The 71,934-nt window shown below is 47.8% G+C and overlaps 2 pseudogenes; one reads left to right on the top strand and one right to left on the bottom strand.

Moving 5' to 3' along the window:
• Nucleotides 1-35,512: 35,512 nt before the first annotated feature.
• LOC148218240 (putative olfactory receptor 1F12P pseudogene) lies at nt 35,513-39,470 on the bottom strand (annotated as a pseudogene).
• Nucleotides 39,471-49,920: 10,450 nt separating this feature from the next.
• LOC148218239 (28S ribosomal RNA) lies at nt 49,921-56,008 on the top strand (annotated as a pseudogene).
• Nucleotides 56,009-71,934: the final 15,926 nt, after the last annotated feature.

Below are 71,934 nucleotides of genomic sequence, written 5' to 3'. Positions count from 1 at the left end.
AAAGACCAGTAAAACGAGCTGTTTAACTGAAGCAGTGTGAAAACAAATTTTGTTGTAGTTGGCATATCTCTGGGGCTTTAGTGGATTAGGAAAAATAGCTGATCAATCTAGGGAAAGAGACCGGGCAGTGCTGCAGAACTACAAATAATTGATGCCATCTTTGGAAAAGAAAAAGCTAAAATGGCTTATATGAGCTTTATGAGGCCAAGGACACCAAAAGGAGACAAATCCCAGGATAAAAGCTTTGCTACCGAGAAGATTGACATCTCTGCATTTGGTTGCAACCCGAGGGGCCTTGAGATGGGTAGAAAGTTAAAATTCCTGAGGATTTTTTTCATGGTGCTTACAATAATACCCCTGGCAACTGGCCAAAGCCATAAGACTGCATGGAGCAGGAAAGAAAAAGCCATGCAGGAACAAATTCCAAGATAACAAGCAGCACAAGAGCCAGCAGGAAAGAAACAAACCATTCCTGATCCCTGTGACAAATACAATCACTCCATGTGGGTCAAGGATAAGATGGAATCAGTTTTTGTGGCACATTGACACGTTAGTGCTGCCTGTTATGATTGTAGCAGTTTCTTAGAAATTTGTGTGAAAAGTCCAAAATTGTATTGGGTGAGAAGGAATTTGGGATTCAGTGGGCGTGCTCCTTATCCTAACAACCATCAACTTTGTCCCAGATATGAAAATTTCTTGTGTTTTGAAAAGGATGAAAAAGGAAAAGGGCCAAAGAGAAAATTAATTGAAAAACAAAAAGAAACAATGAAGGATAAGAAAAAGATCAGAGGGAAAGAGTTAGAGGAGCTGGATGAGCTGTATAAACAATTAAAGCACCACTGGGATTTGCCAACTTCAAATAAAAATATGTTCGTAGATGAAAGAAATTGTCACAGAATTGGGATTATCTAAATGTTTTGTTTGTGGAGGACTTAGAATGGCTGAAAGATGGCCATGGAGAGGTGAGGGTTTAGGTCCAGAACAATTTTTAAAATGGAATCATACTCAAATTTCTAAGACATTAAAGCAGCCTGAGGGTTGGGTTCTGAGTCATCAAGTCATTGGAACAGTTTGTATAACTCGGGAAGGGAGAAAATACACTGAAGTGGTAGGATATACTCCTTGCCTATCTACTTTAGTAGTGAATTCAGACAATAACACAAAGACCTGGCGACCCAAGAGTCCTACTGGATATTGGGGAATAGCAAAAGAAATGGATTGTGAGTGGAATAACCAAACTGATTTGTGCTGGCATAGCAGTCCTGGAGCTAATCCCTACCAATCTATAAAAGACCTAAAATCTTATTGGGAACAACCAGAAAACACAGAAAAAGGACAGAAAGCCCCTGATGGAATAAATTGGATTTGTGGACAACGAGCATACAGTGAACTACCCCGAAAGTGGGAAGGAACTTGTACCTTAGGAGTTCTATGACCCTCCTTCTTTGTCAGACCAAGGTCTAAAGGCAATATACTAGGAACACCACTTTATGAAACCTTAGAAAGAAAGGAGAATTAGACCTCGACTTTCCAATGGCAGGAGGAAATCAAAAATGGAAAGATGAAGAATGGCCTGCAGAAAGAATTATAGCACATTATGAACCTGCTGCTTGGGCTCAGAATGGGTCTTGGGGATATAGAACTCCAATTTACCTGTTAAATTGGTTGATAAGGCTCCAGGCAGTAGTGGAAGTCGTCTCAAACCATAGGGCAGATGCTTTGAAGTTGTTGGCCAAACAGCATTCACAAATGAGAGCATTTGTACATCAAAAGAGAATTGCCCTAGATTATCTGTTGGCAGAAGAAAGAGAAGTTTGTGGGAGGATTAATGAATCTGAGTGCTGTGTGGAAATAGATGATCACAGGGAAGCCATCACAAAAATTGCTGATGAAATGAAAAGAGTGGCACATGTACCAGTTCAAAACCAGAATTCTATCCTGAAAGCTGACTGGTGGGATAATCTTTTTGGGGGTGTGTGGTGGAAAAAATTGGGATTCATGCTATTATGTTCTGGTTTAGGACTATTGTTTCTGCCTTGCATTATACCCTGTCTAATTAGAGTAATCCACTCAGCAATTCCAGGAATGAAACTTAGAGCCATGCCCATGGATCCAGAATCAACGGCAAAAAAGAAACTGAATTTCTTGATGGTACTGAAAGCACAATCCACTCACACTCGAGGGAGAGAGATTGAGAAAATGGTGACTGAATGCAAAGAGAATACCCTGGCACGAGAAATGTTAATAAAATTTGAGAAGGAGTGTGAAAAGCTGAATGCAGCATGAGAAATGTTAGAAAAATTGGAGGCTAGTATGAAGGAACCTAGAGAATACCAAGCAATAATGTTTTAGAGCACGAATCAATATGATTAAAAAGAGAAATGGGGGAATTGTGATAAATGTGATTTGTGCTAATTAAATTGTAACTGTATTATCAAAATTGTGTTTAGATCAATAGAAGACAATTGTTACAGAGTGAGGGGGGAGATGGGTGAGACAGGGCAAAGGACATCTTCAGATGTTGGGAGTTGAAGAAGGATGTTGGAAGGGAATAGTAGAAGAATGTAGGTCTGATAAGCAGCATCTAGAAATAAAAGTTTCGACCTTGAAATGGGTCAAATTGGGATGATTCCATGCATGGAACTTAATTTTATTGTGGGAATTTATGCTTAGTTATATAACCCAAGCTTAGGGCGCTTGTGCTACCTGCAAGGTTACACAGCAGACACTGATGAAGATGATGAGCCTTCATCAGAAATAAAACCCTCAAAAGGAAGAAAGACCCCTAAGCATTAGTAGAGCATGCACCAAACAACACAGTAACGTAGATTTTTAGGAATAGAAACTAGGAGGAGTTTTCTAGTAACTTCTGTAGCCTGCAGTATATAAGTGGGATTGTTAGCCTGGATGCTTTGGTATGAGAGGAAGGGGGAGCCCCTCCCTGTACCCCTGGTCGGTTTTGCTTATGCTTTATACGAACCTCAATTTTACTAAATTACTTACTCTTAAATTTTACATATCCTGAAATATATGTATTCTACACATTGATTGTATTCATCTCAAATACTTTGATTGTATAAATTTATAAACATTACTAGCAAAAATTTGCAGCTAAATTTAATCTTGTTGTTTGATAAATTGGATAAACAGAACAACATTCATAACCCTTCCTTCCTTCCTTCCTTCCTTCCTTCCTTCCTTCCTTCCTTCCTTCCTTCCTTCCTTCCTTCCTTCCTTCCTTCCTTCCTTCCTTCCTTCCTTCCTTCCTTCCTTCCTTCCTTCCTTCCTTCCTTCCTTCCTTCCTTCCTTCCTTCCTTCCTTCCTTCCTTCCTTCCTTCCTTCCTTCCTTCCTTCCTTCCTTCCTTCCTTCCTTCCTTCCTTCCTTCCTTCCTTCCTTCCTTCCTTCCTTCCTTCCTTCCTTCCTTCCTTCCTTCCTTCCTTCCTTCCTTCCTTCCTTCCTTCCTTCCTTCCTTCCTTCCTTCCTTCCTTCCTTCCTTCCTTCCTTCCTTCCTTCCTTCCTTCCTTCCTTCCTTCCTTCCTTCCACCCTCCCTTCCTTCCACCCTTCCTCCCTTCCACCCTTCCACCCTTCTACCCTTCCTTCCACCCTTCCTTCCTTACCCCTACCGAATGATCTTCCATCACTGACCAGGATCCCCAGAAAATGCTCCCAGCTGCAAGGCTGACACAGCTCCAGGAGCCTTTGGACACCTCTCCCAGGGATGCACAGCCTCCCCTTGTTGGGCTGTCTGTGCAGGGCCGGGCCTGGACTCCATGATCCCACCGGGTCCCTCCCAGCTCAGCCCCTCCCGCAATTCTCACCCTTTGCCTCAGCCTTTGTGTCCTTGAGAGGAGCTGGCAGAGCTGTTGGGGCCGGGCCAGGAGCAGGGCACCCCAACATTCCCCTCTCTGGGACACGGCAGCTGTGGCAGCCCCAGCGTTCCCCTGTCTGTGACACCACAGCCCTGGCAGCCCCAACCTTCCATCCCTGGAGACGCTCCATGGCAGCTTCCAGCCAATGCAAGGCACCGGCCACGGAGCACCCCCAGCCTGGCCTGATGGGGATTCCTCTGCACACAGCTCGGGCAAGGCCCCCCTGGACACCTTCACTGTGCCACACACAAGTGTCACACACAGCTACAGAGCTCTGCCCACAGCTGCCAGGAGGAACTGATTAAAAAATAAGATTTAAAATTATAAACCACAATAATCAAACCCATCCAAAAAATCAAACAAATCCAACAAGAACAACAAAACCAAAAACCACTAGGGAGGAGAACATCTCCCCCCAATAGACCTGTTCCATCCTTCACTCAGTACACCTGCACACACACAGGGGCTGAGACGGCAAAAAAAGAGAATTCCTTGAGTACATTTGCAGGAAAAGCAGGTTTAGGACAGGCTCTCAGTTCCGACTGTTCTCAGAAGATTGAAAACGGCCCCTTTGGCACCTGCAGGGCCCTTGCCAATGGCAAGTGCCACACCCTCAGCCCATGGGGGAGAAAAGGGCTCTGAATTGCCCACCCTGGCATGGAAACCCTGTTCCCAGGCTGCTTCACACACAGGATTCTTCTGGATGAATCCAGAAAGCTGAGGGTCTGCTCTGGCTCCTCCATGTCCTAAAGCTGCCTGACAGAAGAAATGGAGGGTGGGCTCCAGCAGCACAATCCCTGCTGGCCCAGGGCACAGTGCCAGGAAGGTCTCTGCGTGCCCAGCCTTTGATCCAGCCAAGAAAAGCTCCCGGCACAGGCTCACCTTTCCTGCTCAGCCACAACCCCCGAGTGCCCCAGCAGCAGGAAACTGACGGCTCTGGGCGGCACCGATGCTGGCAAACGCCAGACCTGGGCACTGCCAGCGTCAACAATCTGCTGGATCTGCAGTGCTGGCACCCACAAATCACCAGATCTGAGCAGCGCTGGTGCTGGAAACGGGGAATTGCTGAGTTTTGGCTTTCTGTGCATGCAATTTGCTGGACTTGGGATGTGCCAGGGTTGGGATGGATAATGATTGGACAGGAAAGTCTCACAGATATGTATGTATGTGATAAATGAGATTCGTGCTAACTAAATTGTAACTATATTAGCAAAATTGTACTCACATCAATAGAAAATAATCGTTACAAAGCCAAAAAAAAGGAAACGAGTGAGACAAAGCAGATGGAATCTTCCAGATGTTGGAAGGGAGTAGGAGAAGGACATAGGTCTGATAAGCAGCATCTAGAAATAGAAGACTCTACCTTGGAATGGGCCAAAATGGGATGATTCCAGGGATGGGATTTAATTAGAGTCCTATTATGGAAAACATCTGCTCAGTCACACAGGGCACCTGTGCTACCTGCAGGTCACACCTCGGTCATTGATGAAGACGATGAGCCTTCATCGGGAATAGACCCTCAAAAGGATGAGAGACCCCCTAACCCATTAGTAGAGCATGTGCCATACAACATAGTGATGTAGACTTTAGGAATGGAAACTAGGAGGAGTTTTTTAGAAACTTCTGTATTAATATGTATTAGCATATAGTATATAAGTGGGATTTTTGGCTTGATTGTTCAGTACGTGAGGAAGGGCGAGCCCCTCCCCGTAGCCCCGGTTGGTTTTGCTTATGCTTTATAGGAGCCTCAATTACACTAAATTACTAACTGCCAAATTTTGTATATATTCAGATATACGTATCCAATATATTTTGATTGTATTCATTTATATACAATTGTTGCAATTTTAAAAATTGCCTCAAAATTTAACCTTGTTGCCTGATAAATTGTATAAATAGAAGGACATTCATGACAGAGAGAAGCATTTCCAGAGTGATCTTGGTGCTGAATGTCTCCTTAGGAGCTCTGGGCACAGAGAAGAATGAGCCCCTTGCTGGCTGGCCCTGTTTGGACAACCTGCTCCTCACCCCCATCATAACTGTGTCATGATATCACCCACCTTTGACTGACAAACCAAATTAGAAAAAAATATTAAGTTTCTCTTTAAATTAAAAATGTTCTTAAATATTAAAATATAATTATATCTTTCTTATTTGTAATATTACTATTCTATATTTTTGTAACCAAATTTTTATATTTATAATAAAACTCTATACATAATTAGCAACCAAAAAATTACTGGGCAATGGTTCTAAGTAACACAATTCCCTTCATTAATTAAATAACCTCTCCCTGTTATTTATTTCTCCCTTGTTATGAATGATGTTCTATTTTTCCAATTTATCAAGCAAGAAGATTAAATTTAATAGTAAATTTTTAATAGTAACAAAATGAATACAAAGTATTGGAGATGACAATTAAAGTTTTGGAGATGAAACAATCAAAGTGCATGTATTTAAGAATATACAAAATTTGGCAGTAAGTAATTTAGTATAATTGAGGTTCGTATAAAGCATAAACAAAACTGACTGGGGAGGGCTCGCCATTCCTCACGTACCAAAGCATCCAGGCTAACAATCCCACTTATATACTGTAGGCTACAGGAGTTTCTAGAATGCTCCTCCTAGTTTCTATTCCTAATATCTACATCACTATGTTGTATGGCACATGCTCTACTAATGGGTTAGGGGGTCTCTCATCCTTTTGAGGGTCTTATTTCTGATGAAGGCTCATCATCTTCCTCAGTGACCAAGGTGTGACCTGCAGGTAGCACAGGCGCCCTGTGTGACTGAGCAGATGTTTTCCATAACAAGACTTTAATTGAGTCCCATGCTTGGAATCATCCCATTTTGGCCCATTTCAAGGTCAAAACTTTGTATTTCTAGATGCTGCTTGTCAGACCTACGTCCTTCTACTATTCTTGTTTGACTTTCTTCCAACCTTCTTCTTCGACTCCCAACATCTGGAAGATGTCCTTTGCCCTCTCTCACCCATCTCCCCCCTCACTCTGTAACAATTGTCTTCTATTGATCTAAATACAATTTTGTTAATATACTTACAATCTAATTATCACGAATCACATCTATCACAGCTGGGACTCATTGGATCAAATCTTTGTCCACCTCCAATTCTGTCCTATCTCTGTTCCTTGGAGGCCTGTCTATCAGGTCAGGCTGTTTCTCCCATATGTGACCAAATTAACTGCCCTGTACAAGCCAGCTTGCACTGTGACAATTCCCCGTTTCTTTTTTATTAATTTGAAGAAAAAAATTAAAACACAAACATGCAGCTTGTTCTCTGTTATCTTACCTGCAAGGGATCTTTTGCATGCAAGATGACATTGACAGCAGAAATTTAATTTGGATGGGGTTTTTACTTAGCTTAATAAATTTGGCTTTCTTAGGTGGTGATGAGTTCCACGTACCAAAAGCTGCAGTGCTTATGTTCAGGAGCGGTTGGGTGAATTTAGTACCTTCTGGTTTCACATATAACCATTTAACTGCTTAAAATAGATATTGTGGAACAGCAGACTGAGAATCTGGAGCTGCTCACTAATGCTCTGCACATCCTTCTGGCTAAGTCCTGCAGCCTCTTTGAAGTCATGACTAGCATTTCCAGCTGTAGTCAAAGAGCAGCAGCTCTGTCGTGGGGCAATAGCATATATACCAACAGCCAGCTGGCCTCACTTCTGCCAGTCCATTTTTGCCTTCTTGATGTCGTTTCTGAGGAAGTCCATTGGAGCAGTTTGGCTGCCAGTGGAGATTGATGCAGTACCAGAGCAACACGTTGTGTTCTGAAAGAGGGCTGCATGTGCACAGGAGATCTAAGCAGCTATGGCTGGCTTCACAATCAGGGCCAAGAAGGACTTGGTCTCTGCTCAAGAGTGTAGATGCAGCAGGACTTTGTTGGCCTTGAATTGCAGAGGAAAGCCTGCTGCAGTACCAGGACTCAGGCACCTCTCTTCAGCTCCTGAAAGCAGAGCACTCCCACGTGGGTTTGGAGTTGGTGCAGCAGATCAAGGAGCCTCTCTTGGCAATTCTCTGGCACTCCACACAGGTGAAGGCCACGTGGCTGCTCGTGGCTTGTCTTGCTCTGGTCTCATTTGATTGTGGGCAAACTAAAGGACTTGATCAGCTGGGGGGATAGAGTCAGGATAGTGTGTGTGCAGGGGAGGGGTTTGCACCCCAAATTACATCTTGTTTCCCTGTCTCTTTTGGCTGCTCTTTCCTGCTTCCAGGATTTCCATGTTGGGCTCCAGACTTGAGGAGATGCTGTTCAGAGAAAGTTGAAACTCCCAAATGTGCCTGCTTCAGCCCTTGCATGTACAGGGTGAGTTTTCTTAGTGGGGTAACAGGGCAAGGTGAGTGAGTGCAGACAAAAAGCAGGTGAGCAGAGTTTTCTCCTGTGCTCACTGACACACAAAAGAGTGAATGACAGACACTGATTATTTGCATCCTCTTTTGTGGCTTGAGGTAGCAATTGAAGTGACATGGTGGTGTAGGGAAAGCAGCAAAACCTGTGCTTGTATGCAGCTCTGATCCAGAAAGCTCCAACACTGGCAGACTCAGTTATGGAAGTTGCTCTCCCTGGACTCTCTTGAGTTTCTTTGGATGGAGATGCTGAGACCATGACAGTGGGGTGTTGTGGGGCTGGGTGGTGGCTGGTGCTCACAGCAGAGGCTCTGCTCTTGTGCTCTCCTTCTCAACAGGCAAAACCTTAACATCCTGTGTGACTGCCCCAACACAGATGAAGGTGGCAAAGAGGCTGAAGGTGAGGAGTGTGATCCACAGTGGCAGGAAGACTATGATGATGACCTTGATGAAGACAACTTTATGATTGATAATGATTCAGATTGTGATTCTTACTTTAATGATAATGATGTCCAGTGGTAGCTACAATAGCTGTGTTCTGTCACCCAGCCTGCCACCTTGGACCTCTGCCTCTGCTTTGTCTCAACCAGTTTGTGTTCATGTTTTTCCTGGAAGGCAGGGAGGAGCTCTCAGATGGAACAAAACATTTCCTCTGAGAGGTTTCTTGCTCAGTGACTCTTGAATATGCAGGAACATGCTCTGGGCAGCTGGTCTGTGTTACTGTGGCCACCTCTCTCAGAAAGGCATCTCCTTGCCTTTTTCCCTTGTTCTCCAGTTCTGCCTGTAGGTATTTGAGTTAGAAAGTCACAGCCCACCTGCACAGTGAGGACCACTTGCCACCTGTTCAAGGGCTGCTCCTTGTGCTTGGTGTGCCCTCCCCAAGGGATGGGCACAGGGGAGGGTGGCATGTGTCCCAGCACAGCCCTGTCTAGCAATGGCCAGTGTCTAGAAATGCTCTAAGAAGATGCATTTACACTCAAGTTCAAGCCTCCCAGCTGGAGCTGGTGGGATGCTCTCCAGCCACAGATGGATGTGGTTCAGTTCCTCTGGTTGAGAGGGGCTGCATTTTTACCCTTTGTTGGAGTTTTCTTCTCTGTTAGGAAGCAGGAAGGGCTGCTGTGAATGACACAAGGTTGCAGAATTGTTTAAGTTTATAAATATATGCACACACATAGATTTTATATATACGCAGAGATTGTTCAGATAATACTCTATCTTTGCCAAAAAAGAATGAAAACCCAGGGGTTTGAAAAACAAGTTCTATTTTAAAAAATAAACAGTTTTCTTCCAGCACAAGCCTTCTTCTTGTCTGTGGGAAGCAGGGGAGTGAAGGGAGAGCAGGATATCCTCAAGTGAGGATGTGACCTGCATGTGCTAATCCCAGGAGTTATTTGTGAAATTCGTGTGGCTTTGGAATCCTCAGGCAGGCCACACAGTCTGCCATGCCAAGTGGCTTTTCCTTCCTGGGCATTTTAGGGAACAGTGAGAGGGTGTGGGGAGGGCTGGCAAAGAGGGCAGGGCACCAGGCCATAGGGAGGGGTGGGGCTGCTGTTTCTGGGAGCAGGAGCAAGGCAGGATGCCTGCATGCTGATGGAGGGGTAACATCTGGTGCCCAGAAAAAGGCATATGACCAACATTGAACTTGTCAACTTCCATGTCAAAATGGGCTCTTGGAGGACATGGAGCTGTTTTCCCTGGCTAGTTTGATCAATTGCATGGAAGGGGGAAGGATGAAGAATTTGGGCAGTGTTGGAGCCAAAATGGCATTTTGCCACTTGTGATTTCCTCCCAGCTTCTGCAGAGGGGTGACAGCTCCAGCCCTGCAAACCACTCCCTTTTGCAAGGCACACTCAGACCCTGCTGGAAGCTCAGGGTTCTTGAAGGGGCTGCTGCAGTTGGCAACAGGAGCTGCTGTTGAATTTTTCACGTTGCTTAACCCCCCAACCCAAATCCCACCAAGAGGAAGGACAGAAAAAGATTTCCGTGGAAGAAGGGAGGCCAAAAGCTCGGAAAAGGAGGAAAGAAACACACCGATGATGGTAACAAGATAAAGATTTATTTTTGGCAGCAAATTAACACCTGCCGCCCTGCAGCCCTCCCAGATGGGCAGGCCCAGCGGTGCCGTTTCCATGGCATGAGGTGCTGGGAGCCTGGGGAGAGAAGCCAGAAAGCCACGGTCACTCACAGAAGGCTCCTGTCCCCCCTGTCCCACCAGGGCCTGTGCGTGGGCCAGGCTGCTGGCTGTGCCCAGAGCCCAAACCTCCCAACCCATTCTCTCATTTTTAGAGGAGAGCAGCAGGGCAGGCCACGCTCCACCTCTTCCGCTTAAGCACAGCACAGCAACCTCCTCAGCAGCTGCAAGAGCGAGATTCTCGTGTGCCCACTCCCATCTGCCCCTGTGCCACCTGTGCTGTGGAGCTGGGTACCCACCTCTGCAGAGCTGCTGCCAGGAGAGGAGCTGATCCCACACAAGGTCCTCGTCCTTCTTGAAGGGGATGTCCCTGCACACCGTGGCTGCCCCGGGTAGCGCCGGCACCTCCGTGGAGTGCGTCCAGTGCCGGCGCTTCCCCACCCGGTCTGGGCACAAGGTGCAATCTTCCATGAAAAAACAAAGAACAATTGCATGAAAGTCAATTCAAAATGAGACCTAGAAAGAAGAAAAACCACCAAAGGTTATCAATGTTTCAATAGGCCTGAGGAGGGTCTGACCACTCCATGCAAGAATTAAACCTCTCCCCAGGTGGGGAAAAACCCCACCTTTCCTGCCTCTAAGTCCACCCCTTCCTCAAGGGCCTGAAAAGCAGACCAGCTGGGGCATGGCTTTGGAACCCACCCCTCTCTACTGTCCCCCATCCTCATGGATGGATGCTTTTGTCAGGCAGGCTGCCCCCACCCCAGCCCACACCAGGCTGGCTGGCAGAAGCTGTAGGCGAGGCCAGGAGCCGGCTCCCCTTCCACAACATCCGTCCCCTGTCCCCCCAAAAAGCAGCTGGGTGGGCGGCGCAAAGATGAATATTCCCCATTGCCGCCGAGCGGGGAACCTCCGGCGCGTGGCCAGGCCGAGCCCTGGCATGCCTGGGAGCACGAGCATCCCCCCGCCCCTGCACCGGCTGGGGACTCATCTTGATTTCGTCGGGGCACAGAGCCTGTCCTGTCCTCCAGGAAGGGGCCACAACCAAAGCCCGTGGGCTTTGCCCCGCCAGCGGCCAGCTCGAGGATGGTGTTCTCCGGCTCCGCGTCGTGCTCCAGAAGAACACGCCAGCTGTGCCTCGGCTTGCGGGGACATCACGATGCCATTGAGCTGCAGGGAGATCACCATGCAGGCATCCTGCCTTGCTCCTGCTCCCAGAAACAGCAGCCCCACCCCTCCCTATGGCCTGGTGCCCTGCCCTCTTTGCCAGCCCTCCCCACACCCTCTCACTGTCCCTGAACTGCCCAGGAAGGAAAAGCCACTTGGCATGGCAGACTGTGTGGCCTGCCTGAGGATTCCAAAGCCACACGAATTTCACAAATAACTCCTGGGATTAGCACATGCAGGTCACATCCTCACTTGAGAATATCCTGCTCTCCCTTCACTCCCCTGTTCCCCACAGACAAGAAGAAGTCTTGTGCTGGAAGAAAACTGTTTATTTTTTTAAATAGAATTTGTTTTTCAAACCTCTGGGCTTTCATTCTTTTTTGGCAACGATACCTGAACAATCTCTGCATATATATAAAATATATGTGTGTGCATATATTTATAAACTTAAACAATTCTGCAACCTTGTGTCATTCGCAGCAGCCCTTCCTGCTTCCTAACAGAGAAGAAAACTCCAACAAAGGGTAAAAATGCAGCCCCTCTCAACCAGAGGAACTGAACCACATCCATCTGTGGCTGGAGAGCATCCCACCAACTCCAGCTGGGAGGCTTGAACTTGAGTGTAAATGCATCTTCTTAGAGCATTTCTAGACACTGGCCATTGCTAGACAGGGCTGTGCTGGGACACATGCCACCCTCCCCTGTGCCCATCCCTTGGGGAGGGCACACCAAGCACAAGGAGCAGCCCTTGAACAGGTGGCAAGTGGTCCTCACTGTGCAGGTGGGCTGTGACTTTCTAACTCAAATACCTACGGGCAGAACTGGAGAACAAGGGAAAAAGGCAAGGAGATGCCTTTCTGAGAGAGGTGGCCACAGTAACACAGACCAGCTGCCCAAAGCATGTTCCTGCATATTCAAGAGTCACTGAGCAAGAAACCTCTCAGAGGAAATGTTTTGTTCCATCTGAGAGCTCCTCCCTGCCTTCCAGGAAAAATATTAACACAAACTGGTTGAGACAAAGTAGAGGCAGAGGTCCAAGGTGGCAGGCTGGGTGACAGAACACATCCAGTGGTAGCTACAATAGCTATCATTATCATTAAAGTAAGAATCACAATCTGAATCATTATCAACCAAAGTTGTCTTCATCAAGGTCATCATCATAGTCTTCCTTCCACTGTGGATCACACTCCTCATCTTCAGCCTCCTTGCCACCTTCATCTGTGTTGGGGCAGTCACACAGGATGTTAAGGTTTTGTGTGTTGAGAAGGAGAGCACAAGAGCAGAGCCTCTGCTGTGAGCACCAGCCACCACCCAGCCCCACAACACCCCACTGTCATGGTCTCAGCATCTGCATCCAAAGAAACTCAAGAGAGTCCAGGGAGAGCAACTTCCATAACTGAGTCTGCCAGTGTTGGAGCTTTCTGGATCAGAGCTGCATACAAGCAGAGGTTTTGCTGCTTTCCCTACACCACTATGTCACTTCAATTGCTACCTCAAGCCACAAAACAGGATGCAAATAATCAGTGTCTGTCATTCACTCTTTTGTGTGTCAGTGAGCACAGGAGAAAACTCTGCTCACCTGCTTTTTGTCTGCACTCACTCATCTTGCCCTGTTACCCCACTAAGAAAACTCACCCTGTACGTGCAAGGGCTGAAGCAGGCACATTTGGGAGTTTCAACTTTCTCTGAACAGCATCTCCTCAAGTCTGGAGCCCAACATGGAAATCCTGGAAGCAGGAAAGAAGAGCCAAAAGAGACAGAGAAACAAGATGTAATTTGGGGTGCAAACCCCTCCCCTGCACACACACTATCCTGACTCTATCCCCGCAGCTGATCAAATCCTTTAGTTTGCCCACAATCAAATCAGACCAGAGCAAGACAAGCCACGAGCAGCCACGTGGCCTTCACCTGTGTGGAGTGCCAGAGAATTGCCAAGAGAGGCTCCTTGATCTGCTGCACCAACTCCAAACCCACGTGGGAGTGCTCTGCTTTCAGGAGCTGAAGAGAGGTGCCTGAGTCCTGGTACTGCAGCAGGCTTTCCTCTGCAATTCAAGGCCAACAAAGTCCTGCTGCATCTACACTCTTGAGCAGAGACCAAGTCCTTCTTGGCCCTGATTGTGAAGCCAGCCATAGCTGCTTAGATCTCCTGTGCACATGCAGCCCTCTTTCAGAACACAACGTGTTGCTCTTGTACTGCATCAATCTCCACTGGCAGCCAAACTGCTCCAATGGACTTCCTCAGAAACGACATCAAGAAGGCAAAAATGGACTGGCAGAAGTGAGGCCAGCTGGCTGTTGGTATATATGCCATTGCCCCACGACAGAGCTGCTGCTCTTTGACTACAGCTGGAAATGCTAGTCATGACTTCAAAGAGGCTGCAGGACTTAGCCAGAAGGATGTGCAGAGCATTAGTGAGCAGCTCCAGGCTCTCAGTCTGCTGTTCCACAATATCTATTTTAAGCAGTTAAATGGTTATATGTGAAACCAGAAGGTACTAAATTCACCCAACTGCTCCTGAACATAAGCACTGCAGCTTTTGGTACGTGGAGCTCAACACCACGTAAGAAAGCCAAATTTATTAAGCTAGGTAAAAACCACATCCAAATTAAATTTCTGCTATCAATGTCATCTTGCATGCAAAAGAGCCCTTGCAGGTAAGATAACAGAGAACAAGCTGCATGTTTGTGTTTTAAAATTTTTCTTCAAATTAATAAAAAAGAAATGGTTAATTGTCACAGCGCAATCTGGCTTGTACAGGGCAGTTAATTTGGCCACAAATGGGAGAAACAGCCTGACCTGATAGACAGGCTCCAGGGAACAGAGATAGGACAGAACTGGAGACAGACAAGGATTTGATCCAATGAGTCCCAGCTAAGCTGCAGGAGCTATTGGTCAGAGAGCTGAGCAGCCTGAACTTTCAAGCAATCACAAGGGCTTGCCCAGGAACATAAAGAAAGGTATTTAAGGTGAAGTCAGAACAATAAAGAGCTTTTTGTCACATGGATCATAGAGTGCTGTGTCTCTGTCTCAGGCACAGTGCCAGTCAATGTCACACAGCTGCACTACCCTGAAGACTTGAAGGCAATTGAAGGAAGACAAAGAGCTCCTGAAGGCTTTCTGTATTTTAATCAGCCCCATGGTGGATTTGGGGCTGAGTCCAGGACCCTCAGGCACTGAGAGAAGGTTGAAGAAGCTGCTCAAGGAGTCAGAAGCAAAACTCCAAGTCCCTTGGAGCATCAGTGGCCCCACTGAGGGCACGGAGTGCCAAAGGCTCCCCAGGGACTGGTGAGAGCAGATCCTTGAGGGCAGGATTGCAGGAGCCCGAGGCTGTGAGCAGGGAACTGCAATGCTGAGCAAGGCCTGGGCTGGCTGGAGGAAGCAGAAAGGCCAAGGCCTGAGCGCAGGCCTGGCCCAGCAGGGCCTGTCCCTCACGGGTGGCTCGGGGCTGTTGCTGGGGCAGTGGGATGGCAGGGGCAGCAAGGACAAATGTCATCAAGCTGTGTGACACTGCAGATGCTCATGGAACCAAGGGCCAGTGTGACACAGCAGGGCCTGATGGAAACAAGAGACCATGGTGAGCCTGTGGGGCTGGAACACCCCAGAACACTGAAATGCTGGGGATAACCAAAGGTTCCTTTACTCGTGTTTGGTGCACAGGAGAAACTCCAACCAGGTATTCTCAACATGGTCAGATGCAAAGAAGATTCTTGGTAGGAATGGACCCACAAGGACCATCAAGTCCAGCTCTTGAGTGAATGGCCCAAACAGGGATTGAACCCACAACCTCAGTGATACCAGCACCCTGCTCCAACTAACTGAGCTAAGGGGCCAAAATGACACACGATACTGGCAAAATATAGACAATCAAAGAACTTGGGCAGAAGGATTTATACAAGCTCCGACTCACCATAAAACTCTTCTCATAGCATTAACTTAATTAACACAAGGCCATTTATCCTACAAACCTTTAACCCTGAAGATGTTAAATTACCCAAAACCATTCCAGGTAAGTAGGATTAGACAAAGAACTAGAGAAAACAGAACATCTATATACAGAAATGCACACAGGTACCAGCTGCTCAAGTTCCTGCATGGCTTACAGAAGAACCCCAGCAGACAGCAGGATCCAGACGATGGCTGGCTCCGAGCTCCAGCTTTTAACCCCCTGAGCCTGTATGGGCCCGCCCTTTGGGTGGGATTTCCAGTTGTTTGCCCAATCAGAGTCAGGGTTTGTACCTGCTGCTAGTGTGTGACTGATGGACAGCTCAGCCAATCTGAGCTGGGTTAACACTGCCCCTACTGTGTGATTGACAGCTCGACCAATCAGAGCTGGCTTGACATCACCTCTGATGTGTGATTGATTGTCAGCTCAGCCAATCAGAGCTGGGTTAGCATTGCCCCTGCTGTGTGATTGATTGGCAGCTGTGCCAGGCCAGGGCTGGGGGCGGGGCTCTGTCTCAGCACAATCCCAGGCCTGACCCGGCCCTGGCCCCTGGCCCCACACGGGCATTCCGAGCATCCCAAGGTGCCTGGGACATCGATCTCATCCAGCCTCTGACAGTGACCATGGTGACACCATGGAACCTCATGGAACCAAAGAGACCATTGTGACATTCTGGTGCCTCATGGAATCAGGGGGTGAAATCCCTTGTGAAACTCAGGACCCCTATGAAACCAAGGGTTAGTGATGAAGCTGTGGGGCCCAGAGAACCAAGGAGCCATTGTGACACAGCGGGGCTGCATGGAGCCCAGGGGCCATGGTGACACTGCAAGAACTTATGGATCAAGGGGCCATTGTGACACTACAGAAGCAAGGAGAATATTGTGACAAGGAGAATATTGTGACAATACAGGGACTCATGGAATCAGGGAGAATATTGTGACACTGTGAGGCCCCATGGAACCAAGGGAGCATGGAACAGGTCTGGCTGGCTGGGCCTCCCGGGTGCCACCTGACAGGTCTGGCTGACCTTGGCATGTCGAGGACCACTGCTCATCTGCCCCTGAAACACTGGGGCTCTGGGCTTTCCTTCCTGTGGAAAAGAACCGTCCTTCTCCAGGTGCCCGTGGCCAAAATTGGGAATCTGCCTCCAGAATTCCCTATATCCAAAGATTGCTCCCAGACAAAAGCTGCCATGACTGACAAGTCAGGCTGGCCTTGGTTTCCTGAGGGCTGGCTCTCATCTGCCTTTGAAACACTGGGGCTCTGTGCTTTCCTTCCTAGGGAAAAAAAATGTCCCTTTTATCAGTGCAGATATGGCCAAAATTTGGATTCCATCTCTGAAATTCCCTATATCGAAGGATTGCTTTCAGACAAAAACTGAAAACAGAACAGACAGGTCTGCCTGGCCTTGGCCTCTGATGGTCATCTTTCATCTGCCCCTGAAACACTGGTATTCCGTGCTTCCCTGCAAAAGAACTGTCCTTTTCCTCCAGATATCCATTTCTGAAATTGGTATTCCACCTCTAAAATTCCCTATATCTGGGGATTACTCCCACAAAAAAATCTGCAAATACCATCAAGTCTGTCTGTCCTTGGCCTCTGGTGACTGCCCCACATCTGCCCCTGCAGCACTGGGGCTCAGTTATTTTCTTTCTATGGAGACCATTGTGACACTGTGGGGCCTCGTGCAGCCCAAGGGCCATTGTGACCCTGGAGGGCACCGTGGATCCATGGAGACCATTGTGGCATTGCAAGGCCCCATGGAATCATGGAGACCATTCTGACACTAAGGGGAACCAAAGGGCCATTGTGACCCTGCAGGGCCTCATTGTGACACTGCAGAAGCAAGGAGAACATTGTGAGACTACAAGGTCCCATGGAACCAAGGGGACATGGAACAGATCTGGCTGGCTTGGCCTCCTGGGGGCCAGCTCTCAGATCTGGCTGTTCCTGACATGCTGAGGGCTGCTGCTCATCAGCCCCCAGAGAACTGGGGCTCTGTGCTTTCCTTCCCATGGAAAAGAACCATCCCTCTTTCCAAGTGCCCAAGGCTGAAATTGCTACTTCCCCCTAAAGAGTTCCCCATATACAAGGGTCCTCCCAGACAAAAACTGCCAAGACAGACAGCTCTGCCTGGCCTTGGCCTCCTGAGGGCTGTCTCTCATCTACCACCAAACACTGGGACTCTGTACTTGCATTACAGTGGAAAAGAACTGCCCTTCTCACCTAAATGTCAATGGCCCAAACTGGGATTTAACATCTAAAATTCCATCCATCCAAGGATTGCGTCCACACAAAAGTATCCAGGACAGAAAAGTCTGGCTGCCTTGTCCTCTGATGATTTTCTTACATTATGAGAAGAATATTTTAATTTGCCCACACCTGGGAGAGGGTAGAGATGTCTCCCAAGGTGGGGTTTGGAGGCTGCAAGAACATGACCACTACATGAAGGAGCTCTGTGCTGAGTGGGGTGGAGACTGAGGACAGCAAAGGAGAGCCCAGACTGGACACAAGGAGAAAGGAATTTCTCTCCCAGGGTAGGGCTGTGGTGCAGCACATCCCCCAGAAGGAGTCTGGAGCAGCCCAAGGCTCTGTGTGTGCAGGCAGAGGCAGGCAGGAGGCAGAGCTGTCAGCAAAGGAAGGGGCCAGCGAGGTGGGGCAGCCGGGGGATGACGACAGCCTGCAGGGACAGAGGCGCAGGGCATGGACACCGTAGGACAGCCTGGGCTGCAGAGGCCACAGGGATGGGCAGCAGCTGAAAGGCCCTGACACAGCCAACTCCTGCAGCACTTGGGCCATGCAGGCTGGCCCTGGGCCTGAGGCCAGCAGGGGACAAGTGAGCCTTGCTGTGCTGGGGCCTCATTGCCTCCTTGTCCCTGCTCAGCAGCCTGGCAGGGGCCGCCCCATGGTGCTGCCCTTGGCATTGCACATGGCCAGAGCCCAGTGGCCCGGGAAGAGCCCTGAGCAATGAGGGAGGGACAGGATCTGCCTTGCCAGGGCCTGCGGCTCAGCCCTTGGCCCTTTGCATTCCTGAAACACATCCAGGTGTGCTCAGCATCAGAGACACCTTTCCCTTGTTTGTCCCCATCTGTCATCAGTGCCACCAGTGTTCTGTCCTAACTGGAACCTTTCTCAGTCATATCTCTCATTGGGATCCATTAAAATTTCTAGAAACGTTGGGGTTTGAGTCTGACCTTGAGTTCTCGAGAAGTTTTCTTTCAGCTCCCTCTCAGGGAATGATGTCCAGGGGCTCAGCACTGTTGGGAAATCCCAGCTCTGCAGAGATGGGACAACTGAGAGGTGTTTTAAAAGATTTTCTTCCATTATCAGTCTCCTTGAAGTGTGAAACATCAGAGATGTACAACTCCATGCCATTCTATTCAAAGCCAATTTATTTCCTGTTTACAATACTTTATAAATAATTTTTAGTCTATTAGCTTTTGCCGCACAGTGGTGCAAATAATCCTAACACCAATCACCTTGTATTTTACTCCACATAGTCTTGCCACAATGCATCTTTCACAGTTCTAATTCTCCAAAATATCTGATCTTTTTGCAAGGCCATGGTTTGAAACTTCTTTCTAGTTCAATCTCTCTCTCAGCAATGTCTTCTCTATTCCATGGCCATTCTGAGTCAGCACACCTTATCTCAGAGTTTGCATCCAGATGACAAGAATGTGTGAGCTTTCAGTCAGGCTTTGAGAATCCTTTACAAATCCATTTCTCACAAATATCAATCACAGAATGCTGCAATCACCTCCACTCTGAAGACAACAGTAATAACATACACCCTTGAAAATGGGAATGTATATTTCTAAGAAGGTCTTTGTCCTATTTCTCCATAACTGGAGTTGAAAAACTTCCAAATGAACTGCACCAGACCAGAGGGAAATCAAGGCAGAACCGTTGTTTTCTAGGAAACCTCTGAAGAATTTGGACAGAATCGAACTCCAAAGTGTCTGATACTGCTCATGGGTCTCACTGAGGGCCACGACTGAGAAAGTGTCCCCAGGTTCCAGTGTGAGCAGGAAATTGGAGGCAGAGATGACAGGTGGTGTGGGAAATGCAGGCACAGAGAGCTCTCAGGGCCTTGTGCAAACAGGCTCAGAGATTGAGATGGATCCAAGCTTTGACCTAAGACCTTGGAGAAGGCTTGGGGAATCAGAGCATTAAAAGGAAAATTGATATAAAACAAGAATATAAGTTTGTAGTTTAAGTAGAGATATGTTTTAAGCAAACAGAAATATGCATTCTGTAAGCAAAGCAGTATGTTAAGTAGATAGTAAAAGATTGTAAAGCTAAGCAATAAAACCTGTTATAAAGTTGATGAGAAGTTTAAGGTTTATCAGTGTAGGTTTGTGAAGTGTTATAGCATTGGTTGAAAAATGATGAATTGCGGTAAAGCCATGAGAAGGAAAGCAATTAATGATTGGTGTAAAAGGATGCTGGCAAACGTCACAGAAGTATTTGATTGGCTAAAAAACTAACATAAGGCATTGTAACTAAGAATGAGGAGGCTTCTGATATTATGGTGTTGGATGTAACACCTTTAATGTCTCACCCTTCTGTGAGACTGACACCATGAGGCCATAAACCATCTTTGACAACGTCTCTCAGCTGCCTCATCTCTTGTAATATCAATCTCCCAATACACATTTTTTTGATATCAGACATGACTAATGAAATCAATAGGGACTTATGGATACCAGGTCTATCCCATTAAAGTCAATATTGATTTAGGGACACCTGGTTTATCCATTAAAATCAATGGGAATTTGAGAAAATTTGGCCCTAAAATAGGGAGATTTGAGTAAATTTGGAGGAAATCTTGGGCTGAATTCTGGGAATTTCCGCTCCAGGATCGCAGTGCCAATGCTCTGGATATCCTGGATGAATTTCTGGAGGCCAATCCCGAATCCCAGATCCCTCACCTGCCGTCCATGCTGGAGCTGTGCCTCCAGGTAAGCCCAAAAATGTCCATTTTCAGTCTGTAACCTGGGAATTTCGAGCCCAAAATTGGTATTTTTAGCAGCAAAAATACTGGGATATCAAGTCTACCCACTGAAGTCAACAGGGATTGAAGGACACCAGGTGTCCCCCTGTGAAGTCAATAGGGATTTAGGGACACCCTGTCTACCCATTGATAGGGCTTGATTGGGAAGAGTTACTGTTTAAACTGGGAGCACTGAAGCAAAAGTGGGACCACTGGGAGGGATTTGTAGAGATAAATGGAGATAAACAGGACTCCAGAGCTAACCCATTGAAATTAATAATAATTTCGGGACAGCAGGTCTACCCTTTCAAAGCAATAAGGTTTAAAGGCACCAGGTCTACCCAATCAAATCAATGAGGATGCTTGAGACACTAGTTTTTGGAGGGACCAGGGGTTTTTGGTGATCCAGGTGTGCAAGTGGTACCCAGGTGTATCCAGGTGATTTCTGGGGGTACCCAGGTGATTTTTGGGGCACCCAAATGGCCTGACTCACCCTGACAGGCCAGGAGAAGATGATGGCCTCCCAGTCAACATGGACACAGGTGACCCTTGGCAGCTGCGGGGCTGTCAGGGGACACCCCAACATTCAGGGGGTGCCCCAAAACTGCAGGTGAGGACATCAGGGGTGGGAGGGAGCCCTGAGTTACCTCGGGAGAGGATGCAGTGCAGGTACAGCCAGGTGCTTTGGTGCATGGGGTTGGTGAAGATGGTATTCTGCAGCAGCTCCAGCTCTGGGGTGGGCAAAGGAGGCACCCCAAAATCTCTAGGGGATACCGGGGGAATTCCCAATATCTTGATGGGGGCACCCAGGTATCCAGGAGTTCGGGTCTACCCATTAAAGACAGTGGGGATTTAGGGAAACCAGATCTATTCATTGAAGACAATAGGGATTTAGGAACACCAGGCCTACCCATTTAACCCAACAGAACCCACCAGCTCACACTTTAGGTGAGGGAGGGGCTGTAAAATTTTGGGGATCTCGCAAAATAGTGGGAGTTTTTTTGGGGAATCCCTCACCTTCCTTCAGCCTTCCAGGGGGCAGTGGCCTTGCCGTAGTTCCTGGTGGGCATCAGCAGCCCCAGGCAGTGTTGCCAGGCCGAGAAGTTGGAGAAGCTGCAGCACAGCAGGGCCCTGGTGAAGGCCAGCTAGGCCTTGAGGTCCTGCCTGGCCGCAAGTGCCTACCAGTGTTCCCAGGTGTGGACTGGGAAGGCACCAGTATAAACCAGTAAGCACTGTGAGCTACTCCCGAGCTCCTGAGGCCTGTGGCAGCAGCTCCCAGTATAAACCAGTAAGGCCTCATGCACCCAAACCCATTCCCAGTGTAGTCTAGGGGGCTCCTAGTGTGGTCCTGGGGCTCCCAAGTTTTTACTGGGATGGCACCAGTACAAACCAGTAAGCACTTGGAGACACCCCTGAGGCCGTGAGCCCTTGGTGACAGCTCCCAGTAGAAACCAGTAAGGCCAGCACAACCTGAAGTCACTCCCAGTAGGTCCCAAGCCCCATCCCAGTATAAATCAGCAAGAGCAGCATCCCCAGAATTTGCTCCCAGTGGAGTGCCAAGCATCCCCAAGCTCCCTCCCAGTATAACCCAGGACACCCCACTTTAACCTAGTAAAATCCAAAATATCCCTGTATAACCCAATATAAATCACTGCAACCCAGTCACCCCCAGGGCCACACCCCATTATAAACCAGTATAAACCAGTATAAACCAGTATAAACCAGTATAAACCAGTATAAGCCAGTATAAGCCAGTATAAGCCAGTATAAACCAGTGACCCCCAGCACCCCATCCCAATATAAACCAGTATAACCCAGCATAAATCAGTCACCCCTAGTACCACATCTCAGTATAACCCAGTACAAATCAGTAACCCCCCATCAGCCCATCCCAGTACAAACCAGTATAACCCAGTACAACCAGTACACACAGCCCTAGGTCCTCCTGGACACTCACAAAACCTCTCCCAGTATAACCCAGTACAACCCAATGACCCCAGACTCGTCCCAGCAACCCCTGGACCCCATCCCAGCACAAACAAATACAAACCAGTACAAACCAGTACAAGCCACTCAGTTGCAGGGGTCAGCCACCAGGAGGTGCTCACAATGTTCCAGGTCCTCCCGGCCAGCAGGGGGCGCTGCAGTGTCCATTGTGACCCTACAGAACCAAGGAAACCCCTGTGACACTGCGGGGCCCCACGGAACCAAGAGTCCATTGTGAGACACCTGGGCCACGTGGAGCCAAGGAACCATTGTGACACTGGGGAAACTCATGGGACCAAGGGTCCACTGTGACATTGTGGGGCCTCATGGAACCTGTGAGCCATTGTGACACTGCACGGCCTTGTGCAACCAAGGAGACCACGGTGACACTGTGGGGCCACCTGGAACCAAGAGTCCATTGTGACACTCTGGAACTACAGAGACCATTGTTGAGAGTATGGAACCTCGAGGAGCCAAAAGTCCATTGTGACAGATCAAGGCCCATGGAACCCAAAAGAGCATTGTGACACTGTGGGACACCATGGACCCAAATCTCCATTGTGACAGTGCAGAACCAAGGGGCCTTTGTGACACTGCAAGGCCTCAGGGAACCAAGGAGTCCAAAGGACTCAAACATTTCTTGCAGGCTTCTGCCTTGGGGAAGGGGAAGCTGCTTGGTGGCACCTTGGCTTTAGCACACACTAATAGAAGGTGTCTGTTTTCAATGGGGACATAAAGGAGTTGTAGATTGCTTCAAAAGAGAAAAAAAAAATTAAAAAGGGGGGGAACACTCTTTTTGGCCTGTGTGCAGCCAGTTCTCCAAGCAAAGCAGGTCCCAGGTGAGTGAGGACAGACAGAATGGGGTTGAGGAATGTGGAGCAAGGTTGTCCACACTGGGTCAGACCTCAAGGCACAGCTTCTGTGAGCAGGTCAGACCTGAGGAGAGACCCTGCATCAATATCAATCACAGAATGCTGGAATCACCTCTGCTCTAAAGAGAATAGCAATGAAATACAGTCTTCAAAATAGGAATGTGTATTTCTTAGAATCTCTTGGAAATATTTCTCCATAACTGGATTTGAAAATCTTCCTAATGAATGAACTTCACCAGAGGGAAATCAAGGCAGAGCCATGGTTTGTCAGGACTTGCTTGATCCCAATCAGCCCTGTGGTGCATTTGGAGCTGAGCCCTTGAACCTCAGGGCCTGAGAGGAGATTGCACAAACCTTTCCAGGAGTCCAAGGCAGAAGAAAAACCCAAAGTGTCTCAAAGCATTAATGGGTCTCACTGAAGTCCATCCCCAACACAGGCTCCTCATGGACTCCTTGGAGGAAAGAACTGGATGCCAGGATCGCCCAAAACCCTCTCGGAGAGTCAGAGAGGAAAGGAAAATCCAAACTACCTTTAAAACCTTGAGTATCTCAATGTATTAATGAGCCCCACTGAGTGTCAATATAAAGCTCTCAAGGGACTAATTAAAGTAAATAATTGGGGCAATGATTGCATAAACTACTAGAAGAGTTGGTGTCAAAAGGGAACCTCCAAATACCTTAAAAAAAATGAAGTATCCTGAAGCATTAATCAGCCCCACTGAGTGTTGTTACTGAAAAAGCCTCTCAAGGGACTAAATACAGCAGATAATTGGAGGCCATGATTGCACAAAGCTCTCAGAGACTCGAAGGCAAAAGCAAAACCCAAGTCCTTGGAAAAACCTGCAGTCCCTGGGAGCATGAAGGAGCCCCCAGGGCCATTCCTGACCAGGGCTCTCCAGGGACTCGTCCCAGCACATCCCTGAGGCCACTGGGATGTGGAGGGATGCTGAGGGCAGTACAGGGGGTGACAGTGGCCAGACTTGCTGGGGCTGTGCCAGGAGGCCCCAGTGGCTCAGGACAAGGTGTCTCCTCCCAGCCCTTGGTGGCACAGACCCTGCTGTGCCCCAGGGCACCAAGACTTGGCTTCTCTTTGTCCCCACCTGTCATCTCTGCCTCCAAATTCCTGCTCTAACTGGAACCTGGGGACACTTTCTCAGTTGTGTCCCTCAGTGGGACCCATTAAAACTTTAGGAAACTTTGGAGTTTGATTGTGACTTGGAGTTCTTGAGAGGTTTCTTCAGCTCCCACTCAGGGACTGATATTCAGGGACTCAGCCCCAACCCCGAGAGGGTCATTAAAGTCCTTGTGCTGTGTCTGTGCTGCTGAGCTGGGCTGGGCTCCCTGCACAAAAGGCAATCCTGGTAACCAAGAAGATCTTCAAAAACACATTTCTCTTGATGAGCAGCTCTTCTCCCAGCCCAGCAGGGCCGGGGCACTGCCTGCAGCAACCCCGGGCACAGCACAGAGGCACAGAGAGCTTCATCAGTCAGGGCTGGGAAGATGCTCAGAAGTGACTGGGGCAGAATCACTCCCAGCCCTTGACACAGGAAGCCTCTGGCTGCAGGACAATGCAGCTGCAGCTCCTGGAGCCATCTCCTAAAGCTGGAACATCCCAATGCCTGCAGACTGTGTGAGTACATTCTCTGATGATCTCTTGTGTAGAGCAGCCAGGGGTGCCCAGGGCTGTGGTGCAGAGCAGGGTCCTGCAGCCCAGGGCGCTGTGCTGGGGCAGGGACTCTGCTGCCTGCCAGGGACAGCTCTCAGCCAGCCCTGGGAGCTGCTCCCAGCACTGGGGGACAAGGTCTGGGTGGAAGGAGACAGCTGGTAAGGCTTGGAAGTGTTCTTGTGTGGTGAGCATGCTGCATTGTTCAGGGCTTCTCCCAGCATGACATTTAACTCCAGAACTTTTCCAAGGAGATTATAGAGGGAGCAGAGCAAGTGAGTGGCTGTCTAGAATGGAAAATCCTGCTTTTTTAATCTACTGCTCTGGGTTGCCTGGAAAGGAAATTGCACATAGATATTAATCTCTCAGTTTGGGTTTGTCCTAGGGTGATGTTATGGTGTTTCTATCTCCAATCGTGTGTCCTGATTATGTTTGGTATTATGTCCTGTGCTTCCAGGACTGAGTCTGAGAGTGAAGTTTTGTTTTGTCTTATTATCAGCCGGCTCACCTCCCCCATGGTCTATGTTTAGGAGAGGTTTTAGCTCGGCTTGCTTGCTTGCTTGCCTGCTTGCTTGCTTGCTTGCTTGCTTGCTTGCCTGCTTGCTTGTCTGCTTGCTCGCTTCTGCCTTTTTCTTTCCTTCGCTTTGCCCTTGCTTTCTGCTTATTAGTTAGTTCAGCTAGGCAGTCCAACTTTTTCCCTGGACTGTTTTCTCTTCCACCCCGTCCCCTCCCTCTCCTGGATACCATCTGAACGGACGGGGACCTGGGAACCCCAAGAAACACCGGGAGGCTACACTTTGTCACCTGCAGCAGTCATCCCCAGCGCCAGAGACTGATAACTGAGCGACCACTCGCCAGAGAGACTGAGTTTGTCATCCCTTCAGAACGGTGAAAGAGTTTTTTTTTGTCAGCTGGTGTTGTCTTTTTTCCCTGTGCTGGGGAGTGTCTTGCTTGTTAAATAAACAGGTTTTTTCTCCCACTCTTCTCCGAGGAAATTCTTCCCGAACCCGGTGGGGTGGGGGGGGAGGAGTCGTGGGGTTTGCTGTCTGGGGGCTCCTTCTGGAGGTTTTCCCCCAAATTTGCCCAAAACCAGGACAAATAAATTGGCGCCCAACTCGAGGCTCGAGAAAGTGGGAAAAAACCCTGTTCTAATAATAATAATTTGGTTCAAATTCTTTTGTGTTGGTATAGAGCAGTTATTGGCTATGTTGTTGGAATTCATGTCTTTTGGGGTGGAGGCCTGCATGGGATTTTGGTCCCTAGGGTTTTTTGAAGTCTTAATACCTTTGTGGTCCCTGGGTTTATTTGCTTATCCAGAAATAGCTCCGGTATTGTCCCTAATGCGTAGTTTCTGTAGCAGAGGGGCATTGACCAAAATATCCATCGGGCTGGGCTTGGTTTTAATGGCCTGCAGGAGATTTATAAAGGTGCTGGAATCTGTTCCAGGAATGTATGGTTCTTGGTTGTGGTTGTGCACTCAGTTTGTTAGAGGAGAAGCAGGGGATGAGGCTTTTCAGCCTTTGTTCTCCTTCTTCTCCTCTGAATTTGTTACATCCTTATTAGAGAATGTTCAGTTCCCCCTGAGTGTTAAAGAGACCATCTTTCTGGTGTTTAATATAGTAAGCTTTCTCTATACAGTCTGCAGTTTCTCTAGAATGAGAGCTGAGATTTCTAGAGGGGCTGAGACCCTTGACCCCAGAGTAGAGCCAGGCGTGAGGAATCCTGAATGGTGTGGGAAATGGGAGGATATGGGCCAAATCTTAAAGGAATTTTCTGATCCTACATCCTGGGATTTTCCATGTGAACAAATTCAGAACCCAGCTGAGGTAGCAAAGTACCTGAAAGAGAAGTGCCATGGTAATTCTAAGGAGAAGAAGATCATTGCAGTGAGCTGGGCCCTGGCATATGCTTACCGTACCCTGCTAGATACTGTAGGGCAGCAGACAGAGGAAGGGGGACAGGCAGATAAATCAGCCACTATCCCAGTCACTCAGGCTGCAGCCAACACCCCAGGCTCGAGGCCAACAACTACACCAGACAGTGAGCCTAAGCCAGCAGCTAAACCTGTCAGTAAGCCTCAACCAATGGCTGTTGCTACCAGCACGAGAAGTGGAAAGTGCACAGACAAGACTGATCGACCAGTGGATGATGATGATGATGATGCAGGAGAAGGACCCTCGACGCCTCCTGACATAAAACCAGGAGTCAAAGCAACTGGTAAAAGATCAGAGGCCAATATTGAGTCTTTTTCCCTAAAGGACCTCCGTGGCCTAAGAAAGGATTACACCCGACGACCTGATGAGTCTATAATTAGTTGGTTGGTCCGTCTTTGGGATGCTGCAGGCGAGGCTACAATTCTGGATGGCACTGAAGCCAGGCATTTGGGATCCCTGTCACATGATCCTGTCATCGACCAAGGAATGATGAGAGGGCCTAACCCTCACAGCCTCTGGGCACGGGTCCTGGACAGTGTAGCACAAAGATACCTGTGTGCAGATGATCTTTATATGCAGCAGACCCACTGGAAGACGATAGAACAAGGGATCCAACGCCTGAGAGAAATGGCAGTGGCAGAGATTATCTTCTCAGATGACATAACAACTAGGAATCCGGACTTGGTACCATGTACATCTGTGATGTGGCGAAAACTTGTACGACTTGGGCCCCATGAATATGCTTCTGCTTTAGCAATAATGAAGCGGGACGAGAGGGATGAGACCGTGCTTGATATGGCAAAGAAGCTCCGAGCATATGCAGATGCTGTGCATGGCCCAACACATGCCAGAATTGCAGCTGTGGAAACACGTCTGCAGAAATTAGAAGACAAGATAGAGGAGAATCATAAAAGACTCAGGGAGGAGATTAAAGAGGACCTTCTCCAAATCTCAGCAGTACAAATTAGAGGCCCTGGTATCCAACGCAGACGTTCCCCTGATGGGGAGAGGAGGTACACCCCACGAGCTGAGCTGTGGTTCTTCCTACGTGATTGCGGAGAAAACATGAGGAGATGGGATGGAAAATCTACTGCTGCTCTGGCACAACGGGTGCGTGAATTGAAGGAAGGCAAGACCCAAAGAGGAAGTTCCACCAAAAGGAGAGCAGCTCCAGTTGCCCGTAGCCAAGCTGCCAAGTATGATGATGATGATGATATGTCTGATCCCCTTGAAGGAACCTCTAAGACATATGCCCAAGGAAAGAAGGATAAACAGGCTTAGAGGGGCCCTGCCTCTAGCCAGGGAGAGGTGAGGGAAAATCATGTTTTCTGGACTGTGTGGATTCGTTGGCCTGGCACATCGGAACCACAAAAGTATAAAGCTTTGGTTGATACTGGTGCCCAATGCACATTAGTCCCATCAAGATATGTGGGGGCAGAATCTGTTTCTATTGCTGGTGTGACAGGTGGATCACAGGACTTTACCTTGGTGGAAGCTGATGTGAGCTTGACTGGACATGAATGGAAAAAACATCCTATTGTGACTGGCCCAGAGGCCCCATGCATTTTGGGCATAGATTACCTCCGAAGGGGGTATTTTAAAGATCCAAAAGGATTCAGGTGGGCATTTGGGATAGCAGCTGTGGTGACAGAGGGCATCCAGCAATTGAACACCTTGTCTGGACTGTCTGAGAATCCAAGTACTGTAGGACTTCTGAAAGGAGAAGAGCAAAAGGTACCAATTGCCACTTCCATAGTGCATCGCTGACAATACAGAACAACTCGAGATGCTGTGGTTCCCATCCATAAAATGATCCGTGAGCTGGAGAGCCAAGGGGTGGTCAGCAAAACCCACTCACCCTTCAACAGCCCCATCTGGCCTGTGCGTAAATCTGAAGGAGAATGGAGACTGACCGTAGACTATCGTGCATTGAATGAAGTGACTCCACCACTGAGCGCTGCTGTGCCAGACATGCTGGAACTGCAGTACGAGCTGGAGTCCAAGGCAGCAAAGTGGTACGCCACTATCGATATTGCCAATGCATTTTTCTCCATTCCTCTGGCAGCAGAGTGCAGGCCTCAGTTCGCTTTCACATGGAGGGGAGTGCAGTACACCTGGAATCGACTGCCCCAGGGGTGGAAGCACAGTCCTACTATCTGCCATGGACTGATCCAGACTACACTAGAAAAAGGTGAGGCTCCAGAACATTTACAATATATTGATGATATCATTGTGTGGGGGAACACAGCAGCAGAAGTGTTCAAGAAAGGAGAGAGAATCATCCAAATCCTCCTGGAAGCCGGCTTCGCCATCAAGAAGAGTAAAGTTAAGGGACCTGCTCGAGAGATCCAGTTCCTGGGAGTGAAGTGGCAAGATGGACGGCGTCAGATTCCTACTGATGTCATCAACAAAATCACAGCTATGTCCCCATCAACCAACAAGAAGGAGACACAAGCTTTCTTAGGCGCCATAGGTTTTTGGAGGATGCACATTCCTGAGTACAGTCAGATCGTGAGCCCTCTCTACCTGGTCACCCGCAAGAAGAACGATTTCCATTGGGGCCCTGAGCAACAACAAGCTTTTGCCCAGATAAAGCAGGAAATTGCTCATGCAGTAGCCCTTGGCCCAGTCAGGACGGGACCAGATGTGAAGAACGTGCTCTACTCTGCAGCCGGGAACCATGGTCTGTCCTGGAGCCTGTGGCAGAAGGTCCCTGGTGAGACTCGAGGCCGACCATTAGGATTTTGGAGTCGGAGCTACAGAGGGTCTGAAGCTAACTACACCCCAACAGAGAAGGAGATCTTGGCCGCCTACGAAGGGGTCCAAGCAGCCTCAGAGGTGGTTGGCACAGAAGCACAACTCCTTCTGGCACCCCGACTACCAGTGCTGGGGTGGATGTTCAGAGGAAAGGTTCCCTCAACCCACCATGCCACCAGTGCTACATGGAGCAAGTGGATTGCCCTCATTACACAGCGCACCCGGATTGGAAAACTGAATCGCCCTGGGATTTTGGAAGTAATTACAAATTGGCCTGAAGGTGAAAGTTTTGGTGTCACAGATGAGGAACAAGAACCAGTGACACGGGCTGAAGAAGCTCCACCATATAACCAACTGCCAGCAGAGGAAACACGCTATGCTCTATTCACCGACGGTTCCTGTCGCATTGTGGGGATGAATTGGAGGTGGAAAGCAGCCATATGGAGCCCCACACAACGGGTAGCAGAGGCCACTGAAGGAGAGGGTGGATCCAGTCAACTTGCTGAACTCAAAGCGGTTCAACTGGCCTTAGACATTGCAGGAAGAGAGAAGTGGCCAAAGCTTTACCTTTATACCGATTCATGGATGGTAGCCAATGCTCTGTGGGGATGGTTGGAGAGATGGAAAGAGGCTAACTGGCAGCGTAGAGGAAAACCAATTTGGGCTGCCGAAGAGTGGAAAGATATCGCTACCCGGTTAGAGAAATTACCTGTGAAGGTTCGCCATGTAGATGCCCATGTTCCCAGAAGTAGGGCTAATGAAGAGCAGAAAAACAATCAGCAGGTAGATCAGGCTGCAAAGATAGGGGTGTCAAAGACAGACCTTGATTGGGAACACAAGGGAGAGTTGTTCCTGGCTCGATGGGCCCATGATGCCTCAGGCCACCAGGGCAGAGATGCCACCTATAAGTGGGCACGAGACCGAGGGGTGGATCTAACCATGGACAGTATTTCTCAAGTTATCCATGACTGTGAGACATGCGCTGCCATCAAGCAAGCCAAGCGGGTGAAGCCCCTCTGGTATGGGGGGCGATGGTCCAAATATAAGTATGGAGAGGCCTGGCAGATTGACTACATCACACTGCCTCAAACCCGCCAGGGCAAGCGCTATGTACTGACCATGGTGGAAGCCACCACTGGATGGTTGGAGACCTACCCTGTGTCTCACGCTACAGCCCGTAACACCATCCTGGGCCTGGAAAAGCAGGTCCTTTGGAGGCATGGCACCCCTGAGAGGATTGAGTCAGACAATGGGACTCATTTCAAGAATAGCCTTATCAACACTTGGGCTAGGGAACACAGCATTGAGTGGGTGTACCATATCCCCTACCATGCACCAGCTGCAGGGAAAGTGGAAAGGTACAATGGACTGTTAAAAACCACCTTGAGAGCATTGGGTGGGGGATCTTTCAAAAACTGGGAGCAGCATTTAGCAAAGGCCACTTGGTTAGTTAACACCCAGGGTTCCACCAACCGAGCGGGCCCTGCCCAGTCTGAGTCCCTGAATATAGTAGATGGAGACAAAGTCCCAGTGGCACATATCAGAGGTTTGTTAGGGAAGGCAGTTTGGATCAATTCTGCCCCGAGTACAGACAAACCCATTCGTGGGATTGTCTTTGCTCAAGGACCAGGTTGTACATGGTGGGTAATGCAGAGAGATGGAACAACACGATGTGTGCCTCAGGGAGATCTGATTGTAGGGTGAGGCAGCATGAGACAGAAGGAAATGTGTAAGTGTCAAAGGTCTGAGCAAGTGAGATAGAAGGAAATGTGTAAGTGTCGAAGGTTTGAGCAAGTGAAATGGAAGAAAATGTGTTCAGGTAAGTGAAAGATGGAAATTTCTACTTGCTGAAGTTTTTACATGCTGTTTAGTATGTTCACGATATGGAAATAAGGGGTGGAATGTCCTAGGGTGATGTTATGGTGTTTGTATCTCCAATCGTGTGTCCTGATTATGTTTGGTATTATGTCCTGTGCTTCCAGGACTGACTCTGAAAGTGAAGCTTTGTTTTGTCTTGTTATCAGCCGGCTCACCTCCCCCATGGTCTATGTTTAGGAGAGGTTTTAGCTCGGCTTGCTTGCTTGCCTGCTTGCTTGCCTGCTTGCTCTCTTCTGCCTCTTTTCCTTTCCTTCGCTTTGCCCTTGCTTTTGCTTATTAGTTAGTTCAGCTAGGCAGTCCAACTTTTTCCCTGGACTGTTTTCTTTTCCACTCAGTCCCCTCCCTCTCCTGGATACCATCTGAACCTGTTCTGGACGGGGACCTGGGAAACCCCAAAAAACACTGGTAGTCTGCATTCTGTCACCTGCAGCAGTCATTCGCCAGCGCCAGAGACTGATAACTGAGCGACCACTCGCCAGAGAGACTGAGTTTGTCATCCCTTCAGAACGGTGAAAGAGGTTTTTTTGTCAGCTGGTGTTGTTTTTTTCCTGTGCTGGGGAGTGTCTTGCTTGTTAAATAAACAGGTTTTTTTCTCCCACTCTTCTCTGAGGAAATTCTTCCCGAACCCGGTGGTGGGGGGGAGGAGTCGTGGGGTTTGCTGTCTGGGGGCTCCTTCTGGAGGTTTTCCCCCAAATTTGCCCAAAACCAGGACAGTATTCTATACTTTGATTGTATTAATTTCAAATACTTTGATTGTATTAATTTAAAAAAATTACTATCAAAAATTTGCTACTAAATTTAATCTTGTTGTTTGATAAATTGGATAAATAGAATAACATTCATTACCCTCCTTTCCTTCCTTCCTTCCTGGAATCCTTCCTTCCTGGAATCCTTCCTTCCCCCTACCGAATGATCTTCCATCACTGACCAGGATCCCCAAAAAATGCTCCCAGCTGCAAGGCTGGCACAGCTCCAGGAGCTTTTGGACACCTCTCCCAGGGATGCACAGCCTCCCCTTGTTGGGCTGTCTGTGCAGGGCCGGGCCCTGGACTCCATGATCCCACCGGGTCCCTCCCAGCTCAGCCCCTCCCGCAATTCTCACCCTTTGCCTCAGCCTTTGTGTCCTTGAGAGGAGCTGGCAGAGCTGTTGGGGCCGGGCCAGGAGCAGGGCACCCCAACATTCCCCTCTCTGGGACACGGCAGCTGTGGCAGCCCCAGCGTTCCCCTGTCTGTGACACCACAGCCCTGGCAGCCCCAACCTTCCATCCCTGGAGACGCTCCATGGCAGCTTCCAGCCAATGCAAGGCACCGGCCACGGAGCACCCCCAGCCTGGCCTGATGGGGATTCCTCTGCACACAGCTCGGGCAAGGCCCCCCTGGACACCTTCACTGTGCCACACACAAGTGTCACACACAGCTACAGAGCTCTGCCCACAGCTGCCAGGAGGAACTGATTAAAAAATAAGATTTAAAATTATAAACCACAATAATCAAACCCATCCAAAAAAACAAACAAATCCAACAAGAACAACAAAAACAAAAACAAAACCACTAGAGAAGGAAAACATCCCCACCCCACAGACCCATTCCATCCTTCACTTGGTACACCTGCACGCACACAGGGGCTGAGACTGCAAAAAAAGAATATTCCTTGAGTACATTTGCAGGAAAAGCAGGTTTAGGACAGGCTCTCAGTTCCGACTGTTCTCAGAAGATTGAAAACGGCCCCTTTGGCACCTGCAGGGCCCTTGCCAATGGCAAGTGCCACACCCTCAGCCCATGGGGGAGAAAAGGGCTCTGAATTGCCCGCCCTGGCATGGAAACCCTGTTCCCAGGCTGCTTCACACACAGGATTCTTCTGGATGAATCCAGAAAGCTGAGGGTCTGCTCTGGCTCCTCCATGTCCTAAAGCTGCCTGAGAGAAGAAATTTAGGGTGGGCTCCAGCAGCACAATCCCTGCTGGCCCAGGGCACAGTGCCAGGAAGGTCTCTGCGTGCCCAGCCTTTGCTCCAGCCAAGAAAAGCTCCCGGCACAGGCTCACCTTTCCTGCTCAGCCACAACCCCCGAGTGCCCCAGCAGCAGGAAACTGACGGCTCTGGGCGGCACCGATGCTGGCAAACGCCAGACCTGGGCACTGCCAGCGTCAACAATCTGCTGGATCTGCAGTGATGGCACCCACAAATCACCAGATCTGAGCAGTGCTGGTGCTGGAACCGGGGAATTGCCGAGTTTTGGCTTTTTGTGCATGCAAATTGCTGGACTTGGGATGTGCCAGGGTTGGGATGGATAATGATTTGACAGGAAAGTCTCACAGATATGTATGTATGTGATAAATGAGATTCGTGCTAACGAAATTGTAACTATATTAGCAAAATTGTACTCATGTCAATAGAAAATAATCGTTACAAAGCCAAAAAAAGGAAATGAGTGAGAGAAAGCAGATGGAATCCTCCAGATGTTGGAAGGGAATTGTAGAAGGACGTAGGTCTGATAAGCAGCATCTAGAAATAGAACGACTCGACCTTGGAATGGGCCAAAATGGGACGATTCCAGGCATGGGATTTAATCAGAGTCTTATTATGGAAAACATCTGCTCAGTCACACAGGGCACCTGTGCTACCTGCAGGTCACACCTCGGTCATTGATGAAGACGATGAGCCTTCATCAGAAATAAGACCCTCAAAAGGATGAGAGACCCCCTAACCCATTAGTAGAGCATGTCCCATACACATAGTGACGTAGATTTTAGGAACAGAAACTAGGAGGAGTTTTCTAGAAACTTCTGTATTAATATGTATTAGCATATAGTATATAAGTGGGAATTTTGGCTTGATTGTTCAGTACGTGAGGAAGGGCGAGCCCCTCCCCGTACCCCTGGTTGGTTTTGCTTATGCTTTATAGGAACCTCAATTATACTAAATTACTCACTGCCAAATTTTGTATATGTTCAGATATATGTATCCAATATATTGTGATTGTATTAATTTATATACAACTGTTGCTCTTAAAAAATTGCCGCAAAATTTAACCTTGTTGTCTGATAAATTGTACAAATAGAACGACATTCATGACAGAGAGAAGCATTTCCAGAGTGATCTTGGTGCTGAATGTCTCCTTAGGAGCTCTGGGCACAGAGAAGAATGAGCCCCTTGCTGGCTGGCCCTGTTTGGACAACCTGCCCCTCACCCCCATCATAACTGTGTCATGATATCACCCACCTTTGACTGACAACCCCAAATAGAAAAAAACCACATAAATTTTTCTTTAAATTAAAAATGTTCTTAAATATTAAAATATAATTATATTTTTCTTATTTACAATAGTACAATTCTATATTTTTATAACCAATTTTTTTATATTTATAATAAAACTCTTTACATTATTAACAACCAAAAAAAATACTGGCCAATGGTTCTAATTAACACAATTCCCTTCATTAATTAAATAACCTCTATTGGTTATCTATTTCTCCCTCTTTATGATAATTTGAAATATTTGATAATTTGTAATATTTGATAATTTGTAATATTTGTAGTCATTTGGTCACCTTTATTATCATCTTTTTCTCCGATAGGGTCCAGGGGATCACTTCGGGTCCAGGGAGACATTTCTGGGGCACATTCGCGGCAATTTTGGGTCTGGGGAACTAATTGAGAAGGAAGTTGAGGACGGGAGGACACTTGGGAGCGTCGAGTGGGCATTAACAGAGAACTTAGAGATGCTGAGGGAAAGTCTGGGCTTCGGATGTTACCTGGCTGTTTCAGGGAGGCCCTTGGCGGTCAGGGAGGGGAATCTGGGGCCATTCGGGGTCCGGACGGGCACTCGGGGGCTCTAACGGGCCTCTCTGGGGCGTGGGGGGTGATGGGAGTTGTAGGCGCGGGTATAATAAGGTTTAATGGAGCCGTGGAGCATCACGGGAGTTGAAGTCGCAGCTGCAGAGTCTGTCTAGGCGGCGCGGGGCATGATGGGAGATGAAGTCATGGTTAGAATGGCGTTTAACTGGAACAGTGGAGCATGGTGGGAGCTGTAGTCCCGGAAGTGGTTCTTACGGAGAGTTTGGGGGTGTGGGAAGGCACTTGGGGAATATGTTTGCCTCTGAGTGGCGGCTTCAGGTCCTCAGGGGGAACGAATATGGGTCGGGAGAACATGGGGGGAGCCTGGGGAGCTCTAACCGGGCTCTTTAGGGTGCGGGTCAGGGCAGGAGTTTTCAGCGCGGGACTGGGTTATGAGGTGCTGCGAGCTCCCGGGGGATGGCAGGAGATGAATTCCCAGAAATAGCTGTAAGGGGCATCTATGGGGTTGGGAGCATTCAGGGGATTTGGGGATGGTTTTGGGGGGTCTGGAATGGGCCCTGAGGGGGCAATTAGGGATCCTCCAGGGTCCGGGGTCATGCATGGGTCATAGGGAGAGCGGATGCGGGGGGGGGGGGGGGGGTGTGTCTGTGGAGCGCAGGGCATGATGGGCGTTGTAGTCCCGGCTCCAATGGGGCTCTATGGGGCCGCGGGGCATGACGGGAGTTAGAGGCAGAAAGGAAAGATGGCACTGACTGCAGGCACCGTACAGAAGCACCGATCCCCAGAGCTGAAGCTCCTTGGTGGGGCCTTGTCTGGCACACACCTGAGGAGTGTGTCTGTATTCAATGGGGAAAAATAGGAGTTTTAGATTGCTTCCAAACTAAAAAAAATGGAAAAAACCCCTCTTTGCCTGAGTGCAGCCAGTTCTCCAAGCAAAGCAGGTCCCATGTGAGTTCTGACAGACAGAATGGGGTTGGGGAATGTGGAGCAAGGTTGTCCACACTGGCTCAGACCTCAAGGCACAGCTTCTGTGAGCAGGCCAGACCTCCTGAGGGGAAACCCTGCATCAATATCAATCACAGAATGCTGCAGTCAGCTGTGCTCTAAAGAGAACAGTAATAAAACACACACTTTAAAATAATAATAAATATCTCCAAGACCCTCTTTGGATTATTTCTCCATAACTTTAATAGGAAAGCTTCCTAATGAACTGCACCAGACCAGAGGGAAATCAAGGCACAGCCGTGGTTTGTTAGGAAATTTCTCAAGAATTCAGTCAGAATCAAACTCCAAAGTTTCTGATACCATTCATGGGTCCCACTGAAAGACACAATTCATAAAGTGTCCCCAGGTTCCAGTTAGAGCAGTCAATCGTTAAAAAAACCGGTATAATCACAACAAAGACCCTCTAACTAATTAAAGTTACAAAGTGGTGTGTTTATTCCCCGCGGGCAGCATAGGAGTCACCTCCGAAAGGCGTGACCGCCCCGAACAAGATTCTTTGCCATCTATTTATTGCCCAAGATGTTACATACAATACATCTGCATAACCCCAGCACCTCCCATCCCCACCCCATATTAAAATGAGCCCATTAGTCCTTCACACATGCACAGTTCTTCCCTGGAATTGGGTCGGTGGTCTCGAAGTGGGTCAGTGGTCTGGAAGGATGAAGTCAGGAGAGTCTTCATCAGGTCTCAGTGACCCTCTGGCACGATCCAAGGCCCCATGCTTCATGGTTAACGGTTTACTTATTTTACATTCTTCTGTACGTGAATTTATAATAGCAGATAATTATACCAATTAGTTCTAGCCTAAGCATCTAGTAATTATTAACCTACCATTTACCTACCTAACTTACATCTTGGTCATGGAAACTACTTCTACCCTTAGCAAAAATCTTAACTTTTTAAACCATGATTCACTACAACTGAGAGGAGTTCCTGTGTTTCGACAGCAACGTGGGGCTGTTCATGGGATTCACCCCTGTCCTAGGGTGATGTTATGGTGTTTGTATCTCCAATCGTGTGTTCTGATTATGTTTGGTATTATGTCCTGTGCTTCCAGGACTGACTCTGAGAGTGAAGCTTTGTTTTGTCTTGTTATCAGCCGGCTCACCTCCCCCATGGTCTATGTTTAGGAGAGGTTTTAGCTCGGCTTGCTTGCCTGCTTGCTCACTTCTGCCTCTTTTTCTTTCCTTCGCTTTGGCCTGGCTTTTGCTTATTAGTTAGTTCAGCTAGGCAGTCCAACTTTTTCCCTGGACTGTTTTTTTTCCACCCCGTCCACTCCCTCTCCTGGATACCATCTGAACCTGTTCTGGACGGGGACCTGGGAAACACCAAGAAACACCGGGACTCTACATTCTGTCACCTGCAGCAGTCATTCCCCAGGGCCAGAGACTGATAAGTGGGCGACCACTCGCCGAAGAGACTCTCTGAGTTTGTCATCCCTTCAGAATGGTGAAAGAGTTTTTTTGTCAGCTGGTGTTGTTTTTTTCCTGTGCTGGAGAGTGTTTTGCTTGTTAAATAAACAGGTTTTTTTCCCACTCTTCTCTGAGGAAATTCTTCCTGAACCCAGTGGTGGGGGGGAGGAGTCGTGGGGTTTGCTGTCTGGGGGCTCCTTCTGGAGGTTTTCCCCCAAACTTGCCCTAAACCAGGACAATGATGGAAATGCTGTTGGAGAGCTCAGCTCTGTCCCAGCAGTGCCCATGGCCTGTCCCTGCCTGCAGCCCCTGGACAGTCACACAGCAGGACAGGGATTGAGGCCTTAAACCAGCCCAGGGGCTCTGAAGGGGAGTGTGGAAGTGAAGGAAGGGGAGGTTATGGAGCAGAAGCCCTGGGGCTGCCTGGCAGTGAGGAGCACTGGGGTTTATTTTTCTCTCCAGTTCTGCCCAGAGGCACCGACCCTGCAGCTCCAGAGAAGTCAGGAGGAAAAATGTCAGGGGAACACAGCAATACAGAGTTCTTTATTTTGTGTAAAAACGTATGTAGTACAACTCCTGGGTTATACAGTCTATGGCTCACAATAAAAATGCAAGTACTGAATTAAAAATGGCACAGACAAAGTTTTTCCTGTGAACAAATTCTCAAAAATATAATACCTGTGCCAGCACAAAAAACACAGGACACAGTGTGGGCATTAATGAGTAACATCTTAAGAGCTATACAGGAGAATGAGTTTATTGCTTCTGAAAAGCATTCATGATTATTTTCTTAAGGCCATCCTTGAGCTCCTGGTTCCTCAGGCTGTAGATGAGGGGATTCAGGGTTGGAGGCACCACTGAGTACAGAACTGACACTACCAGATCCAGGGATGGGGAGGTGATAGAGGGGGGCTTCAGGTAGGCAAATGTGGCAGTGCTGACAAACAGGGAGACCACGGCCAGGTGAGGGAGGCAGGTGGAAAAGGCTTTGTGCTGTCCCTGCTCAGAGGGGATCCTCAGCACAGCCCTGAAGATCTGCACATAGGAGAAAACAATGAACACAAAACATCCAGAAGCTAAACAGGCACTAAGAGCAAGAAGCCTAATTTCCCTGATGTTGGAGTGTGAGCAGGAGAGCTTGAGGATGTGTGGGATTTCACAGAAGAACTGGCCCAGGGCATTTCCATGGCACAGGGACAGGGAAAATGTATTGGCCGTGTGCAGCAGTGAATAGAGAAAGCCACTGGCCCAGGCAGCTGCTGCCATGTGGGCACAAGCTCTGCTGCCCAGGAGGGTCCCGTAGTGCAGGGGTTTGCAGATGGACACGTAGCGGTCGTAGCACATGATGGTCAGGAGGAAATACTCTGCTGAGATGAAGAACAAAAAGAAAAAGAGCTGAGCAGCACATCCAGCATAAGAGATGTTGCTGGTGTCCCAGAGGGAATTGTGCATGGCTTTGGGGACAGTGGTGCAGATGGAGCCCATGTCCGTGAGGGCCAGGTTGAGCAGGAAGAAGAACATGGGGGTGTGCAAGTGGTGGCCGCAGGCTACGGCGCTGATGATGAGGCCGTTGGCCAGGAAGGCAGCCAGGGAGATGGCCAGGAAGAGGCAGAAGTGCAGGAGCTGCAGCTGCCGCGTGTCTGCCAATGGCAGCAGGAGGAAGTGGCTGATGGAGCTGCTGTTGGACATTTGCTGTGTCTTGGCATGGGGATCTGTAAGAAAAGTAATGATGGAATAGTTCAGTTTGGAGAGGATTTAAAATATCCCAGCCCATCTTGGTGGCTCTTTCTCCCCACTGCCTGCCCAGGGCTCTGCTGCCTGGAGCTGTCCCTGCCAGCAGCTGCTTCCCTGTGCCCAGGGCTGGGCCCTGCCAGTGCTGCCAGAGTCCAGCCCAGCCCTGGGGGCTCAGCTCTGCCCTGCAGACCCCTCCCAGCACAGGGCACTGCCCAGGGTCAGCTCTGCCTCTGCAGGCTCTGATGGCAACATCACAACAACCTTGAGGAGGCTGGAAAAGCAACACTGATGCTTCCTGTATGGGACCCTCTGCTGATTTATTCCTTTGCCTGGTTTACTGAGATATAAGAGAATTTTTAAAAATTTTTCTCAACCTGAACTGAGAGATGAATATCAATGTGCAATCTGCCAGCAATGCAACCCAGTGCAGCAGATTAAAAAAGCAGGGCTTTGCCTTTTATGCAGCCCCTGCTTCACTGTGCTCCCCATATAATCTCCTTGGAAATGTTCTGCAGTTAAATGTGATGCTGAGAGCAGCCCTGCACTATCCTCATCACACAAGGACAACCCTTCCAAGCCTTACCAGCTGTCTCCTTCCACCCAGACCTTGTCCCCCAGTGCTGGGAGCAGCTCCCAGGGCTGACTGAGAGCTGTCCCTGGCAGGCAGCAGAGTCCCTGCCCCAGCACAGCGCCCTGGGCTGCAGGACCCTGCTCTGCACCACAGCCCTGGGCACCCCTGGCTGCTCTACACAAGAGATCATCAGAGAATGTACTCACACAGTCTGCAGGCATTGGGATGTTCCAGCTTTAGGAGATCACTGCAGGAGCTGCAGCTGCATTGTTCTGCAGCCAGAGGCTTCCTGTGTCAAGGGCTGGGAGTGATTCTGCCCCAGGCACTTCTGAGCATCTTCCCAGCCCTGACTGATTGAAGCTCTCTGTGCCTCTGTGCTGTGCCCGGGGTGGCTGCAGGCAGTGCCCCAGCCCTGCTGAGCTGTGCACAGGAACTGCTCATCAAGAGAAATGTGATTTTGAAGCTCTTCTTGGTTGCCAGGATCACATTCAGTGCAGGGGGCTCAGCTCAGCTCAGCTCATCAGCACAGACACAGCACAAGGACTTTAATGACCCTCTTGGGGTTTGTGCTGGGGCCCTGAACATCAGTCCCTGAGTGGGATCTGAAGAAACCTCTCAAGAACTCCAAGTCACAGTCAAGCTCCAAAGTTTCCTCAAGTTTTAATGGGTTCCACTGAGGGACACAACTGAGAAAGTGTCCCCAGGTTCCAGTTAGAGCAGGAAATTGGAGGCAGTGATGACAGGTGGGGACAAAGTGAAGCCAAATCTTGGTGCCCTGGACCACAGCAGGGTCTGGCCACCAAGGGCTGGGAGGAGACACCTTGTCCTGAGCCACTGGGGCCTCTTGGCACAGCCCCAGCAAGGCTGGCCACTGTCACCCCTTGTCCTGCCCTCAGCATCCCCCCACATCCCAGTGGCCTCAGGGATGTGCTGGGACGAGTCCCTGGGGAGCCTTGGTCAGGAGTGGCCCTGGGGGCTCCTTCATGCTCCCAGGGACTGCAGGTTTTTCAGAGGACTTTGGGTTTTGCTTTTGCCTTGGAGTCTCTGAGAGCTTTGTGGAACCATGGCCTCCAATTGTCTGCTTTAATTAATCTCTTGAGAGCCTCTGTTAGTAACAACAGTCTGTAAGGCTCATTAATGCTTCGAGGTACTTCAGTTTTTTAAGGCAGGTTTCTTATTCCTTTCCTCTCTGGGTCTCTGAGAGGTTTTTGGGCAATCCTGGCCTCCAGTTCTTTCCTTCAAGGAGTCCATGAGGAGCCTGTGTTGGGGATGGACTTTAGTGGGAACCATTAATGCTTTGAGACACTTTGGGCTTTTCTTCTGACTTGGACTCCTGGAAAAGTTTGTGCAATCTCCTCTCAGGCCCTGGGGTTGAAGGGCTCAGCACCAAATGCACCACGGGGCTGATTGGGATCAAGCAAGTCCTGACAAACCATTGCTCTCACTTGATTTCCCTCTGGTCTGGGGCAGCTCATTAAAAAGGTTTTCAACTCTATTTATGGAGAAGTTATTCAAAGAGCTTCTAAGAATTATGTATTCCTATTTTCAAGAGTGTATTTTATTACCATTCCCTTTAGAGCAGAGGTGATTGCAGCATTCTATGGTTGATATTGATCCAGGGTCTCTCATCACGAGGTCTGGCCTGCTCACAGAAGCTGTGCCTTGAGGTCTGACCCAGTGTGGAGAACCTTGCTCCACATTCTCCAACACCATCCTGTCTGTCCTCACTCACCTGGGACCTGCTTTGCTCGGAGAACTGGCTGCCCTCTGGCAAACAGTTGTTTTCATGTTTTTTTTGGAAGCAATCTAAAAATCCTGAGTTTCCCCACTGCAAAAAGACACACTCCTCAGTTGTGTGCCAAGCCCAAAGTGCCACCAAGAAGGTTCCCATTCCCCAAGGTAGATCCCTACAAGGATTATTTCAGACCTTTGGACTCCTTGGTTCCCTGAGGCCTTGCAGTGTCACAAAGGCCCCTTGGTTCCATCAGGTTCTGCACAGTCACAATGGAGATTGAGGTCCATTGGGTCCCATGGAGTCACAATGCTCTTTTTGGGTCTATGAGGCCTTGATCTGTTACAATGGGCATTTGGTTCCATGAGGTGCTGTACTCAACAATGGCCTCTGGAGTTCCAAAGTGTCACAACAGACCCTTGGTTCCATGAGGTTCCTCAATTTCAAAATGAAATCTTTGATTCCACGAGGCCCCACAGTGTCACAATAGCTCACAGGTTCCATGAGGCCCCTCAATGTCACTGTGGCCCCTTGGTCCCATGATTTTCCCCAGTGTCACAATGGTTCCTTGGCTCCACGTGGCCTCTCTGTGTCACAATGGACTCTTGGTTCCCAGGGGCTCTGCAGTGTCACAGGGGTTTCCTTGGTTCTGTGACATTCTGTAGTGTCACAATGGATGTTTGGTTCCATGTGCCCCACAGTGTCACAGGGGTCTCCTTTTTCCAGCAAACTCCACTGCCACGCCAAATGCCTGGGAAGAAGGAGGAGGGGACATTTGGAGTGATGGTTTTTGTCTTCCCAGGGCACAGTGACGTGGGGTGGGGCCCTGCTGTCCTGGAGATGGCTGAACACCGGCCTGCCCATGGAAGGGCTGAGAGACAACAACCTCTGTGCATGGAACTGCAACAGCAGAGAGCTCAGGCTGAAGGCTGGGTTTAACAGACTGTCACCAGCACAGGAACCATCAATGTGAGAGGAAAGATGTGTGCTCATGTCTTTACAAATCATTTGGTGGGTGAAGGGATGGGTGTTAAGGTGTTTGAAATGGGTCGTAACATTTCTACTGACTTTGGGCAGCAGGTTTGTTACCGGGCCCAGCCAGCTTGGCTCCTGACACAGACAAGGGTTTTCACTGGTTTGTACTGGTTTTTACCTATTTTCCTGGTTTGTACTTGTTATGAATGATGTTCTATTTTTTCCAATTTATCAAGCAACAAGATTAAATTTAATAGTAAGTTTTTAATAGTAACAAAAGGAATACAATCAAAGTATTGGAGATGAAACAATCAAAGTGCATATATTTAAGAATATACAAAATTTGGCAGTAAGTAATTTAGTATAATTGAGGTTCATATAAAGCATAAGCAAAACCGACCGGGGATACGGCGAGTGGCTCGCCATTCCTCACGTATCAAAGCATCCAGGCTAACAATCCCACTTATATACTGTAGGCTACAAAAGTTTCTAGAAAGCTCCTCCTAGTTTCTGTTCCTAAAAACTACGTAACTATACTGCACGGCGCATGCTCTACTAATGGGTTAGGGGGTCTCTCATCCTTTTGAGGGTCTTATTTCTGATGAAGGCTCGTCATCTTCATCAGCGACTGAGGTGTGACCTGCAGGTAGCGCAGGCGCCCTGTGTGACTGAGCAGATGTTTTCCATAACAAGACTTTAATTGAGTCCCATGCCTGGAATCGTCCCATTTTGGCCTATTTCAAGGTCAAAACTTTCTATTTCTAGATGCTGCTTGTCAGACCTACGTCCTTCTACTATTCTTGTTTGTTTCTCCTTCTTCGACTCCCAACATCTGGAAGATGTCCTTTGCCCTGTCTCACCCATCTCCCCCCTCACTCTGTAACAATTGTCTTCTATTGATCTAAATACAATTTTGTTAATATAGTTACAACTTAATTAGCACGAATCACATTTATCACAATTCCCCCATTTCTCTTTTTGATCATATTAATTCGTGCTCTAAAAAGTTGCTACTTGGTATTGTCTATATTTCTTCATACTAGCCTCCAATTTTTCTAACATTTCTCATGTGGCATCCAGCTTTTCACACTCCTTCTCAAATTTGGTTAACATTTCTCATGCCAGTCACTATTTTCTTGATCTTTCTCCCTCGAGTGCAAGTGGATTGTGCTTTCAGTACCATCAAGGAATTTAATTTCCCTTTTGCTGTTGATTCTAGATCCATGGGCATGGCTGTAAGTTGCATTCCTTGAATTATTGAGTGGATTAGTTTGATTAGACAGGATATCATGCAAGGTAGAAACAATAGTTCTAAAACAGAACATAATAGCATGAATCCCAATTTTTTTTTTCATTACACGCCTCCAGAAAGTTTATCCCACCAATCAGCTTTCAGAATTCCATTTTTGAAGTGGTACATGTGCCACTCTTAATTTTATCAGCAAGCTTTGTGATGGCCTCCCCATGATCATCTATTTCCACACAGCACTCAGATTCATTAAACCTCCCACAAACTCTTCCTTCTTCTGCCCATGGATAGTCTAGGGCAATTTCTTGCATCAAATTTGCAAAAAGGTTTTTATTTGAAGTTGGCAAATCCCAGTCGCCATAGTGCTGTTTTAATTGTTTATAAACCTCATTCAGTTCCCTTAACTCTTTCCCTCTGATCTTTTCCTATCCTTTTTTTGTTTCTTTTTGTTTTTCAACTTCCATTATCATATTTTTCAAAACAAAAGAAAATTTTATATCTAGGACAAAGCTGATCATTGTTAGGATAAAGAGTTCACCCATTGAATCCTAAATTTCTTCTTACTTAATAGAATTTTTGACTTTTCACACAATTTTCTAAAAAGCTGGTACAATCGTAACAGGCAGCACTAACATGTGGCTGTGCCACAAAAACTGATTCCATCTTATCCTTGACCACAGGGATCAGGAATAGTTTGTTTCTTTACTGCTGGCTCTTGCATTGCTTGTCTTCTTGTAATTTGTTCCTGCATGGTCTGTTCTTTGCTCCATGCTGTCTTATAGTTTTAGCCAGTTGCCAGGGGTATTATAGTAAGCACAATGAAAATAATTCTCAGGAATTTTAACTTTCTACCTGTCTCAAGGCCCCTTGGGTTGCAGCCAAGGGCCGAGATGTCAATCTTCTCGGTAGCAAAGTTTTTATCCTGGAATTTTTTTCTCTTTGGTATCCTTGGCCTCATAAAGTTCGTATGAGCCATTTTAACTTTTTCTGTTCCAAAGATGCCGCAAAGTATTTGTAGTTCTGCAGCACTGCCTTATCTCTCTCCCTAGATTGATCAGCTATTTTTCTTAATCCACTAAAGCTCCGGAGATATGCCAACTACAAGATTTGTTTTTACACAACTTGTCTCGATGGTGTTCCAAAAAATCACTAAAAAATCCTTTCAAAGTTAACTGTTTACATGCACAACTTAAACAAACCAATTGTCTCTCTTTTTCTTTCACTATAGTTACTCTTCACCACAAATGAAAACAACAGGTACAAATAACACAAATTTGTGGACAACACTTTAAGCCATGGTTAGTAGATTCCCAGTGTGCTAATTGTTTTTGGGCCCTCTTAATAATAGGTGTTACCAGTCTCTTTTTCTGGAGTTGTAGTTCTTCTCAAATAAATCATTTAATGTTGACTGTTGGAGGCTCCTGAGAAAATTTTCAATCCTGCTGGGCTGTTCCCATTGGTCAACGAGGTGTCTGATTCTTTCCCATCAGAGCTGTTCTGCCTTCAGGTTCAATGAGGTTGCAGTTGGCAGCCAATTCAGGATGTCCAGACTTTGATAATGCACCTCTCAAAACAACTTTAAACTGGTATTTTAAACAGCATTGCCATAAAATAACATTTTTTAATCACACATACAAAAACCACATCCCCCCTTGGTCCCAAAGTACAGAGGTTCTATGCTAACTTTATATAGACTGTAGCCTTTTGGCACCCAGCACCCTCCTTAGCTTCACCATGGATTTATTACAATTTTCTTGAGTAATTTGTTTCTTAATTTCAAATATTCTTATACACCCATAAAATTGCTTTAAAAAATGGTCACAAAGTGCTCTGGTGCCCCAGTGAATCCCCCCATGCGAGCTGCCTGGGATCTGCTGGGCCAAAAGTCCTGGCACCGCTCTTTTAACATTGGGCAGAAGAATCCATCCTTCTTCCAGGGTTACCCCCAGCTTCTTCACAGCCTTCACTTCTGCCAAGGAAAAGCATGGTGCCCCACCCTGTGCTTCTGCTTCCCCAAAAGCCACACTCACACTGCTGCTTTCTCCCAGGGCTCCCCCCCTGCTTCATCATCAGCCAAATTGTTTCCTTTTATTTTATGATGCTTGTATCCCCAAATAGTCTGTTCTGTTGGTGTTGAATATTGAATTCTGCAGCTTTAAGACTGATTCCAGGAGTGAAAGAGGGGAGAAAAAGTGCAGGATTAGTTATGAGAAACTACAATGACTCCCCCACATTCCTACTCACAGACTTAGTTGTCTGAAGTGGACAGAGGGAGAGAACTCTCTTTTGCTTTTGGGTTAATTTTTTTTTTCTAACTAATTAAAGTTAAAAAGTTCCTTTTTTTTTTATTATTTTCTTGAATTATTCAATCCTGCTCTGCACTAAAAACCCAAGAAAGCACTGGAAGCTCACACTGTAGCCCACCAAGCCTGGCCTGGGCCATGGCATTTCCCAGCACCGAAGGAACTGATACCAGACTAAGTAAGTCAAGCTGCAACTCATAAAAAACTCTTTTGAATCTGTCATCTCTTTGAAACAACAAGAAGTTTTGCTGTTTAATATTGTTCATTTTTATACCAAAAAGTGTTTTGCCTGTTAAATAAACAGTTTTCTTTTTTTTTCTCTTTTCCCCACTTGTCTCCAAGGTAATATTTTTCCCCTAACCAACTAGAAAAGAAAGACTGCTTAAATTTGTTTACTAGAAAAACCTTATTTAAAAGTTTCCCCCCAAATTTACCCTAAACTAAAACAAAGTCCCTGTGTCTACTAAAAATATGATTTCTTCATTTTGAGAATCTACTTTCAGCTTTATCAAGGGCTCTTCTTTTGTTTCAGTCCTCATTAAATAAATGAGCCCCTGACCCTTCTAGTCTTCTTGAAGCATTTTTTTTATTTTGCTGCCTTTTTTTTCAGATTTTTTTTTTTATATGTCCTTTTTTTATTACAATAGAAAGAAATGGGTCCTGTACCCTTAGAGACAGGATAAGAATTTTGTAAATGTCCTTTTTTGTGACAAGAAAAGCACATAGGTCTTGTGTCCGCAGAAGTAGGACCTGATTTTTCTTTCTTCTTTTTATTCTTTCCTGATAAATTCTTTGTGTTTGTGGCTGCTTGTATTTCTTGGACTGCTGCCATTAGAATCCTGGCTTTTATTTTTTTTTTTCTCATCTCTTATAACATACACTTCGTGTCCTTCCTTTAACAACTCCTGAAGCCCCCTATCCTGCCAATTTTCTAATTTCTTCAGCTTTTTCCTGATGTCCCCCCAGGACATAGCTACAAATTGTGTTTTCAAAAGGACCTGCCCTGCTGGTGTATCGGGGTCCATGCTGGAGTATAATTGCAAATCCTTTCTTAGTCTCTCTAACCATTATGCTGGGGACTCATCTTTCCCTTGGTGTTCACTCAGAGATTTCCCTATGTTTTGTCCCCTTGGCACTGCTCCCCGAATTCCTTGGATAATCATCCAAATCCCTCATATTCTGCCTGTGTTCCACCTCCTGATTATTCCAATTTGGATCTGCCATAGGCCATTTCTGATCTCCCTGGTCTGGGCCCTGATGATCTCTATTCCAGGCCATTATTCCTGGCTGTCTAATCATTTCTCTCTTCCACTGTAAACAAGATTCCTAAAATAGACTGCAATTCCACCCAGGTGTAAATATTCGGCCCTAAAAACTGATCTAGTCTCTCTGCTACTCCAGTAGGATCTTCTAGCATTTTTCCCATCTCTTTTTTAAATTCCCTGATGTCCTCAGTGTTAAGGGGAGCACTCATGTAACCAATAGGTCCCTGTCCTGGGGCCAGATTTGCCATTGGAACCTCTCTAAGAGGGTATAATCTATCTTCCCTTCCTGCTCCCTTGTCCTTTTTGTCACTTTCTTCCTCATGTCCCCTTCTGCCTCTAGTTCTGTGTGCTACTGGCTCATCCTGCATAGGGGTTGTTGGGGGTTGAATTTTTCCCTTTTCTTCCTGTAGAATTTTTCCCATTGTTATGCTAAGTATTTGTGGCTACTCCCTAGCTAGTAACAGTTTCTCTTGAAGGGGTTAGGGAGAGGGGGAACACCAGAAAAGGAGAGGTGGGGCAGCTGCCTGCTCTCCCTGGCTCTCTCGCTCACTCGTGGAGTCGGAGGATGACGGCTGGTGCTGCTACCGAGCACCCTTCCCGCAATCCCAATGCCGGGAGCCACCTTCCTGCTGTCAGACATCGCTCTGCTGCCTTCCCACTTCACCCTCCTACCTCTGGACACTCTGCTGAGCACCACGACCGACACCATGAAGGGGGAGTCGCTCCCCCATCCCTCTCCCCCCTGGGCCACTGCCGCCATCACCCAGCCCTCTTCAACTGTGCAGGACCTGCCCTGCCCACAGCACCGGTAACTGAGCACAGGGACAGTGGGCCTGTGGCCAAAAAGGACTGGAACTGAGCTATACTGTTCTGTTTTGCTGTCAATTTTTATAGCTGTTGTTTCTTTTGTTTGCCTTGGTATATATATTAGTAAAGAACTGTTATTCCTACCCCCATATCTTTTGCCTGAGAGACCCTGATTTCAAAACTATAATAATTGGAAGGGAGGGGGTTGCACTCTCCATCTCAGGGAAGGGGCTCTTGCCTTTTCTTAGCAAATACCGGTTTTTCAAACCAAGACAGTTGGGCTTGACCACCAGGCTTGGCCAGGAATGGCAGGGTGGGGCAACCTCACAGCTCCAGGCACAGGGCAAACTGCTCTACTCAGCTCTGGCAGGACATAGCTGAATTTTGGCATGGCCTGGGTAGACGAGTCTTCCCTGGCCATCCTGGAAGTTTGCCAGGGGCTTGATTGTTTGAATTTCTGTGAGTTACATTATCCAAGTGCTGGCACCACCCCAGGGAAGCCTCAAACGTAACTGGCACAGGGCATTGCCCTGGCAGTGAAAATGTCTTGGCTGTGAGCAGCAGAGCAGAGAGAAAGCAACTGGCCCAGGCAGCTGCTGCCACAGGGACACAAACTCTCGTGCCCAGGACAGTCCCAGAGTGGCCATTAAGGGTTTTCAGATGGACACAGAGCAGTTGTAGAACATGTTGGGGAGAAAAGAATATTCTGTTCCAAGGAAGATGCAGAGAAAAAAGTCCTGTGCAGCTCATTTCCCATAGGAGGTGACACTGGTGTCCCAGAGGGAATTGGCCATGGCTTTAGGGACAGCAGTGCACATGGAGCCCTGGTGAAGCAGAGAGAAACTGAGCAGGAAGAAGTCCCTTGGGTGTATATTTGGTAGTTGCAGACTCTCACAGGGATGATGAGGCCGTTGCCCAGAAGGGCAGCCTGGGCGATGCCCAGGAAGAGCCCCAAGGGCAGGAGCTGCAGCTCTGGTGGGTCTGCAAAGGCCAGGAGGAGGAACTGGGTGCTGGAGCTGATGTTGGACAACTATTGGAGCAAATACTCAAACGAGAGCTTTGAAGGCCGAAGTGGAGCAGGGTTCCATGTGAACAGCAGTTGAACATGGGTCAGTCGGTCCTAAGCGATAGGCGAGCGCCGTTCCGAAAGGGAGGGCGATGGCCTCCGTTGCCCTCAGCTGATTGAAAGGGATTCGGGTTCAGATCCCCGAATCCGGAGTGGCAGAGACGGGCGCCGTGAGGTGCCCAGTGCGGTGACACAACCAATCCCGGAGAAGCCGGCGGGAGCCCCGGAGAGAGTTCTCTTTTCTTTGTGAAGGGATGGGCGCCCTGGAATGGGTTCGCCCTGAGAGAGGGGCCCACACCTTGGAAAGCGTCGTGGTTCTGTCGGCGTCCGGTGAGCTCTCGCTGCCCCATGAAAATCCGGGGGAGAGGGTGTAAGTCTCGCTCTGGGCCGTACCCATATCTGCAGCAGGTCTCCAAGGTGAACAGCCTCTGGCATGTTGGAACAATGCAGGTAGGGGAAGTCAGCAAGGCAGATCCTCAGGCTTAGGATTAGTTCTAAGGGCTGGGTTGGTCGGGCTGTGGTGAGAAGGGGGCTGGGTGAGCACTGTGGCTGGACGAGGCTCCGCACACAAGTAAGTGTGCTCCGCATGGCCTGCCCAGGTACTGGGGCATGTGCGTGTGTGGAGGTGAATCCGGATGCGCACTGGGCCCTTCCTGTGGATCACCCCAGCTTCAGCGAGTGCTGCTCGCCCCTCCCGTCCTGCCCTTCAGTGTGCCGTCATCGCCGTGTGCCACCGCCTTGTCAGTTCCCGCTGGCAGGGTTCACGCCGTTTGCGGCCGGCACGTGCGGCCATGGCTGGTGTCAGCCAAGCGATTCCTGCCGGGGAGGGTCTCTAGGGGGAATTCCCAGGCTGGCACCCCACCTCAGCCAGTGCCTAGCAGCCGGCTTAGAACTGATGCAGACCAGGGGAATCCGACTGTTTAATTAAAACAAAGCATCGCAAAGGCCCGAGGCGGGTGTTCACACGATGTGATTTCTGCCCAGTGCTCTGAATGTCAAAGTGAAGAAATTCAATGAAGCGCGGGTAAACAGTGGGAGTAACTATGACTCTCTGAGGGCAGCTTTAGAGAGTCAGGTTACAAACTGGGCTTGGCTGCGGAAGTCACACCTCCTCGTGGTCCCGCTGGACACCCATAAAGGGTGACCGAGTTGACTTCTGCCCCAGTGTCAGTGAGGGTGTCGTATCGGCCTCTACCTGTGGCTTGGATTCGCCACCCAGCGGTAGTCTCACAACTTTGCTGAAACCACAAATTAATTGGCACAGCTTCAGAGCTGCTGCCCAGAGCCTTGTCCACGGGCTACAGTTGGACACAGTTGGCAGTGTGGGAGAGGGCCACCTGCTGACTTTGACCACCCTCACTTGATCTTGACAGTTACTAGTTTTTACCAGTCTTGACAATGGTCCAACTACTGGCTTTGCGGTACATATCAATACCTACTCAGACAGACCCTTCAGATCTGTGGGTCCAAAAAGCCAACATTCCATCTGTTCCCCCTGCCATACACAATGATGAAGGATTCGATCTGGCGAGTTTGGAGTTTATGAACTCCACCTATTCTGACACAGGTAGACTCCATCTAGATATTGGTCAGGTGGGATTGGCTGATTTTCCTGAGCCGTATGAGACCTCGCCCATTGGGTTGGCTCAGGAACTTAACTCTGAGTGCAGAGTGAGAGCGAGTGAAGAGCCTAGTACACCCATTGCTCTTCAAAAAACCAATAAGGGCGAGCCATTACTAAAAACACCCGTTCTGTCCGTTAAGGATAAAGATCTGGCTTGTCCTAGTTGCGACATCCATTTCACCAGGATGTCAGGATTAGTCGAACATCTGCTGAGAAATCACGGAGAGAAAAAGATCATTTTCCAATGTCCGAAGTGCGGTAAACAAAATCTCAATTGCCGCAGCATACAATGTCATATCCCACGATGCAAAGGGACAGTGTGTTTGGTTCCAACAGGTGACTGGACGTGTGAGGTATGCCAGAGAAGTTTTAACTCCAAGATTGGCCTGGGACAACATAAGAGATTGATGCATCCCTTTGAGAGAAATAAAGAGCGAATTGTGGCCTCCCATCCAAAGGAAACATCACAGAGAGGGGCCCACAACAAGGTGTGGTCAGAGAGTGAGGAAGCGCTACTAAGACAGCTGATAACAGAGTATGCCGGGTGCAAGAATGTAAACCTAAGAATTGTGGAGCGATTGCCAACAAAAACAACTAAACAAATAAGGGATAAAAAACGCCTTTTGATAAAGGCCCCTTCCAAGCACTCACAAGAGGTGAAAGGACAGAAGTGCATGAGGTGAATTCTAGGATGGAAATGCATAAGGTGAATTCTAGGACGGAAGTGCAAAAAAAGGCCCCCCATGAGATGGAACTGCTGAGGGGAAATGAATTGAAGCTCCATTATCACGATGCCATCAGAGAGAAATAGGCGGTACACGAGTTACCCAACTGTCAAAGAGCCTTCAAGAAGGTTCTAAAGGGAAAAGACCCGCAAAAGGCAGTGAATAAGTGCTATAAGGAGGTCCTTGAGGGTCCAGAGAGTAATTGTCATGATGGAAAATCTTCCCAAAAAGCAAAGTCGAAGAAAGCCCGAAGACAGAAAGCATCCAAGTCAACTAACTGGATGCACAAGATAGCTATCAAAAGAGGGAAATATCTAAGATTCCAAAAAATGTTCCACTTACAGAGGGGAAGACTTGCAAGAATCATCCTGGATGATGTGGAAGATTTGCAATGCCAGATACCATCTAACACAGTCCACGCAGCGTTCAGATCCAGATGGGAAACAACCGTAGGGTTCAGGAGTCTTGACTCTTTCCCACCTCATGGGAAAGCTGATAACACCGCCTTTCAAGCTCTGATCACCCGGAAAGAGATTGAGAAAAACATCAAGGAAATGAGTAAGAGATCTGCTCCCGGGCCAGATAAGATTACTTTGGGTCATCTGCTTAAAAAGACACAAAGTTTTCTATGTTGATGGAGATCTTCAACCTCTGGCTTATATCTGGAACGATCCCCGATACACTGAGGGGCTGCCGGACAGTCCTAATCCCAAAATCCAGCAATGTTGCCAAGCTGGGTGACATCAACAACTGGAGGCCCATCACCATTTCATCTACGGTGCTGAGGTTGTTCTCCAGAATCATAACAGCAAGACTGGCCAAAGCGTGTCCCATTAACCCCAGACAAAAGGGGTTCACAAGGGCGTTGGGATGTTCAGAAAATCTCAAGCTCTTACAACTTGTGCTTAAGCATGCAAAAGGGGAGCACTGTGACCTCGGAGTTGTGTTTGTGGACATTGCAAAGGCTTTCGATACTGTCTCCCACCAGCATATCATCACGGGTCTTGAGCAAAGGGGAGTCGATCCCCATATTATCCATCTCATTAAAGACGTATAAAAACACAACCATGTATATCACTATGAAGAACGAACAGACCGAGTATCAACATCCTCTCAGGTCTAAAGCAAGGTGACCCCATGTCGCCCCTGCTGTTCAATCTGGCTCTTGACCCCCTGCTGTGCAAGTTGGAGAAAGAAGGTAAAGGGTTCCAGCGAGGCAAACTAAAAGTTACAGCAATGGCCTTCGACGATGACCTAGTACTACTCAGTAATTCCTGGGACAGTATGTGTGGGAACATCAAAATCCTGGAGACCTTCTGCAATCTATGGGACTCCAAACTCAGGGGAAGAAATGTTATGGATTCTACATCAGGCCAACTAAGGACTCGTATACCATCAATGATTGTCCGACTTGGCTCATCAAAGGTTCCCCGCTGAACATGATCAATCCAGGAAGCTCTGAAAAATATCTTGGTGTACAGGTCAGACTCTGGATTGTCAAGGAAAATGGAAGGATGGCTCCGTCGAACTGGGGAGGCACCACTCAAACCTCTACAAAAGATTGATATACTTCGGTCTTATACCATCCCAAGACTGATGGATCTGGCCGACCACACCGAGATCAAAGCTGGGCCCCTGAGTCTCTTGACTCGAGTATTCAGAACGCAGTCAAGGATTGGTTACATCTCCCACCGTGCACATACGATGCCATCCTATATTCAAGTTGCAGAGACGGTGGACTAGGCATCATCAAATTGGCGGCGCTGATCCCAAGTGTACAAGCGAGACGTCTACATTGATTGGCCCAAACATCTGACAAGGCCCTAAGAAAGTTTTTGAAGGGAGAAAACCTGGAGACGCTATATGAGAAGCTATGGATCAGAGCTGGAGGTGCGAAAGAAGCCATGCTGTCAATTTGGGAGCGTAGTACAATGATGACCATGGTCATGGGAAATGAGGACTTATCAGAATGGGAGGTCCCTGCTCCAAAAATTCATTACCAAAAACCATCTAATTGGAGAAAAACTGAATTTAAGAAATGGAAAAAGCTAGCATCACAGGGCCATGGAATTGAGATCTTTGAGGAAGACACCATCAGTAACAACTGGCGAAGGAACTACAGAGGCATACCTCATCGTAAACTGATCACCGGTCTGCAACTAAGGGCGAATGTCTACCCCACACGAGAATTCCTGGCCAGGGGTAGGAAAGAAAGTTATGCACGATCTTGCAGGCACTGTAAAGCAGAATACGAGTCAGCTGCCCATATCATTGGAACTTGCCTGATCACCCAGGACGCCAGGATCAAGCGGCACAACTCCATCTGTGACACCCTTAGTGCCGAAGCTAAAAAAGGAGGGTGGACCGTATTCCAGGAACCGCACATACGGGATGATAGCAATGAATTATTTAAACCTGATTTAATCTTTGTTAAGGACAGCAAGGCATTGGTGGTGGATGTGACTGTACGTTATGAACATGACAAGCGCTCTCTAAAGAGAGCAGCTGCGGAGAAGGTGACTAAATATCAACACCTTCTGCTGCAAATTCAAGACCTTACTAATGCCGCAGATGTCGAATTTATAGGCTTTCCCATTGGGGCGCGGGGAAAGTGGTACTCAAAGAACTCTGACATGCTACAGACTCTCGGTCTCTCTAAATCGAGGCTAGGGAAGACTGCAAGAGCCTTGGCACTCAGAGCGCTCTCTTCCTCTGTTGATATTGTTCACATCTTTGGGAGCAAAGCTCGTTCAATTGTTTCTGTTTTACCTAATAAAGTTGTCGACCCCTCCCCTCCTGTTGGTTGCGCTGGACAGTGAGAATTGGTTTGGGTGGGAGGGGTTCATCCTTCATAACTGCGTCTGGCCCCATAACAGCTTTTAGGCCCCAAATTCTGATTTGACTATAGGTGGACGGGCCACCTTTACTTAACTCGGAAGAGGAACATAGAACTCTGTATATGTTTATTATATAGCCAAATGCCTCGTCATCTAATTAGTGACGCGCATGAATGGATGAATGAGATTTCCACTGTCCCTACCTACTATCCAGTGAAACCACAGCCAAGGGAATGGGCTTGGCGGAATCAGCGGGGAAAGAAGACCCTGTTGAGCTTGACTCTAGTCTGGCGCTGTGAAGAGACATGAGAGGTGTAGAATGAGTGCAAGGCCAGGTGCGTGCTCGGCGGCGCGGGGCGACCCACCCGTCGGCGTCCCGGCCATCGGTGAAATACCACTACTCTGATCGTTTTTTCACTTACCCAGTGAGGCGGGGGGGTGAGCCCCAAGGGGGGCTCTCGTTTCTGGCGCCAAGCGGCCGGCGTGCACCGGCCGCAACCCGCTCCGGGGACAGCGGCAGGTGGGGAGTTTGACTGGGGCGGTACACCTGTCAAAGCGTAACGCAGGTGTCCTAAGGCAAGCTCAGGGAGGACGGAAACCTTCCGTGGAGCAGAAGGGCAAAAGCTTGCTTGAGCTTGATTTTCAGTACGAATACAGACCGTGAAAGTGGGGCCTCATGATCCTTCTGGCTTTTTGGGTTTCAAGCAGGAAGTGTCAGAGAAGTTTCCACAGGGATAACTGGCTTTTCGCGGCCAAGCATTCATAGCAACGTCGCTTTTTGATCCTTCAATGTCAGCTCTTCCTATCATTGTGAAGCAGAATTCACCAAGCGTTGGATTGTTCACCCACTAATAGGGAACGTGAGCTGGGTTTAGACCGTTGTGAGACAGGTTAGTTCTACCCTACTGATGATGTGTTGTTGCAATAGTGATCCTGCTCAGTACGAGAGGAACCGCACGTTCAGACCCCTGGTGCGTGCGCTTGGCTGAGGAGCCACAGGCGCGAGGCTACCATCTGCGGGCTTATGACTGAACGCCTCTAAGTCAGAATCCCGCCTAGACATAGCGATACTGCAGCGCCGCCGACGCCTCGGTGGGCTCGCGATAGCCGTCCGCCCGCCCATCCGCGGGCGGGCCCAGTGAGGAGCGCCGCTCGTGGTTGGGAGCCAGAGGGGCGGACGGATGCGGTGCTGCCTCTCCCCCATCACGTACCGCATGATCGTGGGGCACTCGGCGCTAAATCATTCGTAGACGACCTGATTCTGGGTCAGGGTTTCGTACGTAGCAGAGCACCTCACTCGCTGCGATCTATTGAGAATCAGCCCTCGATACAAGCTTTTGTCGCTCGAAACGGGCCGGCCGGCCCGCCGCTCGGGTGCGGCACGCTTCCTTCCTTCCTTCCTTGCTTCCTCCAAGGGCTCTCTCAGCGGGCCGGGGCCGACAGGCGGCCCCGGTAGCGAGGGCGCGCGCAGGGCGCCCCTCGCTCTCGCAGGTCCGCCTTAGCGCCCTCCTCCACGCGGGTCCCAGGCCTGATACGCGGAGTCCGGGGGCCGGGCAGCAAGCCAAGGGCTGCGTGCTGCGCCGCCAGCCAGAAAGAGAGAGAGGCCCCGCCGGCCACGCGGCCTCGACTTCCCTGCGCGCAGGTCCCAGACCCAATACGCGGTGCGGGGGCTTGGCTTGGCGGGTTTCCCTTCACCGTGCGCATGTGGGGTGCGAGGGGGATCTGTTTGCTGCCATCTCCAGGCGGCAAGGTAGACCTGGTGTCGGCCGGGGCAGGAGCCCAGGGACCTGGGCCCGAGGCCGGGGACCAGGGCGCAACGTGCCACGCCCATCATGCCGCGTCCACAAACGTGGTTGGTCGGCGTTTGGGAGGCCAAGAGGGTGGCATGCGGAGCCCAGTCCGGTGCCTTGCCGTCCTGGTGGGTGCTGGGTAGACCGGGTGCCCTGGACCGGACTTCGCCACCTGGTGAGGGGAAAGAGGGTAGACCGATTGCCACCGCCAGGTCTCAGTCTTTGGCGGCCTGTTGCGAGGTAGACCGGCAGCCTTGCGCTTCCCTTCGTACCTGGCGGCCGAGAGGTGGGTTGACCGGTTGCCCTCGGCCGGCCTTGGTCTATAGCAGGCTATTGCCGGGTAGACCTGTTGCCCTCTGCCGGTCTTAGTCTCTGGCCGCCCACTGCGGGGTAGACCTCTTACCGTCGGCCGGCCTTGCCGCCCGGCCGCCACGCGATGGCGCCCCGTCTCTTCCATCGGTCGCGCGGCCTCCTTGTCGTCTCTGCAGCGGCGAGCACGCCTTCGGCGGTCGGCCTGCACGTCCGGCAGGCCCGCGGGCACTGGCAGCCCCGCAGGCAGCCCTGCTCACGCGTGTTCTTCCCCCCGGCGAAAGGCGGGACGTGAAGGCGGGCGACTTTCGGTCCCAGCCGTGCCCAGGTGTCCCTGCCGGCTCCGTGCGCCAGCATCCACTGGCGAGCTCCGCCGGCCTCTTCCCCAGCCGCGGCCCCTGTCCGCTCCGCCGTCATGGTGCCGGCACCCCGCTTCCCCAAGCACTCCCCGAGAGCAGCCGGCAGCGTTACCGCACCCCCTCCCCGTGCTCGAATGGACCGCGGCCCTGCTCCGGGCTTCATTTCTGCAGCGCTCGCTCGCTCCCTCCATCCCCCCCCCCGGCCGCCCGCCCGCCCGCCGCGCTGCCGCCCTGCCGCAGGCTTGAGCGGCGCCGGGGCTGAGCAGGAAGGAACGCCACCAAACCAAAAGGCTCAGAGAAAGCTGAACAGAAAGCTTCTTTGACCAGGGACAGACGGAGCCAATCATCCCGCCGCCTCCTGCAGCCCGCCGCCATCCCTGCTTCTGCACCAGGCTCTCAGCCTGCTGGTCTCAACATCAGCCCCCTCACCTCCCTGCTGCTGCCGCTGCCGCTGCCGCTCCGTGAACTGCCCGGTGGGACCCTGGGCGGGGGCGGGAAAAGTCTGAAGATGGCGCCAGGGAGGCTGATGGTGGGGGGCGGGGTCGCTCCCAGAGTTAATGGGCAGCCAGAAGAAGATGGGACAGGGGACAGGGAGAGGGCATGAGAGAGGGTGTGGGGGGGTGTCTGTGTGTGTATCTGTGTGTCTGTGTGTGTCTGTGTGTCTGTGTGGCGGTGTGTCTGTGTATCTGTGTGTCTGTGTGTCTGTATCTGTGTGTCGGTCTGAGGGGGTGGCGTCGGAGTGCGAGTGTGTGGAGTGGGTGTGTGAGTCACTGTGTCTGTCTCTCTCTCTGTGTGAATGCAGACCGAGGGCTGGCGGCTTCATGCTGGCCTCGGGCGCCTCGACAGCGAGCCCTCACGGCCCCCCAAACCCGCGCCGAGGCCCCAAGAGCTCTGCGGAGCTGCCGGTCGCCCCGCTGCAGCCTCCTCTGTGGGGCGGGAAGGGACAGGGCGAGTTGTGCCAGGGAGCGGCGGCTTTGGGGCGAGTTTCGCTGCACGTACGTGCTTCCCCTGGCTGTGCTGCGGCCCGTGAGGTTCTGTTTTGTGGGGGGGGCTCTGCAGGTAGGGTCTCTGGGGGACGGGGAAAGGGGGGGGTTGTGGAGACAGTGTTTGGGTGGGTCAGTGTGTCAGCAGGGCGAGAACAGGACACAGGCTGCCCGTCAGCTCGGCTAGGAGTGGTCTGGGAACAAAGGGAACACAAATAAGATTTGGCTAGAATTTTATTTTCCAGAAAATATTTTTGTTCGAAGCAATGTGATAAATGTGATTCGTGCTAATTAAGTTGTAACTATATTAACAAAATTGTATTTAGATCAATAGAAGACAATTGTTACAGAGTGAGGGGTGGAGATGGGTGATACAGGATAAAAGACATCTTCCAGATGTTGGGAGTCGAAGAAGGAGGTTGGAAGAAAGTCAGATAAGAATAGTAGAAGGACGTAGGTCTGATAAGCGGCATCTAGAAATACAGCTTCAACCTTGAAGCTGTCAAAAATGGGATGATTCCAAGCATGGGACTTAATTAGAGTCATGTTATGGAAAACATCTGCTCAGTCACACAGGGCGCCTGCGCTACCTGCAGGTCACACCTCGGTCACTGATGAAGACGATGAGCCTCTTAGAGAGGTTCCAATGGCAAATCTGGCCCCAGGACAGGGACCTATTAGTTACGTGAGTGTTTCCCCTGAATACTAGGAACTTTAGGAAATTTAAGAAAGAAATGGGCAGGATGCCAGAAGATCATATGGAGGTAGCAAAGAAACTAGATCAGTTATTAGGACTGAATATTTACACCTGAGTGGAATTGCAGTCTATTTTAGAAATCTTGTTTACAGTGGAAGAAAGAAATGATTAGATAGTCAGGAATATAGGCTTAGAATAGAGATCATTAGAAGCCAAACCAAAGAGATCAGAAATGGCCTATGGCAGATCCAAATTGGAATAATCAGGAGGTAGAACATAGGCAAAATATGAGAGATTTCAGGTAAATGATTATCCAAGGTATTCAGGAAGCAATGCCCAGAGGACAAAATATAGGGAAATCTCTGAGTGAGCACCAAGGGAAAGATGAATGCCTGGCAGAATGGTTAAAAAAAAAAAAAAAAAAAAAAAGGATTTGCAGTTATACTCAAGCATAGACCCCGATACACCAGCAGGGCAGGTCCTTTTGAAAACACAATTTGTAGCTAAGTCTTAGCGGGGGGACATCAGAAAAAAAGTTAGAAAAATTGGAAAATAGCAGGATAGGAGCTTCAGGAGTTGTTAAAGGAAGCACAAGAAGCGTATGTTCAGAGAGATGAGGAAAAGAAAATTAAAGCCAGGATTCTAACAACAGCAATCCAAGAAATACAAGCAGCCATAAACACAAAGAATTTATCAGGAAAGAATAAAAAGAAGAAAGAAAAATCAGGTCCTGCTTCTGAGGACACAAGACCTATGTGCTTTTCTTGTCACAAAAAAAGGACATACACACAAAAAAAAAAATATATTAATTCAAGAAAACTAAGGGGGGGTCAGAGGCTCATTTATTTATTATGAACCAAAATACCAGAAGACCCCTTGATAAAGCTGAAAGTAGATTCTCAAAATGAAGAAATAATATTTTTAGTAGACACAAGGACTTTGTTTTAGTTTAAGGTAAATTTAGAAAGAAACTTTTGAATAGAATTTTTCTGGGAAACAAATTTAAGCAATCTCTTTTTTAATTAGTTAGAGAAAAAAAAATATTTCCTCAGAGAGAAGTGAGAAAAATAACTATTTATTTAACAGGCAAAACACTTTTCAGTATAAAAATGAACAATATTAAACAACAAAACTTCTTATTGTTTCAAAAAGATGACAGATTCAAAAGAAGGTTTTTTTTGTAAGTTGCAGCTTAACTTACTTAGTCTGGTATCAGTTCCTTCAGTGCTGGGAAATGCCTTGGCCCAGGCCAGGCTAGGTGAGCTACAGTGTGAGCTTCCAAAGCTTTCTTGGGTTTTTAGTGCAGAGCAAAATTGAATAATTCAAGGAAAAAAAAAAAAAAAAGAAGAAAAACAGACTCCAGGGAATTTTTTACTTTAATTGGTTAAGAAGAAAAAAAAAAACCTAACCAAAAAGCAAAAGAGAGTTCTCTCCCGCTGTCCACTGCAGACAACTAGGTCTGTGAGCAGGAATGAGGGGGAGTCAGTGTAGTTTCTGATAACTAATTCTGCACTTTTTCTCTCCTCTTTCACTCCTGGAATCAGTCTTAAAGCTGCAGAATTCAATATTCAACACCAACTGAACAGACTATTTCAAGCATCGTAAAATAAAAAGAAACAATTTAGCTGATAATAAAGCAGGGGGGAGCCCTAGGAAAAAACGGCAGTGTGAGTGTGGCTTTTCGGGAAGCAAAAGCACAGGGTGGGGCAACATGCTTTTCCTTGGCAGAAGTGGAGGCTGTGAAGAAGCTGGGGGTAACCCTGAAAAAAGGATGAATTCTTCTGCCCAACAGTAAAAGAGTGGTGCCAGGACTTTTGGCCCAACAGATCCCAGACAGTTCACATGGGGGGATTCACTGGGGCACGAGAGCACTTTGTGACCATTTTTGTAAAATTTTATTAAAAAAAACCAAATTACTCAAAAAAAATTGTAATAAATCAAATGAAACTAAGGAGAGTACTGGGTGCCAAAAGCTACAGTCCATATAGAGTTAGCATAGAACCACTGTACTTTGGGACCAAGGGAGAATGTGATTTTTGTATGTGCAGTGAAAAAAAATATTATTTTACTGCTGTTTGAAATACCAGTTTAAAGTTGTTTTAAAAGGTGCATTATCAAAGTCTGGACATCCTGAATTAGCTGCCAACTGCAACCTCATTGAACCTGAAGGCAGAACAGTGCTGATGAGAAAGAATCAGACACCTCGTTGATCAATGAAAACAGCCCAGGAGGATTGAAAAATTTCTCCAAGAGCCTCCAACAAACATTAACTGATTTATTTGAAGAACTACAACTCCAGAAAAAGAGACTGGTAACACCTGTTATTAAGAGGGTCAAAAACATAATTAACACACTGGGAAGGTACTAACCATGGCTTAAAGTGTTGTCCATAAATTTGTGTTATTTGTACCTATTGTTTTAATTTGTAGTAAAAAGTAACTAGAGTGGAAAAAAAAAAAAAAAGATAATTGGTTAGTTTAAGTTGTGTATGTAAACAGCTAACTTTAAAAAAAAAAAAAAAATTTAGTAATTTTTTTATGGAATGCTATTGGGACAAGTTATGTGAAAACAAATCTTGTAGTTGGCATATCTCCGGAGCTTTAGTGGATTAGGAAAAATAGCTGATCAATCTAAGGAGAAAGATAAGGCAGTGCTGCAGAACTACGAATACTTTGTGCCATCTTTGGGAAAAAAAAAAAAAAAAAAAAAGTTAAAATAGCTCATACGAACCTTATGAGGCCAAGGGTAACAAAAAGAAACAAATCCCAGGATAAAAACTTTGCTACCAAGAAGATTGACATCTCGGCCCTTGGCTGCAACCCAAGGGGCCTTGAGACAGGTAGAAAGTTAAAATTCCTGAGAATTATTTTCATTGTGCTTACTATAATACCCCTGGCAACTGGCTAAAACCATAAGACAGCATGGAGCAAAAAAGAACAGACCATACAGGAACAAATTACAAGAAGACAAGCAATGCAAGAGCCAGCAGTAAAGAAACAAACTATTCCTGATCCCTGTGGGTCAAGGATAAGATGGAATCATTTTTTGTGGCACATTCACATGTTACTGCTGCCTGTTATGACTGTACCAGCTTTTTAGAAAATTGTGTGAAAAGTCCAAAATTCTATTGAGTAAGAAGAAATTTAGGATTCAATGGGTGAACTCCTTATCCTAACAATAATCAACTTTGTCCTAGATATAAAATTTTCTTTTGTTTTGAAAAATATAATAATGGAAGTTAAAAAACAAAAAGAAACAAAAAAAAAAGATAGGAAAAGATCAAAAGGAAAAAGTTAAGAAAATTGAATAAGCTGTATAAACAATTAAAACAGCACTATAACGACTGGGATTTGCCAACTTCAAACAAAAATTTGTTTGTAGATCTAATGCAAGAAATTGCCACAGAATTGAGATTATCTAAATGTTTTGTTTGTGGAGGACTTAGAATGGCTGAAAGATGGCCATGGAGAGGTGAGGGTTTGGCTCCAGAACAATTTTTAAAATGAAATCATACACAAATTTCTAAGACCCTAAAACGGCCTGAAAGCTGGGTCCTGAGTCATCAAGTCATTGGGACAGTTTGTATAACTCGGGAAGGGAGAAAATACACTGAAGTGGTAGGATATACTCCTTGCCTATCTACTTTAGTAGTAAATTCAGACAATAACACAAAGACCTGGCAACCCAAGAGTCCTACTGGATATTGGGGAATAGCAAAAGAAATGAATTGCAAGTGGAATAATCAAACTGATTTGTTCTGGCATAACAGTTCTGGAGCTAACCCCTACCAAGCCATAAAAGACTTGAAATCTTATTAGGAACAACCAGAAAATACAAAAAAAAAAATGGAAAACCCCTGATGGAATATATTGGATCTGTGGGCAACGAGCATACAGTGAACTACCCCGAAAATGGGAGAGAACTTGTACCTTAGGGATTATACGACCCTCCTTCTTTGTCATACCAAGGTCTAAGGGCGATGTACTAGGAACACCACTTTATGAAACCTTAGAAAGAAAGAAAAGAGAACTAAATTTCGCCTTTCCAATGGCAGGAGGAAACCAAAAATGGAAAGATGAAGAATGGCCTGCAGAAAGAATAACAGCACATTATGAACTTGCTACTCGGGCTCAGGATGGGCCTTGGGGATATAGAACTCCAATTTACCTATTAAATTGGTTGATAAGGCCCCAGGCAGTAGTGGAAATGGTCTCAAACCACAAGGCAGACACTTTAAAGTTGTTGGCCAAACAGCATTCACAAATGAGAGCATTTGTACATCAAAAGAGAATTGCCCTAGATTATCTGCTGGCAGAAGAAGGAGTTTGTGGGAGGTTTAATGAATCTGAGTGCTGTGTGAAAATAGATGATCACGGGGAAGCCATCACAAAACTTGCTGATGAAATTAAAATTGTGGCACATTTACCAGTTCAAAAACGGAATTCTATCCTGAAAGCTGATTGGTGGGATAATCTTTTTGGGGGTGTGTGGTGGAAAATATTGGGATTCATGCTATTATGTTCTGGTTTAGGACTATTGTTTCTGCCTTGCATGATACCCTGTCTAATTAGAGTAATCCACTCAGTAATTCATTGAATGCAACTTACAGCCATGCCCATGGATCCAGAATCAACAGCAAAAAAGAAACTGAATTTCTTGATGGTACTAAAAGCATGATTCTATCATACTGGAGGGAGAGAGATCGAGAAAATGGTGACTGAATGCAAAGAGAATACCCTGGCACGAGAAATGTTAATAAAATTTGAGAAGGAGTGTGAAAAGCTGAATGCAGCATGAGAAATATGAGAAAAATTGGAGGCTAGTATGAAGGAACATAGAGAATACCAAGCAACAATGTTTTAGAGCACGAATCAATATGATCAAAAAGAGAAATGGGGGAATTGTGATAAATGTGATTTGTGCTAATTAAATTGTAACTGTATTAGCAAAATTGTATTTAGATCAATAGAAGACAATTGTTACAGAGTGAGGGGGGAGATGAGTGAGACAGGGCAAAGGACATCTTCCAGATGTTGGGAGTCGAAGAAGGAGGGTGGAAGGGAATAGTAGAAGGACGTAGGTCTGATAAGCAGCATCGAGAAATAAAAGTTTCAACCTTGAAATGGGTCAAATTGGGATGATTCCAGGCATGGAACTTAATTTTATAGTGGGAAATTATGCTTAGTTATATAACCCAAGCTTAAGGCGCTTGTGCTACCAGCAAGGTTACACAGCAGACACTGATGAAGAGGATGAGCCTTCATCAGAAATAAGACCCTCAAAAGGATGAGAGACCCCCAACCATTAGCAGAGCATGCATCAAACAACATAGTGATGTAGATTTTTAGAAACTGAAACTAGGAGGAGTTTTCTATAAACTTCTGTAGCCTACAGTATATAAGTGGGATTGTTAGCCTGGATGCTTTGGTACGAGAGGAAGGGCGAGCCCCTCCCTGTACCCCTGGTCGGTTTTGCTTATGCTTTATATGAACCTCAATTATACTCAATTACTTACTCTTAAATATTACATATCCTGAAATATATGTATTCTATACTTTGATTGCATTAATCTCATATACTTTGGTTGTATAAATTTATAAAAATTAGTATCAAAAATTTGCTGCTAAATTTAACCTTGTTTTTTGATAAATTGGATAAATAGAATAATATTCATAACTTTTCCTTCCTTCCCTCCTTCCTTCCTTCCTTCCACCCTTCTACCCTTCCATCCTTCCTTCCTTCCCCCTACCGAATGATCTTCCATCACGGACCAGGATCCCCAAAAAATGCTCCCAGCTGCAAGGCTGACACAGCTCCAGGAGCCTTTGGACACCTCTCCCAGGGATGCACAGCCTCCCCTTGTTGGGCTGTCTGTGCAGGGCAGGGCCCTGGACTCCATGATCCCACCGGGTCCCTCCCAGCTCAGCCCCTCCCGCAATTCTCACCCTTTGCCTCAGCCTTTGTGTCCTTGAGAGGAGCTGGCAGAGCTGTTGGGGCCGGGCCAGGAGCAGGGCACCCCAACATTCCCCTCTCTGGGACACGGCAGCTGTGGCAGCCCCAGCGTTCCCCTGTCTGTGACACCACAGCCCTGGCAGCCCCAACCTTCCATCCCTGGAGACGCTCCATGGCAGCTTCCAGTCAACGCAAGGCACCGGCCACGGAGCACCCCCAGCCTGGCCTGATGGGGATTCCTCTGCACACAGCTCGGGCAAGGCCCCCCTGGACACCTTCACTGTGCCACACACAAGTGTCACACACAGCTACAGAGCTCTGCCCACAGCTGCCACGAGGAGCTGATTAAAAAATAAAACAAAATTTAAAATTATAAACCACGATAATTAAACCCATCCAAGAAAACAAACAAATCCAACAAGAACAACAAAACCAAAAACCACTAGAGAAGGAGAACATCCCCCCCAATAGACCCGTTCCATCCTTCACTCAGTACACCTGCACACACACACAGGGGCTGAGACAGCAAAAAAAGAGAATTCTTTGAGCACATTTGCAGGAAAAGCAGGTTTAGGACAGGCTCTCAGTTCCGACTGTTCTCAGCAGATTGAAAACGGCCCCTTTGGCACCTGCAGGGCCCTTGCCAATGGCAAGTGCCACACCCTCAGCCCATGGGGGAGAAAAGGGCTCTGAATTGCCCACCCTGGCATGGAAACCCTGTTCCCAGGCTGCTTCACACACAGGATTCTTCTGGATGAATCCAGAAAGCTGAGGGTCTGCTCTGGCTCCTCCATGTCCTAAAGCTGCCTGACAGAAGAAATGGAGGGTGGGCTCCAGCAGCACAATCCCTGCTGGCCCAGGGCACAGTGCCAGGAAGGTCTCTGCGTGCCCAGCCTTTGCTCCAGCCAAGAGAAGCTCCCGGCACAGGCTCACCTTTCCTGCTCAGCCAGAACCCCCGAGTGCCCCAGCAGCAGGAAACTGACGGCTCTGGGCGGCACCGATGCTGGCAAACGCCAGACCTGGGCACTGCCAGCGTCAACAATCTGCTGGATCTGCAGTGCTGGCACCCACAAATCACCAGATCTGAGCAGGGCTGGTGCTGGAACCGGGGAATTGCCGAGTTTTGGCTTTCTGTGCATGCAAATTGCCGGACTTGGGATGTGCCAGGGTTGGGATGGATAATGATTGGACAGGAAAGTCTCACAGATATGTATGTATGTGATAAATGTGATTCGTGCTAACTAAATTGTAAATATATTAGCAAAATTGTACTCATGTCAATAGAAAATAATTGTTACAAAGCCAAAAAAAAGGAAACGAGTGAGACAAAGCAGATGGAATCCTGCAGATGTTGGAAGGGAGTAGGAGAAGGACGTAGGTCTGATAAGTAGCATCTAGAAATAGAAAGACTCGACCTTGGAATGGGCCAAAATGGGATGATTCCAGGCATGGGGTTTAATCAGAGTCTTATTATGGAAAACATCTGCTCAGTCACACAGGGCACCTGTGCTACCTGCAGGTCACACCTCGGTCATTGATGAAGACGATGAGCCTTCATCAGAAATAAGACCCTCAAAAGGATGAGAGACCCCCTAACCCATTAGTAGAGCATGTCCCATACACATAGTGACGTTGATTTTAGGAATAGAAACTAGGAGGAGTTTTTTAGAAACTTCTGTATTAATATGTATTAGCATATAGTATATAAGTGGGAATTTTGGCTTGATTGTTCAGTACGTGAGGAAGGGCGAGCCCCTCCCCGTAGCCTCGGTTGGTTTTACTTATGATTTATAGGAACCTCAATTATACTAAATTACTAACTGCCAAATTTTGTATATATTCAGATATACGTATCCAATATATTTTGATTGTATTCATTTATATACAATTGTTGCTATTAAAAAATTGCCTCAAAATTTAACCTCGTTGTCTGATAAATTGTATAAATAGAACGACAATCATGACAGAGAGAAGCATTTCCAGAGTGATCTTGGTGCTGAATGTCTCCTCAGGGGCTCTGGGCACAGAGAAGAATGAGCCCCTTGCTGGCTGGCCCTGTTTGGACAACCTGCTCCTCACCCCCATCATAACTGTGTCATGATATCACCCATCTTTGACTGACAAACCAAATTAGAAAATAAAATTAAATTTCTCTTTAAATTAAAAATGTTCTTAAATATTAATATATAATTATATTTTTCTTATTTATAGTAGCACTATTCTATATTTTTATAACAAATTTTTTATATTTGTAATAAAGCTCTACACATTATGAGCAACCAAAAACATTATTGGCCAATGGTTCTAAGTAACACAATTTCCTTCATTAATTAAATAAACTCTCCGGGTTATTTATTTCTCCCTCTTTATGATAATTTGTAATATTTGTTAATTTGTAATATTTGTAGTCATTTGGTCACCTTTATTATAATCTTTTTCTCAGACAGGGTCCAGGGGATCACTTCGGGTCCAGGGAGACATTTCTGGGGCACATTCACGGCAATTTTGGGTCTGGGGGAAGAATTTAGAAGGAAGTTGAGGACGGGAGGACACTTGGGAGCGTCGAGTGGGCACTAACAGAGAACTTAGAGATCCTGAGGGAAAGTCTGGGCTTCGGATGTTACCTGGCTGTTTCAGGGAGGCCCTTGGCGGTCAGGGAGGGGAATCTGGGGCCATTCGGGGTCCGGACGGGCACTCGGGGGCTCTAACGGGGCTCTCCGGGACGCGGGGGGTGATGGGAGTTGTAGGCGCGCATATAATAAGATTTAATGGAGCCGTGGAGCATCACGGGAGTTGTAGGCGCAGCTGCAGTGTCTCTCAGTGGGGCGTAGGGCACGATGGGAGATGAAGTCATGGTTAGAATGACATTTTACCGGAACCACAGAGCACTGTGGGAGCTGTAGTCCCAGAAGTGGTTCTTACTGGGAGTTTGGGGGTCTGAGAAGGCACTTGGGGAACACATTTGCCTCTGAGTGGTGGCTTTAGATCCTCAGGGGGGAACATACACGAGTCGGAGAAATTGGGGTGAGCCTCGGGACCTCTAACCGGGCTCTTTATGGTGCAGGGCTTGGCAGGAGTTTTCGACTCGGGACTGGGTTATGAGGTGCTCTGAGCTCGTGGAAGATGGAAGGAGATGAATTCCCAGAAATAGCTGTAGGGGCATCTATGGAGTTGGGAGCATTCAATGTATCTGGGAACGTTTTTGGGGGGTCTCCAATGGGCCCTGGGGGGGCAATTAGGGATCCTCCAGGCATATGGGGGGCACTTACCTGGGGTTCTGTGGAGCGTGGGGCATGATGGGCGTTGTAGTCCCGGCTCCAATGGGGCTCTATGGGGCCGCGGGGCATGATGGGAGTTAGAGGCAGAAAGGAAAGATGGCGCCGACTGCAGGCACCGCCCCCGAAGCACCGATCCCCGGAGCTGAACCTCTTTGGTGGGGCCTTGGGCTGGCACACACCTGAGGAGTGTGTCTGTTTGCAGTGGGGAAAAATGGGAGTTTTAGATTGCTTCAAAACTAAAAAAAAGGAAAAAACCCTCTTTGCCTGAGTGCAGCCAGTTCTCCAAGCAAAGCAGGTGCCAGGTGAGTGAGGACAGACAGGATGGGGATGGGGAATGTGGAGCAAGGTTGTCCACACTGGGTCAGACCTCAAGGCACAGCTTCTGTGAGCAGGCCAGACCTCCTGAGGAGAGACCCTGCATCAATATCAGCCACAGAATGCTGCAATCACATCTCTTCTAAACAGAACAGTAATAAAATACATCCTTTAAAATACAATGTGTATTTCTAAGAATCCCTTTAAAATACTTCTCCATAACTGGAGTAGGAAACCTTCCTCATGAGCTGATCTAGACCAGAGGGAAATCAAGGCAGAGCCATGGTTTGTTAGGAAACCTTTCAAGAATTCAGTCAGAATTGAACTCCAAAGTTTCCTAAACTGTTAATGGTTCCCACAGAGGGACACAACAGAGAAAGTGTCCCCAGGTTCCAGTTAGACCAGACAACTGGAGAGAGTGATGAAAACTGGGGACAAAGAGAAGACAAGTGTTGGTGCTATTATGAATGATGATCTATTTTTCCAATTTATCAAGCAACAAGATTAAATTTAATAGTAGATTTTTAATAATAACAAAATGAATACATTCAAAGTATTAGAGATGACAATGTATTGGAGATGAAACAATCAAAGTGCATATATTTAAGAATATACAAAATTTGGCAGTAAGTAATTTAGTATAATTGAGGTTCGTATAAAGCATAAGCAAAACCGACCGGGGAGGGGCCCCCCTCCGACCGGGGATACGGGGAGTGGCTCCCATTCCTCACGTATCAAAGCATCCAGGCTAACAATCCCACTTATATACTGTAGGCTACAGAAGTTTCTAGAAAGCTCCTCCTAGTTTCTATTCCTAAAATCTACGTCACTGTGTGTACAGTGCATGCTCTGCTAATGGGTTAGGGGGTCTCTCATCCTTTTGAGGGTCTTATTTCCGATGAAGGCTCATCGTCTTCCTCAGTGACCAAGGTGTGACCCGCAGGTAGCACAGGCGCCCTGTGTGACTGAGCAGATGTTTTCCATTACAAGACTTTAATTGAGTCCCATGCTTGGAATCATCCCATTTTGGCCCATTTCAAGGTTGAAACTTTCTATTTCTAGATGCTGCTTGTCAGACCTACGTCCTTCTACTATTCTTGTTTGACTTTCTTCCAACCTCCTTGTTCGACTCCCCACATCTGGAAGATGTCCTTTGCCCTGTCTCACCCATCTCCCCCCTCACTCTGTAACAACTGTCTTCTATTGATCTAAATACAATTTTGTGAATATAGTTGCAATTTAATTAGCATGAATCACATTTATCACACTCCTCTCCTGGGCTGGGCCACCATGGCTGGGGCAGCAAGGCACAAAGGGGCCACGGAGCTGCTGCCAGGGCTGACAGCAAGGCCAGGCACACACAAGGAATTGCTGAGCATGGCCTGTGCTGGGCAGGGCTGGCTGTGGCAAGAGCAGAGCTCAGCTGGCCTTGGTGGCTGCAGGAAAAGCCAAGAGCCCAAAGAGCCTCCATGGCTGTGTTGGAGAGCAAGGCTGGAGGAGGGAAATGTAGGGCTGCTGTGGGATGGGGAGGGGATTGAATTCCAGCAGACACATCAGCTTGCAAGGTGCTCTCCTGTTCCTCAGCTGGTCTCTGAGACATCCAATCCCAGCTTGGCACCTCAGGGCACTGGGGCCCTACAAGTGGCACTGCCTATCTATGGGCACATAAGTGATGGCTGCCTGGAAAGGGGCACTGGTTTTAATACTTGTACATTTCATAATATACAAGCACATTCTGATTATCTGGGTCATTTGAGTACTTTTAACATATGACAATTTTTTCCCACCAGGAACAGGAGTTTTCTGGACCTACTAGTTTCTTCTGCTGATAGCAGGAAAAGAAATCCTGATCTTCCTGTCTACTTGTGTCACCAATATTCAGTCTATTATCTCCTCTTCCTCTTCCTTCAGGTGTTTCCATCTCTCCTGTTTAAATGGCCATGTCTAAGGACATCTCTTCATTAGACCAGCTGGATCTATGTCCTTTCCATTGCTCCCAGATTTCCTCCTCCAGATGCTCTCTGGTCATTCAAGTGCCTCTCAATTGACTGCTTTCATGCTTTGAGCTGCAGGCAGTTGCTCAGTCTTTCAGAAGTTTAAGTAAATATCACATTAGTCAACGTCTTAATTGTGATTATATCTATCACAGAATTCCCTTTTCTTATGCCTTTGTCTAAGACTGTTCCTGTACAGAAGTCCCCTGGGGATGGTGGACATGTCAGATGCTGCTGGGACATCCCAGAGAGTGAGGGAGGAGTTGTGATGGTTATTAAACTGCATCATGTTCAACTTTTGTTTGTTGGCGAGAAACTTTTCTGTGCCTCTGAGTCTCCCCAGTCTCTGAGCCCAAAGGACACAAACCTGATGAGCTGTGGTTCCCACTGCAGTGGTGGCACTTGCACCTCCCTTCATACCCACAGCAGAGCTGCCTTGTCCCAGAAAGTCCCTGGCAATGCAGGGATGACAAAATCGGGAAAGGCTGTGGGGATCAGGTGCAGGACAGAGACAGGGAGAAGATTGACTTTTGTATTTTATGGAGCTGTGCCTTCCCTTGGTTTTGTTTGCTGACAAGAAATTAACATCCCTCTGTGTCTCAGGCAGCTCCTTCTGCAAGGAAAGCAGGTGGGAGTTGGTGCCAAGGAGCTGAAAGCTGCAGGCACAGCCTGGAGTGGAGGAAGCTCAGGTTTGCACAAGGCTGCTCTGAGTGCCAGGCTTTGGATAGGTGAATTGTTGAGGTGGGGGTAGTAACAGAGTGTGATTGATTGTCAATCATAAAGAGCCTCGATTTTCATATCAATTAAAACTGCATGAGGAGGTACTAGGATTAAGTGACAATTGGAGATTGCATATATCAATTTATTAACAGTAAAAAGAAAAACTAAACAGGACCAAAAGTATTTTCTCATTGCCTTTGTAAGTAGAATATATTCAGTTTGAATATTTCTGAAATCTTTCTAATTAACCAAAAAGATTTGAAAACTTACATCAAAATATTTCCCAAGGCTTGGCTTTTTAAGGTGTTCTGAATGTTAATGAGCCCTGGGGCACTGAATCCCTGAACTGAAGAGCTGAAGGCTGAACAAGCCTCTGGAGAAGTCAAATTCAGCAGCAGCCTCGGAGTTGCTGAGGATGTCAGCAGCCCCCACTGGGGCCATCCCTGCCCAGAGACCGTGGGGGAATGGGCAGACAAGGAGAGTGTCCCTGGGGCTGGGGAAGCAGAACTCAGAGGCACCAGAGGGTCCAGGTGGAAATGGAATGTGGAATGTGGCTGTGAAAGCCCTGCCTGGGCTGTGCCAAGCAGGACAGAGAAGCCCTGACCCCATCCCCCAAACAATTCTCTCAATGAGACATTTAAATGGAATTATAATTATTTGGGTATTCTGAGTTGGATGCACTGGAGAAAAACCAACTAGAGATTCTCAGGAGCTCAAAACAACCAAACAGGCTTTACTAGCAACTTCAGAAAATCAGAGAAACTTCAGCAAAAGGTTTAATATGACATTCAATCAAGAAAAAGCACTTCTCAAAGTATTAACTTGTCCCATTGTACTCCACAAATTCTAAGCCAGTTCAATTTTCAGT

The sequence above is a fragment of the Sturnus vulgaris genome, unplaced genomic scaffold, assembly GCF_052056855.1.
Source record: "Sturnus vulgaris isolate bStuVul1 unplaced genomic scaffold, bStuVul1.hap1 Scaffold_192, whole genome shotgun sequence".
NCBI lineage: Eukaryota > Metazoa > Chordata > Aves > Passeriformes > Sturnidae > Sturnus > Sturnus vulgaris.
The sequence above is the reverse complement of the archived record's forward strand: the minus strand, read 5'-3'. Positions and strand labels throughout refer to the sequence as shown.